The following is a 70,734-nucleotide window of genomic DNA, read 5'->3' on the forward strand; positions in this document are numbered from 1 at the left end:
CAGAAACAAGCGGAGAGGTCGCGCAACCCTCCGCCGCGGGATAAGAACATAGAGTTACAAAAAGAGTAGAGCAGCGTGCTTCCCCTTTTTTTAATCGGAGCTTCCGGGTTCCTTCCGACCCTGTTTTGATTTTGCATTAAAAAAGAAACCTTGGAAGAAGAAACATACAAGAAGAGTTTGGAAAACAGGAGTGGACGGGATGCAGACGTTTATTTGGGTCGTTCCAGAAGTAGAAGGGGGGAGGGCGCACCCCAACAAAATCATGATTGTGTCAAAGTTGTACTGCAAAGATCAACACAAATTTTGTGGGCATCAGTGAACAGAATAATTGGGAATAAGGTTTCAGATTTACGCCCTGCGAATTCCTTGTTTTGACAGGGCGAGGAGAACTGTAGTTTTAGGAAAGATCTCGTGGCAACCCTTAGCAAACTACAGTTCCCAGGATACTTTAGGGGGAACTGCGACTCTCAAAGTGGGGCAAGAGTGTTTCAAATGCATGGTGCAGATGGGACCTTAAAGGTAAAGGTAAAGGGACCCCTGACCATTAGGTCCAGTCGTGGCCGACTCTGGGGTTGCGGCGCTCATCTCGCTTTATTGGCCGAGGGAGCCGGCGTACAGCTTCCGGGTCATGTGGCCAGCAGGACTAAGCTGCTTCTGGCGAACCAGAGCAGTGCACGGAAACGCCATTTACATTCCCGCCGGAGTGGTACCTATTTATCTACTTGCATTTTGATGTGCTTTCGAACTGCTAGGTTGGCAGGAGCAGGGACCGAGCAACGGGAGCTCCCCCTGTCGCGGGGATTCGAACCGCCGACCTTCTGAACGGCAAGTCCTAGGCTCTGTGGTTTAACCCACAGCGCCACCCGCGTCCCCAGAAGGGACCTTAGAGCTCAGGAAATACATTTGGTTCCTCTAAGATGGCGGGGAGGAATGCCATTTGAAGTAACAGAGGGGACTTCCTTTCACATGTGGTGGGATTGTAAAATTATAAAGAAATATTGGGAAATGATTTACAGTGAAATGAAGATGATGTTTAAAATAGCCTTTGTTAAAAAAAAACCTAGAAGCTTTCCTATTAGATATTCCAGGAACGGACATACCAAGATCAGGAAAGAACTTATTTATGTGTGCAACTACGGCCACACGGACACTGTTAGCACAACATTGGAAAGAAGAAGGCGTCCCATTCAAAGAAGATTGGTAAGTTAAATTAATGGAATATGCTGAAATGGCAAAGCTGACAATGAAACTAACGAGGAAGAGCCGACAACGAATTTAAAGAATAATGGGAGATGTTTATTGCATATACGATACGATAATCTTTTATTGTCATTGTCCCATACAGAACAACGAAATTGAAAAAAATCTACATCAGACATTCAAAAACCAACAAGCCTGCTATCCCAGCCTGGTTAACCCCCTAAAAATTCTGATACCCCATAATTAAATACAATATACGCCCACAGAGACTACCTTACACTGCGTTTAAAACCAAAATCACATTTGGATAGAAACTGTTTCTCAGGCGGCTAGTCCTAGTCTATATAACCCTGTCCCTTCTTCCAGAAGGCAGAAGCTGAAAGAGATCATTTCCGGGGTGTGCACTATCCTGCGCTATCTCTGCAGCTTTCTTATGGCACCTGGAAGCATAGATTTGATCCAAGGTGGGAAGAGTGCACCCAATTATTTATATATATATATATATATATATATATATATATATATATATACACACACACACACACACACACACACACACATATCTACATATCTATATATCTATCTGTTATGTACTGAGTTGAATAGGATCCAAACTGCAGCAGTCTGATTGGTCCTAGAACAATAGGATTCAGAATGCAGCAGTCTGATTGGTCCTAGAACAATGCAGCAGTATGATTGGTTGGCAGGAACCACCCAATCCTGCTCCAGATAGAAGTGAATCCACAACCTGATTGGCTGACAGTAGAATTCCGGAATTAGCCAATCATGTGCAGCCCATTGTGTAAATAATGTATATAAAGCAGATACTGTGAGGGGACTTTCATTCATTCCTCCTCACCACTATGAGCTGAATAAAGAGCATGAAATCACTTTGCGACTCTGAGTATATTTCACTATCTATATCTATATCTATACACAGAAGCATTGTACCCAGGTTAATACATCAGCAGCGTGTTAGGACTAATTGTAATTTGGATATGAATGGACAATAGTTAATTTATATGGTTTTAAAATCTAGCAATGAACATGCGGTAATTTGAGTAATAATGGGACCAAGGAAGGGACTAGGAAGGGAAGCCAGCTTGATTTGTTTTGGATTTGTATTGTTGTTGTTTTTATATATATTATTTTTGGAAAATCAAGAAAAGATTATCAAGAAAAGCAGGATTTGCAGGGACAGAAGAAAGCCTAAGGAACCAGGACTCCGGGGTTCCTGGGAGAGACAGACAGGGGTTCTGGGTATAGCACAACCTTCATCCACCAGGCGCCCTCCAGATGCTTTGGACTACAACTCCCATCATCCTGAGTGTTATGTACTGAGTTGAATAGGATCCAAAATGCAGCAGTCTGATTGGTCCTAGAACAATAGGATCCAAAATGCAGCAGTCTGATAGGTCCCAGAACAATAGGATTCAGAATGCAGCAGTCGGATTGGTCCCAGAACGATAGGATTCAGAATGCAGCAGTCTGATTGGTCCTAGAACAATAGGATCCAAAATGCAGCAGTCTGATTGGTCCCATAGGATTCAGAATGCAGCAGTCTGATTGGTCCTAGAACAATAGGATTCAGAATGCAGCAGTCGGATTGGTCCCAGAACGATAGGATTCAGAATGCAGCAGTCTGATTGGTCCCAGAACAATAGGATTCAGAATGCAGCAGTCTGATTGGTCCCAGAACGATAGGATTCAGAATGCAGCAGTCTGATTGGTCCCAGAACAATAGGATCCAAAATGCAGCAGTCTGATTGGTCCCAGAACGATAGGATTCAGAATGCAGCAGTCTGATTGGTCCTAGAACAATAGGATCCAAAATGCAGCAGTCTGATTGGTCCTAGAACAATGGGATTCAGAATGCAGCAGTCTGATTGGTCCCAGAACGATAGGATTCAGAATGCAGCAGTCTGATTGGTCCTAGAACAATAGGATTCAGAATGCAGCAGTCTGATTGGTCCCAGAACAATAGGATCCAGAATGCAGCAGTCTGATTGGTCCCAGAACAATAGGATCCAGAATGCAGCAGTCTGATTGGTCCTAGAACAATAGGATCCAGAATGCAGCAGTCTGATTGGTCCTAGAACAATAGGATTCAGAATGCAGCAGTCTGATTGGTCCTAGAATGCAGCAGTATGATTGGTCTGCAGGAGCCACCCAATCCAGCTCCAGAGGAAGTGAATCCACAACCTGATTGGCCTACAGGAGAATTCCGGAATTAGCCAATCATGTGCAGCCCATTGTGTAAATAATGTATATAAAGCAGATACTTTGGGGGAACTTTCATTCCTCCTCACCACTATGAGCTGAATAAAGAGCATGAAATCCACTCTCGACTCTGAGTATATTTCACTGAGCAAGCACAGCCAAGCTCCCTGGGTCTGATGGGAGTTGTAGTCCAAAATTCCCAGAGGGCGCCTGGCTTGGTGAAGGTCCGTCCAGCAGGAATGGGCCTAAACCTTTGCCAAAATGGCCTCTAGGGCTTGGAGCCAGGGGCATGAAAAGGAATCCTGAATAATTTTCTGGGCCAAACAACTACTGCCGTTATATCTCGGCTGCTATTTCTTCGCTTGCTGCGCTAGCTTCTGGACATGTGCTCCTTCGATGTGGCAGAGGTCCCAGTGGTCCCGAATAGTGACGTTCACGGCTCCCAACTTGGCGTAGAAATCCATCGCCGGCTGGTTCCACCGGGCACAGATGAATCGGAACTCGGAGCAGCCTTTCTCCAACGCGATCTGAGGGGGTGGGGGCGGAATTGGAGGCCGTTATTTATTAATTTTATTTCATAAAATTTTTCCATACCTCTTCATTGGGGGGGGGGGCTGAAAGCAGTTTACAAAAAAAAGGACAAAAGCAAGAAAATCAAGTGAAATCTGCAACTCAACTTTAAAAGACACGGCAGTTAAAATCCTAAAAGGAGATTAGCATCATCTCAGCCTTTTAAGCATCTGAGTGGGTGGGTCTAAACAGGAATAAAACTGCCCTTTATCAAAAGATCTTAGGCAACGTACAACCTTAAGAACATCTGCCTCAAAGAATTTTGGGTACCGTACTTACAATCCTTGGGAACTTTTACGATACGATAATCTTTATTGTCATTGTCCCATACAGAACAACGAAATTGATAAAATCTACGCCAGACATTTAAAAACCAACAAGCCTGCTATCCCAGCCTGGTTAGCCCCCTAAAAACTCTGATACCCCATAATTAAATACAATATGCTCCCACAGAGACTACCTTACACTGCGTTTAAAACCAAAATCGCATTTGTATAGAAACTGTTTCTCAGGCGGCTAGTCCTAGTCTTTATAACCCTGTCCCTTCTTCCAGAAGGCAGAAGCTGAAAGAGATCATTTCCGGGGTGCGCACTATCCTGCAGCTTTCTTATGGCACCTGGAAGCATAGATTTGATCCAAGGTGGGAAGAGTGCACCCAATTATTCTCTCCGCAGTCTTTACAACCCTGGACGGCACTGTTTTTCCCCTGACCGTGCAGCTCCCAAATCACACACACAGACCGTCAGTTAATACACTCCACAGTACAATGGTAAAATGGCATCAAACGACAGCGTCTAAATAATTCTTTCAGCAGAGAAATGGGCTTTTAATAATAATAATAATAATAATAATAATAATAATAATAATAATAATAATTTATTTATACCCCGCCCATCTGGCTGGGTTTCCCCAGCCACTCTGGGCAGCTTCCAATAAAACACTAAAATACAATAACCTATTAAACATTAAAAGCTTCCCTAAACAGGGCTGCCTTCAGATGTCTTCTAAAATTTTGGTAGTTATTTTTCTCTTTGACATCTGGAGGGAGGGCGTTCCACAGGGCGGGCGCCACCACCGAGAAGGCCCTCTGCCTGGTTCCCTGTAACCTCACTTCTTGCAGTGAGGGAACCGCCACAAGGCCCTCGGCGCTGGACCTCAGCATCCGGGCAGAACGATGGGGGTGGAGACGCTCCTTCAGGTCTACTGGGCCTTTGAGGGCTTTAAAGGTCAACACCAACACTTTGAATTGTGCTCGGAAACGTACTGGGACGGTCTCAGCCTGACCAACTTCGCAGGGTTGTTGCAAGGATATGATGAAGAGGAGGGGGGGGGGAACTATGTACACCACCTTGAGCTCGTTGGACGAGGAGGTGTGGTATAAATGTAAGAAACGGATAAATAGTTCGTTCACACTCTGGCCTGGTTCAGTCAGGGGTGGCTAGCCAGGCTCCTTCACAGCAACAACAACAACAACAGCACACACACACAGACCCGTTCAGCCTCACCTTTGCCACTTTATTCATTAAACTCGTGCCAATGCCTTTTCCTGGTTGGGAAAACGGGGAAAAACGAATGAACAAGTTAATCACACTTCATTTTTAGCTGTGGACATTCTGAACTAGGCTTTGAGCGTTTTCTCGGTTTAAAAAGATCTGCTTGTGTGATGGCCTGGGACTCGGGCTCGGACGCGGAGCCAGAGGCGTCTCAGTCTGCACCAGATCCTTTGCCCCAGGCAGCATCTGAACCAAGTCTGGGGCCTGATCCTGAAGAGCCCCGGTCTGCACAGGCTCCCCTGCAAAAAAACCCCAGCTGGGCCGAGTCAGGGGCCTGATCCTGCCCTGTCTCCAGATGCGGGGATGGCCTCGTTACCTTCAGCTGGGCCATCACTTACAGCTGCTCCACTACCGGTTGGGTCAGGGGAGGCTGAGGCGGCCTCTGGGTCTAGTAACCCACCGACGTCTCCCAAGCTGCAGAGACTCAGGTCTGAGAGAAGGAGAGACCCGAGTACTTGCAGGAGGAGTGCTCACCTTTAGGCAAGGCAGGGAGGCGAGTCGCTGGGGGAGCAGGACCGGCCATTACCCCGGCAAAGATAAAAGGCTGCTGGACCCTGCCCCAGGTTGCGGGAGCAATGTTGCTGTATGCTAGATCCTGCCTGAGATCCTGTACCTGTCCTTGCCTGGTTTCCTGCCTCAGCTCTGTCAGACTGACTCCCCGCAGAACCCTTGGATTTGGGACTGGGACTGGATTGCATTTCACGGGTTACCCCTGGGCCCAGCACAGCTGGGTTCAGTTAATATTGCCAAATTTTATATATGTATAGAGAGAGAGAGAGAGAGAGGTAAAGGTAAAGGGACCCCTGACCATTAGGTCCAGTCGGGACCGACTCTGGGGTTGCGGCGCTTATCTGGCTTTACTGGCCGAGGGAGCTGGCATACAGCTTCCGGGTCATGTGGCCAGCAGGACTAAGCCGCTTCTGGCGAACCAGAGCAGCGCATGGAAACGCCGTTTACCTTCCCGCTGGAGCGGTACCTATTTATCTACTTACACTTTGACGTGCTTTCGAACTGCTAGGTTGGCAGGAGCAGGGACCGAGCAACGGGAGCTCACCCCGTTGCGGGAATTCGAACCGCCAACAGAAGCACTGTACCCAGGTTAATACATTAGCAGGGTGTCAGGACTACAGTCATACCTCAGAATAAATACACTTTGAGATGAATATTTTCGGGTTCCGCTCCACAGTGACCCGGAAGTAACAGAGCGCGTTACTTCCAGGTTTCGCTGTGCACGCATGCGCAGACGCTCAAAATGACATCACGCGCATGCGTCGAAGCGCCGGAGCGCAACCTGCACACGCGCAGACGTGCGGACACAGGTTGCATTCGCTTCAGGACTTTTTTTTAAAAAAGCAGTTGCAGTGTGAACCCTTTTTTTAGTCTGAGGGCCAGATTCCCATGCGCACAACCTTCTGGGGGCCACTTACCAGAGATGGGTAGGGCCAGAGGCGAAACTGGGTGAAAGAACTGTTGTGGGAATTTATGTATGAGGACCCTGTTGCAACAGCTTTAATAAAAGATCAGGCTTACTAGCCGCTTTGCTTCTTAATATTCTCTGTTTGGCCTCTGTTATTTTCTCCTACCGATAGGGAACCCACTTAAGGACTCTATACAGGCTCTTAGATACCCCATAAGGGAAGAAGGGCAGATTTTGTTTACAACAGAACTGACTCTTATCGGCAGGCAACTATCCAGACACTTATTGCAACTGCAACAACCACTTCCCCAACCGTCAGACCATAGCTGTCAACTTACAGATTTGAAAATAAGGGACCAGCAGCCTCGAAAATAAGGGATTAGCAGCCAAAATAAGGGATTTTAGTCAACCAGCATCCAAATGAAGCCTCAAGCGGTGGTTCCCACAGCGCAGCAACCCGGCAAAGGGGATGCAGCAAGGAAAACCACCGTCACCTCTCCGCTGGGAAGCGCTGAGCAAAGGCGAGTCCCCAGGCAACACGGCCGATTTGATTGGCACAAGGCATGCAAGCTCCACCCCCCAGTCGTTCTCAGACTCCTTATTGGGTGAGCAATACAGCCAAGCAACACAGTTGGAGCCTCCCTCCTCCCTGGCCGGCAGGGAGGGAGGGAGAGGAGCTGCTTCCTTTGAAACCCGGGAAATTAACATCATCAATAAGGGACAGCAGCTGGACACAGCGCTGGGATAAGGGACCTTCCTGCCAAATAAGGGACGGTTGACAGCTATGAGTCAGACCCATCCAGCAAACCCATAAAATGGACCCAAAAAAGGCTATGAAGTTTTTCCCGCTTATCTGCCCTCCGATCCTTCACTATTCCTCATCCTAGTTTACTGATTATGGTCTGTGCGCTCAGTGAGAAGAGAGAGGGGTGCGCTCTGCACATGCTCAGAGGCACCCAACTTCCCGAGTACCTCGGAATTCCGGCACAACGTAGAGATCTTCGCCGAAGAGGATTCCGCCGTGCCACGTGCAGTAGGACAGGTAATGGAACTGGTACCCGACTATTGTGCGACCTGGAGAGCAGGGAGGAGGAGCAAAATTAAAAAGCATATTAAAAGGGAATGGACTGGGCGATAATTCCCAACACCAGCAGAAGCCCAAATTCAGCATCAGTTCACCTCCAGTTTTATGATTACCATATTTTCCCGTCTATAAGACACCCCCTGTTTTTTGGGATCCTGATTTAAGAAAATGGGATGGCCCTGTGTGTAAGACGCCCCCAAATTTTGGACATTATTTTTTAGGGGGAAAACCTAGTCTTATACAGTGGACGCTCGGGTCGCGAACGTGATCTGTTGCACGTTCGCAACCCGCAGCGCCCACAACCTGCAGTGGCGCATCTGTGCAAGTGCGGGTTGCGATTTGGTATTTCTGCGCATGCGCGAGCGCCGAAACCCAGAAGTAACCCGTTCTGGTACTTCCGGGTTTCGGTGGTCCGCAACCTGATAAAACGCAACCTGAAGCATCTGTAACCCGAGGTATGACTGTATACGGAAAAATACAGTAGTTTTTGTTTTTGTTTTTATTTATTAATTAAATTTGTATATCACCCTTCATCTGTAGATCTCAGGGCATCAATATACAAGATAAAAACACAAAATACATACATAAGAAAAACAAGAACAAACCAAACCAATAATCTAAACCTCCCACAAACCTATTTAAAAGGATATTATGGGATGTTAACCAGCCCAAGGCCAGGTTGACTTAAAAACAAGATCAAAATACAACATTAAAATGCAGCCTCATTTCAGTAGAAAAATCAAAAACTTTTTGGGGATGAAAACGTCAAATCATCAACAATGGCCCTCTCTTCCTCCACGAATTTGCCTAATTCTCTTTTAAAGACATCCGGCTTAGCGGCCGTCTCCACCTCCCTTCACCCCACAGCGTATCGCGTAATAAATCGACAACCCCGACAATCGTTCCTCATCTTGATAATCATCCCGGTTTTGTATTTTTGTCCCTTACCTGCTGAGCTATATATATAGCCAGTTTCCTTGGCTTTCCCCACCCACTAGGCAACGCTGCTCCACTTTCCCGCCCATGCCAAAAAGAAGTTTAGCATTTTCCCTTGCAAGGCTCAGTCCGCCTCTTTTGCTTACCGTCTTTGCTGTTCTGTTCCGGGGGCAGCTCAGCTACGAGGCACCCAAAGGTGGAATCTTTCTCAAACCCATCTTTTCTGAGAACTAGGAAGAAAGGGACAGATTTATTTAAAACACTGTTATGATTCATTGGGCTATAGATATTGGTCATAATATACAAAAAATTATGGAATGAGGGAATAAAATTTACTGCATGTAGTGCATTGAAAGAAGGAACTTTTATCACATGTGGTGGGAATGTAAAAAAGTGAAAAGCTTCTGGGAAATGATATACAGTGGTGCCTCGCAAGACGAAATTAATTCGTTCCGCAAGTTTTTTCTTCTTGCGAGTTTTTCATCTTGCGAAGCACAGTTTCCCAGAGGAATGCATTGAAAATCAATTAATGTGTTCCTATGGAAACCGCTTGCCAGGCTGGCGGTGCGGAGAAGGGCTTTTCTCCCCACCGCAAGCCTTCAGGACAGGTACGAGAACAGAGGGGAAGGGGCGCAGCGCTTCTCCTCTGTTCCCGGGGCTTGCGGTGGGAGGAGGGTTTTTCCTCCCCACCGCCAACTTTCAGAACAGCATTCTGAATGTTGGCGGTGGGAAGGAAAACCCTCCTCCCACCGCAAGTCTTCAGGACAGCCATCCGAAGGCTGGCGCGGGGAGAAGGGCTTTTCTCCCCACCGCCAGCCTTCGGAGGAGCCTTCCGAAGGCTGGCGCGGGGAGAAGGGCTTTCCGCCCCACCGCCAGCCTTTGGAGCAGCCTTCCAAAGGCGGAGATTTCCCTATGGGCTTTCGTCTTGTGAAGGAAGCCCATAGGGAAATTCGTTTTGCGAAGCGCCTCCAAAACGGAAAACCCTTTCGTCTAGCGGGTTTTCCGTCTTGCGAGGCGTTCGTCTTGCGGGGCACCACTGTATAATGAGATGAAAAAGATGTTGAAATATACATTTATTAAGAAATGGAGGATGAAGTTGATGGACTATGCAGAATTAGATAAATTAACAGGAAGGATTCGAAACCTGCAGGATCAGAGATTCTTAGAAGACTGGAGTAAATATATGAACTTTTTGAAAAGCAATTGTGATGAACAGACTATGCTAGTAGGACTGCAAGAAGTTTTGTAAGGTGGACTATTTGAAATACTGCAAGAATGACTATGAAAAGAATTATTAGTTAAGGACAATTAAATGTAATACAGAAATTAAGAAATGTAGAATAAGTCAGTGTTTCCCAACCTTTTTTGGGCAAAGGCACACTTGTTTCATGAAAAAAATCTCGAGGCACACCACCATTACAGCCCCGTGACGTCAGCGCGCAGCGTCACGCCGGGAGGGACATGAATTGCTAGCAAATTACATAATCACCTCCTTGAGGGCTGGCTCATCTTCTCCGAAGGCAGAACCCCATTAATTAACAGCACAGACTCACACCATAGCCAAGACGAGGGGGAAAAACCTCAGTCATGCACATGTGGGGGCTAAATGAGGACGAAGACCGGGCAGAGAGCAGGGTTCAAATCACCCCACCTGGCCAGGACAATCCCTGGGTGCTCCCTTGGGCCACTCGCCTGACCCACCTCGCAGGGCTGTTGTTGCGAGGATAACACGGGGAGAACCACGCGCGCCCCCGGGAGCTCCTTGGAGGAGAAAGCGGGCGATGAATGCAATGCACGAAATATATGAGAGGCGACCAGGTTTTGCAGGTGAGGGGCCCCCGCCAGCCTCCGCTTCCAACACCCGGCGCAATGACGCCGAAGTTTCCCCCCGGGCTCGGCTCGGGGAGCAGCGCTGCTCCCCCCCGGCTCCACTTCGCCCTCCCGGCTCTCTCTGCCACCCACTGGGGACCCCCCTCAGCTGCCAAGTCCGGAGCGCCGGTGGAAGTTGCATGCATGCATGCATGCAGGGCGCCGCGTTGCCATTGCATTGCACTGCACTCCATGCAACGCCTGCACGCATGCATTGCCTTGCACGCACGCCAAGGGGTCTCCCCGCGGTCCGATGCGTCCCCTCCGGCGCGGATGCAGCATTGCAAAAATAAAAAACCCCCGACGCAGCCCTACCTGGGGGGCAGCCTCCACCTCCGCCTCCGCGGGGATCCCCGGGCTCCATTCTGCCGCCCGATCTCCGCGGGGGTGCAGGCAGGCTGCGCGGGGTCTGCGCGGAAGAGCCCCTGCCCGCCTGGCCGCCGCCACTGCGCTCATTCCATGGCCGGGAGAAGAGCGCTTCAAACAAAACGCCCGGCCCGCCAGGCCACGCTGGGAAACGTAGTTCGCGCACCCCACGCGGGCGCGGAGCCCAAGGGCGAGGGGACTACGGATCCCGCCAGCCCCCGCGCCGGGGACGGAGGGGGAGAGGCCGGGTGCAGGGATGGAGGGACGGGTGGGCGAGCGAGTGAGTGAGTGGCAGCCGCCAAGCCTTGGCCGAGAGCCAGGAAGGGCCTCCCCGGAGGAGGAGGAGGGAGGCGCAGAGCGGGAGGGAGGGAGGGAACCCCAGGGGTCATCTAGTGACGACGCCCCAATGAAAATTTGACTTTAAAAAAAAAAATCTTTCGATTTTTTTAATTTTTCCCGCGGCACACCAGGCAACATCTCGCGGCACACTAGTGTGCCGCGGAACAGTGGTTGGGAAACACTGGAATAAGTGATAAAGAACGGAAAATCACCAGAGGTGTTGATGGAAGTCTAAAATATTGTATAAGATGAGAAGATATGTTGTATGACTGTTGGAACTGATATGTTTAAAAATGAATAAAAATAAAATAAAATAAAATGATGGTGGTATATACGTATAGAACACCAGCAAAATTAGCCAAAATGTATAAAATAGATAATAAATGTTGGAAATGTAAAGAAAAAGAAGGTACCTTTTACCATATGTGGTAGGAATGTAAGAAAGTGAAGGACTTCTGGGAAATGATTTATAACGAGAAGGAAAAAATGTTGAAATATACATTTGTTTAAAAAACCCCAGAAGGCCTTCTATTGGGTATTGTGGCTACAGAAATTCATAAGAATGATAAAAAACCTGTTTTTATATGCGATAACTGCAGCAAGGACACTATTAGCCCAAAGATGGAAACAAGAAGAAATACCAACTAAAGAAGAATGGCAAGAGAGATTGATGAACTATGCCAAGATGGCGAGACTAACAGGGAAAACTCAGAACAAGCAGTACCAAACTTTCCTAAAGGGATGGAAGACGTTTTCGACATATCTGGAAAGCAATTGTAATCAATTGACATCGCTTGTTGGGTTAACAGAAGTTTTGTAAGGAGTAATTTATAAATTATTGTGACGAGAATTAAGAATAGATGTATTGGAAATTTGAGTTTATAGCAATAACTATAGTAACAAAATGCATAATTTGTTGTTGTTGAGTCGTTTAGCCGTGTCCGCCTCTTCGTGACCCCCTGGACCAGAGCACGCCAGGCCCTCCTGTCTTCCACTGCCTCCCGTAGTTTGGTCAAACTCATGCTGGTCACTTCGAGAACACTGTCCCACCATCTCGTCCTCTGTCGTCCCCTTCTCCTTGTGCCCTCCATCCATCCCAACATCAGGGTCTTTTCCAGGGAGTCTTCTCTTCTCATGAGGAGGCCAAAGTCTTGGAGCCTCAGCTTCAGGATCTGTCCTCCCAGTGAGCACTCAGGGCTGATTTCCTTCAGAATGGAGAGGTTGGATCTTCTTGCAGTCCATGGGACTCTCAAGAGTCTCCTCCAGCACCAGAATTCAAAAGCATCCATTCTTCGGCCATCAGCCTTCTTTATGGTCCAGCTCTCACTTCCATACATCACTACTGGGAAAATCATAGCTTTAACTTTTACCTCAGTCTAAGAACAGAATCTGAACGGTGGAAGGTCACCAGCGGTGGGAGGCCTCATTAGGGAAAGCGTGCCTTGGTTTAAGAATGGTTTCGGTTTAAGAACGGACTTTCAGAACGGATTAAGTTCATAAACTGAGGTACCACTGTAGACAGACAGACAGACAGACAATAGATAGATCAATAGATCGATAGATTGATATTTGTTATGGAGATCGGGGTGAACCAAATCCCAGTTTGTGAGAGCCATTTTGCTTTCTACTACTGTAGAATCCGAAGGTCTTGCAAAAGGCAGAATTCAGAAACCGGGGGGAAGGCTGAGATACTCTTATCCTACAGGCATCCCATTTATAGAGCATTTATCTTGATTTGTTGACAGGTAGGTTAGACGGCGGTTCATCAAAGCGAATCTTATCTCATACAGTGGTACCTCGGGCTAAGTACTTAATTCGTTCTGGAGGTCCGTTCTTAACCTGAAACTGTTCTTAACCTGAAGCACCACTTTAGCTAATGGGGCCTCCTGCTGCCGCCGCGCCGCCGGAGCACGATTTCTGTTCTCATCCTGAAGCAAAGTTCTTAACCCGAGGTAATATTTCTGGGTTAGTGGAGTCTGTAATCTGAAGCGTATGTAACCTGAAGCCTCTGTAACCTGAGGTACCACTGTACTTTCCCATTGCATTTTCCCATCACGTTCCTTATTGCAAAAAAACCACCCCTCTGATCTTTCGGTGGGAATTCCCACCCCAAAACAGGTGACAGTCTGGAAGCACCTAGGGCTGCTGTCAAGGAGGGTGTGGGGAGAGATGCCGTCCCTCAAGGTTACAGGGCAGTGTGCCAGCTGCAATCCATTTAAATACGAAACGCTGCCATCATCAGTTCCCATCATTCCTGACCACTGGTCCTGTTAGCTAGGGATGATGGGAGTTGTAGTCCAAAAGCGGCTGGAGAACCAAGTTTGGAAAACCCTGGGCTAAATAATGACTCACTGCTGAAAACCCGAGTGGTCTCTTTTGGCAGAAAATGGAACCCGAGAACTCAGCGGAGCGATGTATTACTTGGTACAGTGGTGCCTCGCAAGACGAAAAGAATCTGTTCTGTGATTCTCTTCGTCTAGCGTTTTTTTTGTCTTGCGAAGCAAGCCCATTGACGGATTAGCGGATTAGCGCTATTAGCGGCTTTTAGCGGCTTATCTGCTGATCGGATCAGCCGATAAGCGGCTTAGCGGCTTAGAAAAAAGGGGGAGGGGAGGAAAAAAAACCAGCAGGAACTCGCAAGACATTGTCATCTTGCGAAGCAAGCCCATAGGAGATTCGTTTTGCGAAGCACCTCCAAAACAGAAAACCCCTTCATCTAGCGGGTTTTCCGTCTTGCGAGGCATTCGTCTTGCGGGGCACCACTGTATCTTTGTAAGCTTTATTTTCAACTGTTTTAAGACTGTCCTGCAGTAAAGCGTTGAAACTCAAAATCAAAACAAAGAAAAACAACCCCATGAAACACTGCTGCAGAATTTTCCTTACGTTCTGGGGTGGTTGTCAGCTGGTCCAAAGCTTTGTGGAAAGCTGCAGATTCCTGGAAGAAGCAAAATGTTGTGTATGAGTCATGCAAGGCCCTTGGATTACAATGCCAGCCGCATCGTAGGGACATAGGGAACTGACTTCTACTGACTCTGACCATTGGTGCATCCAGCCCAGCATTGCCTACACTGAATGGCAACAGCATCTCTCCAGGATTTCAGACTGCCCATCCGAGTGTGGCATAGTGGTCACTGCATCGGCCTAGGACCCGAGAGACCAGGGTTCAAATCCTCCACTCAGCCAGTCGCTGTCTCCTTAGCCTAGCCCAGGCATAGGCAAACTCCGGCCCGCCAGAGGTTTTGGGACTACAACTCCCATCAGCCCTAGCTAACAGGACCAGTGGTCAGGGATGATGGGAGTTGTAGTCCCAAAACATCTGGAGGGCTGAGTTTGCCTGTGCCTGGCCTAGCCTTCCTCACAGGGTTGTTGTGAGCATGAAATGGGGGCGGGGAGAGAGCTATCTACAACGCCTTGAGATCCTGGGAAGATCAAAGCGGTCAGTAAATGTGATACATGAATAAATAACAAATGTTCACCACCTTGAGCGGGCGGAATGCAAAGTTAACAAACGAATGGTTTGTTTATCTTGAGAGACAATGGAGTGCGCCTCCAGGGGTTACTGGAAGGAGGTGTACAAGGCCTTATCCAACCCTCTTAGGGACTCCGCTCCAGATTTGTGTAGGGTTTCCTCCAGAGCCTTTTGATGGCCTGAGGCTCAGGCTCGGAGCCAGAGGAGTCTCAGTCCGCACTGGATCCTTTGCCCCACGCGGCATCTGAACCTAGTCTGGGGCCTGATTCTGAAGAGTCCCAGTCTGCACAGGTCCCCCTGCAACAAACCCCAGCTGGGCCGAGTCAGGGGCCTGATCCTGCCCTGGCTCCAGATACGGGGATGACCTCGTTGCCTCCAGCTGGGCCATCACTTACAGCTGCTCCGCTACCGGTTGGGTCAGGAGAGGCTGAGGCGGCCCCTGGGTCTAGTAACCCACCGACATCTCCTGAGCTGCAGAGACTGAGGTCTGAGAGAAGGAGAGACCTGAGTACTCGCAGGAGGAGTGCTCTCCTTTGGGCGAAACAGGGAGGTGAGTCGCCGGGGGATCAGGACCGGCCGTTACCCCGACAGAGATAAAAGGCTGTCGGACTCCACCCCAGGTTGCAGGAGCAACGTTGCTGTTTGCCAGAAGCTGCCTGTGATCCTGTGCCTGACCTTGCCTGGTTTCCTGCCTTGGCTCTGTTGGACTGACTCCTTGTGGAACCCTTGGATTTGGGACCGGACCTGGACCGTGTTACTCAGGTTACCCTTGGACCCAGCACATCCTGAAGATGTCTGGCAAGGCAGAGGAGGTTGAGGATCAGTTTTCCTTCTCCAAGATGGGCTCCCTTCCCAGGTGGACGAGCCCCATTTGCCCCTCATTCCCTCTTGACCATTAGACCCGCTCCTGGTCTCGTCTGCTCCATCTTCTAGAGTCTGTCCTCACAGGCAGAGGATGTCCCTAACTCCCCGAGGCTTTCAGACCCACTGGCTCCCCTCGCCTGGTTCAGTTGGCCGGTTGAAGCCGTTCCCGGTGTGTGGCCGCTGTCGCACGCCGACAGCTTCTCAGAGCCACAGGTGAGAGCAGAGCGCAGGATGGGGTCCAGAGGTGGACAAACCACCCCAGAAGGAGCATGACGTGTCCCTCAACAGAGGTACTGTATTTTTTTCTCTATAAGACTCACTTTTCCCCTCCTAAAAAGTAAGGGGAAATGTGCGTGCGTCTTATGGAGCGAATGCAGGCTGCGCAGCTATCCCAGAAGCCAGAACAGCAAGAGGGGTTGCTGCTTTCACTGCGCAGCGATCCCTCTTGCTGTTCTGGCTTCTGAGATTTAGAATATTTTTTTTCTTGTTTTCCTCCTCCAAAAACTAGGTGCTTCTTGTGGTCTGGTGCGTCTTATAGAGCGAAAAATACGGTAATTTCCCTTTCCCGAATGCCCCGTACACCCCAACCATAAATGGGGTGGGGAGAAATCTAGCTCTGCGTCTAAGGCACTCCCTGTACCCAAATCCCCCGCTTTCTATGTGCTCTCCTGCCCTCCCACCCCCCAAATCTCTTACCCTAATAAGTCGCATGATGGCCTTAAGGTCTCCTGCGACCCAGGGGCGTATAATGTAACTCATGCTGGCTCCTTCGAGATCCTTGCTCTCTGCTCTCCTGGGCTGGACTCTGATCTACTGAAGCGATGGTCTCTTTTTTCCTGCTTCGCTGGATTTGACAATGGGAGGGGTCCCTTCCTCCCCCCAAAGGCTTTGGGTCGCTAGGCCAGCTCAATTTGCTGACGCTCAGCTGTTTTCTTGGGGAGCTGTGCCGGTTTGCAAACCCTGACCCATAAACAGGCGACAAGGTTCTTCCCCCCCTGGTGAAAATTAACTTCTTTTGGCACGAGCTTGCATCACTTTCACCTCCTCCTTGAAGCAGTCTTAGAATCATAGAATCATAGAGTTGGAAGAGACCACAAGGGCCATCGAGTCCAACCCCCTGCCAAGCAGGAAACACTATCAGAGCACTCCTGACATATGGTTGTCAAGCCTCTGCTTAAAGACCTCCAAAGTAGGAGACTCCACCACACTCCTTGGCAGCAAATTCCACTGTCGAACAGCTCTTACTGTCAGGAAGTTCTTCCTAATGTTTAGGTGGAATCTTCTTTCTTGTAGTTTGGATCCATTGCTCCGTGTACGCTTGTCTGGAGCAGCAGAAAACAACCTTTCTCCCTCCTCTATGTGACATCCTTTTATATATTTGAACATGGCTATCATATCACCCCTTAACCTCCTCTTCTCCAGGCTAAACATGCCCAGCTCCCTTAGCCGTTCCTCATAAGGCATCGTTTCCAGGCCTTTAACCATTTTGGTTGCCCTCCTCTGGACACATTCCAGTTTGTCAGTGTCCTTCTTGAATTGTGGTGCCCAGAACTGGACACAGTACTCCAGGTGAGGTCTGACCAGAGCAGAATACAGTGGCACTATTACTTCCCTTGATCTAGATGCTATGCTCCTATTGATGCAGCCCAGAATTGCATTGGCTTTTTTAGCTGCCGCGTCACACTGTTGGCTCATGTCAAGTTTGTGGTCAACCAAGACTCCTAGATCCTTTTCACATGTACTGCTCTCAAGCCAGGTGTCACCCATCTTGTATTTGTGCCTCTCATTTTTTTTGCCCAAGTGCAATACTTTACATTTCTCCCTGTTAAAATTCATCTTGTTTGTTTTGGCCCAGTTCTCTAATCTGTCAAGGTCGTTTTGAAGTGTGATCCTGTCCTCTGGGGTGTTAGCCACCAGTCTTGACCCAAGCAGGGCTGGGCTATGGGCAAGCAACCCAGGAGGTCACTTAGGGTGAGGGTTTGGGTCGAAGGGTGGCCCCCTTTAGATGGGACGGGGCGTCGCATACCAGCCACAGGCAGGGACAGATGGGCAAATGGGCAGAGGTTACATTCCGGACATGCAAAAGGCAGGGATTTCTGGACATCCTGTTAACGGAAAAATCCGAGGGCTCCCTTGGACAAAAAACAAAGACACCAACCAGGATTACTTGGAGCAAAACAGCAGCCTGTAGGCTTGGCCTTTATTGATCTGTTGCAACAGGGTGCTCCCCTCACCTGAAGGAGAGGAGGGACCCAGAAAAATGGTGTGCAAGGCCTTATAAAGACTTTTGAAATTGCCACCCTGTAGATCAAGACCAACCCCAGGAACATCATACATACATCACAGAAGGGGTGTAACCTAAGACCACCCCTCAGATACATCACATCTACATCACAGAACAGGTGGTCTAAAACAGAAATTTGAATATTGTTTTTCTCCTGTTGTTGTTTATCTGCTGTCTGGTAGGTTTAATCACAGGTTAAAACTTTGCTGCCGGATATTTCTATTAGCTAATCAATCAAAAGCTTGGTTGTTGTTTAGTCGTGTCCGCCTCTTCGTGACCCCCTGGACCAGAGCACGCCAGGCCCTCCTGTCTTCCACTGCCTCCCGCAGTTTGGTCAGACTCATGCTGGTAGCTTTGAGAACACTGTCCCACCATCTTGTCCTCCGTCGTCCCCTTCTCCTTGTGCCCTCCATCTTTCCCAACATCAGGGTCTTTTCCAGGGAGTCTTCTCTTCTCATGAGGTGGCCAAAGTCTTGGAGCCTCAGCTTCAGGATCTGTCCTTCCAGTGAGCACTCAGGGCTGATTTCCTTCAGAATGGAGAGGTTGGATCTTCTTGCAGTCCAGGGGACTCTCAAGAGTCTCCTCCAGCACCAGAACTCAAAAGCATCCATTCTTCGGCGATCAGCCTTCTTGATGGTCCAGCTCTCACTTCCATACGTCACTACTGGGAAAACCAGAGCTTTAACTATACGGACCTTTGTTGGCAAGGTGATGTCTCTGCTTTTTAAGATGCTGTCTAGGTTTGTCATTGCTTTTCTCCAAAGAAGCAGGCGTCTTTTAATTTTGTGGCTGCTGTCACCCTTTGCAGTGATCATGGAGCCCAAGAAAGTAAAATCTCTCACTGCCTCCATTTCTTCCCCTTCTGTTTGCCAGGAGGTGATGGGACCAGTGGCCATGATATTGGTTTTTTTGATGTTGAGCTTCAGACCATATTTTGCGCTCTCCTCTTTCACCCTTATTAAGAGGTTCTTTAATTCCTCCTCACTTTCTGCCATCAAGGTTGTGTCATCTGCATATCTGAGGTTGTTGATATTTCTTCCGGCAATCTTAATTCCGGCTAGGGATTCAACCAGCCCAGCCTTTCGCATGATAAATTCTGCATATATATATATATAATGAACATTACCATATATCTAAGACCTCAAAATTCCTATCACAACTGCAAGGTTGTTGTAAGCCACCCTGTTAGCCGCAGACTTCCTTTTCTCTTTTTCCATTTTGCATTGCCCTTGGCCAACACCGGCACCCTCCTCCTCCCGCCGCCTTTTTTGTTCCGGACGGGGAGCGCGGACACGCGACTGCCCATTCACACGCCTCTGGCAAAACTCGCGGGTTCCATTCCCGCAACCCCGCCCACCCCGTTGCAAACCCGGAACCTCAAAACACCGAGGCGCCGCGCGCCGCTCTAACAGCCTTTCGTATCTCTATGGGTAGGATGGGGGGGAAGAGTCTCGCGAGAGGGAGCCCGAGCCTTCCAGCTCTCGCGAGACGCGAGTGGGCGGAGCCGGCGGGGTGTCATGGCCGCCTCCAGTGGTTGCCCATGAGTTGCTGTTGGGGAGCTGCTGGGAGGTAAAGGGGCGCTCCTGTTCTCTGGGCGGGGGGAGATTGGGGAGGGGCTTTTTCTGTGGTTGCACCCCCACCCTCCAGCCCTCCCCTTAAAATAGGTAATTTATTTACTTTTATTTATTGCGCCTGCACTTTGTATTTGGTTTTTTTTTAAAATATAATTTTTATTAATTTTCCATTTTATAATATATAATCACATCATTATTCTCCACTTTCTGGCTCTCTAGAGCCTGTCGACTTCCTTCCCTCCCACCTCGTGGCTTCCAAAATTGACCTTTTTATCATAGCATTTAATACGTTTTAATTAAACTCTTAATTAATTTTAATTAAACTCGTTACAAGGTACCTCAAGATTTAAATAAACGTGAAAAGGAAGATGATTTCTCATTACAAGGCTTCAGGCAATCCTACCGGTGATGTTAATGGCTTACAATGTTTTTTCAAATACTGGATAAATTATTCCAATCTTTCTGGAATACTTGATCGTTCTGGTTTTGGATTTTTTCCCGTCAGCTTCACCACTTCTGCAAAGTCCATCGTTTTCGTCGTCTTCTCTTCTATTGCACCTATACTTTGGAACTTCCTGCCTGTTGACATCTAGAGTTCGCTGTTCTCTTTTTAAAAAAGCCCAAAACATTCTCGTTTACACAAAGCTGCTTGGAAAGTTGGTGTGAATCTTGATCTGCTTTAATGTTTCCACTTTCGTATGTTTTAAAGTACGTCTGTGATCTTTCCTTCCCACAATTTTATTGCTCTTCCTTTTTGTGAAGGAATTTGAGGTTTGTTCGTTTCACTTTCTCGGATTTTATCACTTTTTGTGAATGGCTTTGAGGTTTGTTTCTTTCATTACAATCGATACATCATTATTATTCATTTCCTTTCGACGCCACTTTCTGTTTTTATGTGTGTGGGGGGGGGAATCTCAAAGTGGTTTGCAAGCCTTTTATATATTAAATTTGTATACCGCCTCGGGGTGGGTCAGAGCATTAAAAATGCAAAATAAAAACACAAAGCCCACATTAAAAAATCCATGTAAAACAACCCAGAATGAAACATCACAGAAGAAAGTCAAATATAAAGTATGCGTTGGAAGCAACATAATTAGCAGAAAACTGAAATATTATCTTGAAAGATTTCAAAATAAAACATGCAGCATAGTTAACAAAAAAGGTTATCATAAAAACATTACAAAGGAGGTCAAGTACAGAAGGCACATTTAATGCAGCGGTGTTAACAAAAAAATTATCATAAATGTTTCGAAAGAAAACATTACTAAAGGAAGTCTAATATAAAACGCACATTTAAAACAGCATGTGTAGCAGAAGAACAAAAAATTAATATGAATTTTATGAAATAAATAATATTCCAGCTTTTCAGCTCGGAATATGTGGTTCTCCATGTCATTTAATCCCCAACAACAACTAAGTTAGGAGGAGAGGGGCAGTGATTCAGTGAGCTGCTTCATGTAGCTGAGTGGGGGAATTTGAATCCAGGTCTCTCTCCTAGGTCCTGGTTCAGCACTCTTAACAACTAGCCAACCGCTGGCTTTCCTTGCAGTTATTATTTACAGCACCCTCCGTGGGCCTGGGGTGCAACAGGAGTACAGGGAGGCTGGTCTCCCCCACCCCCAAGTAGCTTAAACACTAAAACTTAACACACGGTGACTTAAAAAAACCTGCGGGAAACTATTCCGTTCCTTCAATCTTACTCCGGCAATTAAGAGTACATCTTCCACAATACAGTTATCTGATTCCTGATTTTGACGTTTTTTGTTTGGCTTTATGTGTAAATCTTGTAACCCGCTCTGGTATTTTTTCTATGAATAGAGGTATATGCTAATTCACAGCTAATTCTCCCCTGGTCTCCTCGCTGGCCCAAATAGGACTAATTCAGCCAGCTAGCCCTGGTGATCATCTAATGTTTATTGGATGGATATCCCCCCTAAATTGATTTTTGAATTCTGAATTTATTATTACGTTTTATACTGTATTTTATGCTGTTTTTTGTTGCATCAATTAAGTGTTTTAAATCTGTTGTTATCTGCCCTGAGCCCGGTTTTCTGAACCGGGAAGGGCGAGGTATAAATAAACAATTGTCCCACTGCTGTCCCTTATTGATGATGTCCCTTAAATTTCCTGGGTTTCAAAGGAAGCAGCTCCTCTCCTTCCCTCCCTGCCGGCCAGGGAGGAGGGAGGCTCCAGCTGTGTTGCTTGGCTGTGTTGCTCACCCAATAAGGAATCTGAGAACGCCTGGGGGTGGAGCTTGCATGCCTTGTGCTGATCAAATCGGCCGCATTGCCCGGGGACTCGCCTTTGCTCAGCGCTTCCCAGCGGAGAGGTGGTGGTTGTTTTCCTTGCTGCATCCCCTTTGCCGGGTTGCTGCGCTGTGGGAACCACCGCTTGAGGCTTCGTTTGGCTGCTGGTTGACTAAAATCCCTTATTTTGGCTGCTGAACCCTTATTTTTGAGGCTGCTGATCCCTTATTTTCAAATCTGTAAGTTGACAGCTATGGTCTGGGCATTCTTATTTATTTTGCAACTTTTTCCTTTCCGTGCAGAATCCTTCCTCCCTTTTGGCAACCTCCACCTCCTTCCGTTGGGATGAATGAAGCACCCGGCGCTGCGGTACACTCAAGCTTTCCCTGGTGGTCTGGCTTACATAAACACTGTCCTCTTAGTAGTAGTAGTAGCGGTGGTACCTCTTAGGAGCAGGGCTTAAGGAGACACTCCAAGGCTTGTGTGATGGATGCCGAGCCGCCCCTTGACCATCAGGTTGTGCTGGAACTGGAGCAGCCAGACGACAGCAAGGTGGACCCCGGGGCCATTTCTGGACCTGCGGCAAAGGTGCCAAGGCTAAATGGGGGCCAGGAAGACGAGGGGGCTGCTGCGGAGGCAGTTCCTGGGCCCAAACCCCCGAAGGAAGAACCCGAGATCGGGGAAACAGCGCATCACCTCAAGGAAGAAAAGGAGGAAGACGCGATTGATGGAGGAGAAATGTTGGCAGAGGAAGGAGAGTATTAGTGAGTGTCAGGTGTTGCCTTGCAGGCAGATGGGTGGAGGTCCAGCTCAGATGGGTCCTTTGCCCAGTTCAGGAAGGGGAAATAATAATAATAATAAATTTTATTTATATCCTGCCCTCTCCAGCCGAAGCCGGGTTCAGAGCGGCTAACATCAAATGTATAACACATTAACATAAAATCAGACAATCAATTAAAATACATCCTCAAATCAGATCAGGATCAGAATAAAATCCAATCAGATGGCAACCCGCAGATTAGGGTTGGGGACCTTAAATGCTCACGAGGCCCAACTGTTTGTGCTGAACTTATATGAGCCTGTGAGAAAAATTGGGAGGCCACTTTCATGCAAGTTCTTATGAAAGGGGAGAGTCAGGATGCGCCCTGACCAAAGGCCTGGCAGAACAGCTCCGTCTTGCAGGCCCTGCGGAAAGATGTCAAGTCCCGCAGGGCCCTAGGTCTCTTGGGACAGAGCGTTCCACCAGATCGGGGCCACGGCTGAAAAGGCCCTGGCTCTGGTTGAGGCCAGCCTAACCTCTCTGTGGCCTGGGACCTTCAGGATGTTTTTGTATGCAGACCGTAAGGTCCTCTGTGGGACATACCAGGAGAGGCGGTCCCGTAGGTATGAGGGTCCTAGGCCGTAGAGGGCTTTAAAGGTTAAAACCAGCACCTTAAATCTGATCCTGTACTCCACCAGGAGCCAGTGCAGCTGGTATACAGCTGGTATAGAAAGATGATTTTTTAAATTATTGATTTAATATTTGTGTTCCGCTTTCCCAACAACAAACGTTGAGCTCAAAGCATCTCACAGTAATCACAATAGCTGCTTCTTTTTTAAAATGCAATTGCTATGCTATTAAACACAGCATTGGCTAAATGCACTTAAAGGCATGAGCTGCCAGCGTGGCTTATCTCACCAAAATTGCTTAGAAAGGTGCCTACACATTTTGTATCATAACTTTCTTTGTTTCACTTGAAAAAAGAAGTAAACTTAGCCTTTGCCCTCTTGCAGGCATGAGCCCTAGTGCATTTGCTCCTTTTGCGCTGTTATAAATCTGGCCGCGCAAATAAAAGCAGGTTCCGTTGCATAATCCAAGATCACTTAAGGATTTACACAGTTAAGGCCTGCAGGCTCTCACTCCTTAACATTACAAACAGGATGCTTAACTTCATTATACCGTATTTTTCGCCCCATAAGACGCACCGGCCCATAAGACGCACCTAGATTTTTGGGGGGGAAATAAAGGAAAAAAATTTTATTTCCCCCCCAGGTGCGCTGCGCTACACCAGGAGCTTGGGGCGTGCGGAGCTCAGCTAGCGTGGGAGAGCCGGGCGCCTCTCCCAGGGCTAGCGGACCCCTGCGCTAATCCAGAAGCTTGGGGCAAGCTGAGGTCAGCGCGCCCCAAGCTTCTGCGTGCGCGCAAGCAGTCCGCTAGGCTTGGGAGAGCCGCGGGGCTCTCCCAGGGCTAGCGGATCGCTGCGCTATACCAGGAGCTTGGGGCGTGCTGAGCTCAGCGGGCCCCAAGCTTCTAGGTGCGCACAAGCAGTCCGCTGCCGCCCCAAGCCTCGCGCACCCGGTGGGACCTCCTGCCGGGTGCGCGAGGCTTGCAGACACTCGCCCGAAGCTCCCGAGGGCTCCCCGTGCTTTGGGCGACAGGCTGCCGCCCCAAGCCTCGCGCACCCGGTGGGAACTCCTGCCGGGCGCGCGAGGCTTGCAGGCATTCGCCCCATAAGACGCACCCCGATTTCCCCTTCATTTTTGGAGGGGAAAAAGTGCGTCTTATGGGGCGACAAATACGGTACTTGTACTCAGTTTGCCACACTAGTTGTGGTGTTTAACGCATAAGGCCAGAACAATAGCAGCTACTGGGAGACCACAGACGCCAGCTTCACGGACCTTTAAGTTAGGCACATTTAGGAATTCTATCGCCTTTACGCATGCGTAGAAATTAAGCCTCACAGTAAGCAGAGTTGCAACGGCCTCGTCGGAAGAGCAAAAGTAGCATCCTAGGTACAGCCTTGAGTGAAAACAAGGCCATAGATTCATCCATCAGTGCTAGAAAAATCCCTCACTCTTCTTCACAGGCAGCTTGAAACCCTTTCACCATCCTTTCATTCACTGTTCTCTTCAAACTTACTCTTCCTGCTTATTCCACTGTGTATATCGATACCTTGATCCACCACAAATTGCAGGGGGGCTGGATTTCAGAGTTCTCTTTCTGAGGGTGAGGCCCCAGCGTGTCTGAGCGAAGGGGGTGGTCTCCTGTATCCTTTATTATTATTATTACTATTATTATTGTTGTTGTTGTTGTTTATTAGAAATAGGGGTAGAGGTTTGAGATAGGGATTGGACTTAGGGTCAGGGATAGGGTTGTTGTTGTAGTTGTTATTATTATTATTAGGGATTAGGGAGCCGCCCAGAGTGACAGGGGAAACCCAGCCAGATGGGCGGGGTATAAATAATAAATTATTATTATTATTATTGCAGTATTCCTATAGAAGCTCCTGCGCTTCCTTTCAGGCTGGATCCTGGGAGGGGAATGGGATGTTAGCAAGCTTCACAAGGGGGTGGCTGGGTGTTCCTGGCTTAGCACAGCGTGACTTTCCTTTTCCTTCCCCTTCTAGCTTCCCGACCTACGATTTTTCGCAGGCCCCCAAACCTCTGACAGGCTCCTGGGTGGAGTACAGCCACATACCGGAGAATTTCCTTAAAGGCTGTAAATGGTGAGTGGACTGGCATCGTAGAACTGTAGACTTGGGAGGGACCCCTAGGGTCATCTAGTCCAACCCCCTGAATCGCAGCTGAAGAACCCCTGACCGATGGCCGTCCAATCTCTGCTTAAAAACCTCCCAAGTAAGGAGAGTCCACAAGGTGCGGAGGGAGACCGTTTTCACTGTTGAGCAGCTCTCATGGTCAGAAAGTTCTTCCTGGTGTTCGAGTCGGAATTTCCGTTTCTTGCCACCCAGTTCTTCTGATTTCCTGGCTTTTGTAAGGAGCAAAAACACACACTGTTCCCTTCGCTCTTCGCCTTCGTCCCTGGCAAATGTTGAAGCTGAACTATAGTTGTCCAGAATAGTTGGATTTTGGGACACTCCCACCACATGTGGAGGTATGTGCCTGTGGAGGTGCACCCTCTCCAGCATTTTGGTGAGGTTCCTGGGCGTATTAGCGCTAGTTTTCTTGGTGTTAAGTACCACCTGTAGGTGATTTTCAGAGTGAGTTCTTTTCTTTTTGTTGATATGGATTTAAAGCGGGGTTTAGACCACATTCTGGTCCATTGAGTGGGGTTAATCTCATAACCTATGTCATCCTCCCATTGTATTTTGATTGTGTCTAGGGAGTTTGTGGGATTTTGTAGTACTATTTTGTATATTGTGGAAACCATCCCTTTACCATGTCCCTTTATTGTTAGGAGGTTTTCGAAGGTTTTCAGGGGCCTAGCTGCTGCTGATTTTACTACTGGATTGTTTAAGAGGGCATGTAATTGGTGATGTGTTAACCAGGACATTTGGGTGTCTTCTAGTTTGTCTTGAATTTCTTGTGTTGACAAAGGTTTGTTATTTTTATAGAAGTCTATTAGATGATATAGACGCGGGTGGCACTGTGGGTTAAACCACTGAACCTAGGACTTGCTGATCAGAGGGTCAGCGGTTCGAATCCCTGCGACGGGGTAAGCTCCTGTTGCTCGGTCCCAGCTCCTGACAACCTAGGAGTTTGAAAGCACGTCCAAGTGCAAGTAGATCAATAGGTACCGCTCCAGCGGGAAGGTAAAAGGCGTTTCCGTGCGCTGCTCTGGTTCGCCAGAAGCGGCTTAGTCCTGCTGGCCACATGACCCGGAAGCTGTACGCCGGCTCCCTCGGCCAGTAAAGCGAGATGAGCGCCACAACCCCAGAGTCGGCTACGACTGGACCTAATGGTCAGGGGTCCCTTTACCTATTAGATGATATAAGCCTTTGGTTTGCCAGATTTTTATCTGGAGGTTTTGTGCTGCATGATGGAATAATGGGTGGTTCGCCAGGGGAATTAGTGGGGATGGGGTTGGGGAAGCTGAACTATAGTTGAACTGTGGAACTCCCTTCCACAGGAGGCTGCGACGGGCTTTAAAAGGTCTGGACAAATTCATGGAGGGGGAGAGGGCTATCGATGGCTCCTAGTCAGGATGGCTGTGTTCCGTCTCCCCAGTCAGAGGCAGCGATGCTCCCAGTTTCTGGAAACCACAGGCGGGGATTGCTGCTCTCGTGCTCAGATCTCGTTTGAAGTTTTCCTGCAGGCATCCGGTTGCTCACTGTGAGAACAGGACACTGGACTAAATGGGCAATGGGCCTGATCCAGCACTCTCTTCTTATGGTGTTTTCCTTCAACCCTTTCACAGCTTATGAAAAGGCCCCTTCCTTCTAATAACTTGTTGTCTTGTTGGTCTCTGACTTCTCTTCTTGTGTAGAGTTTGAGAACTCTTTTTAAAAATAATTTTTATTAATTTTACAATTTAGAATACTCATTTAAACATCCTCAAAATATCAGTGATTTCCCCTCTTCACTTTCTGTGGTTCGTTTTGTATATCATAAATCCTTGCATGTTTTACATAAACTAAAGCATTTCTTAAGGAAATCAGCCCTGAGTGCTCCCTGGAAGGACAGATCCTGAAGCTGAGGCTCCAATACTTTGGCCACCTCATGAGAAGAGAAGACTCACTGGAAAAGACCCTGATGTTGGGAAAGATGGAGGGTGCAAGGAGAAAGGGACGACAGAGGACGAGATGGTGGGACAGTGTTCTCAAAGCTACAAACATGAGTCTGACCAAACTGCGGGAGGCAGTGGAAGAATGGAGGGCCTGGCGTGCTCTGGTCCAGGGGGCCACGAAGAGTCGGACACAACTAAACAACAACAAAACAACAACAAAGCATTCAGTATTCCATTATTACATCCATCAAAACTTATTTACATTGTTGATTTTATCTTAATACTGCCGACGTTTTTCAAGTGTACACAATTTCTCCCCATATATTCAACAAACATTTTCCAATCTTCTTTAAACATATGTTCTTCTTGATCTCTTATTCTATATGTTAGGTCCGCAAACACTGAATATTCCATCAGTTTAAGTTGCCGTTCTTCTTTGGTTGAGACCTCGCTTGTTTTCCATTTTTGGGCTAACAAAACACGGGCCGCAGTAGTGGCGTACATAAATAACCTTTTTTGACACCTGGGAATTTCCATCTGAATTATCCCCAACAAAAAAGACTCTGGTGTTTTTTTTTGTTTGTTTGTTTTTTGGAAAGGTACTTTAAAACGGTTTTTTCCATTCATTATGAATTATTTTCCAGTACCCTTTTACAGGTCCACCACATATGAAAGAATGTTCCCGAGTTTGGAAACACTTGATGGACAGCAATGGGCCGTTCCTTTGGAAGGGGGGGGGCAGAGAAAGATGGGGATGGGGTAATCATATTTGGGGAGACGGGTTGTGTGTTATCTCTTTCCCCTCTTGCTGTATAACTTGGCTTCCCTGAGTCTCAAAACGATTGCTTGGGCCCCGTGGCCTATCGTAGTCTGGACCATGGGTAGGCAAACTAAGGCCCGGGGGCCAGATCCGGCCCAATCAGCTTCTAAATCCAGCCCACAGATGACCTGGGAATCAGCGTGTTTTTACATGAGTAGAACGTGTCCTTTAATTTAAAATGCAACTCTGGGTTATTTGTGGGGCCTGCCTGGTGTTTTTACATGAGCAGAATGTGTGCTTTTATTTAAAATGCATCTCTGGGTTATTTGTGGGGCATAGGAATTCGTTCATTTCCCCCACCAAAAAAATATAGTCCGGCCCCCCACAAGGTCTGAGGGACAGTGGACTGGCCCCCTGCTGAAACAGTTTGCTAACCCGTGGTCTGGACAAACAAGGGAATAAGTTGCCACTCTGCTCACCAACAGTGTGCCCCTTCCCACCTCTCTCTCCCCAGGGCTCCTGACGGGACTTGCCTGCTCACCAACAGTGCTGACAACACCCTGCGGATCTACAACCTCCCTGCCGAGCTGTACGCAGAGGAATGGGGGACCATCTCTGAAATGGTTGGTAGTGGTATGAGCGCCGAGTGTGCGTCTTGCCTGCCTGCCAGCGCATGTTTGCGTCGGGAGGGGAAGAGGCAAATTCTCCTGTGGCAGAAATCAGGGGGCCTCTGGCCCTCCCAAAGTTGCTGGAGTCCCCTTCCGATCATCCCAAACCATTGGCCATGCTGGGGGGCAGTGTGGTGGCAATGGGGAATTGCAGCCCCAGAAATACCTGGAGGGGCTGTAGGTGTCAGAAGCTCATGCCTACACTCGAGTAGGACCCTGGCAGAGACACATGCCCGACTGGCATGTTCTCTCCCTCCTGGCCGATCGATCGGGAGCTTCAAAAGCTTTATTCAGCCCAAACATCACAGCGACCGATGCCAACAGACATCAGCACACTTAGGGATCCGCAGAGTCTTCGCAGTTCGCGTGACAGACCTCAGCAACTCAGCATTTTGGCTAATCTACTTTATTTACATATAAACACACACGGAGCACTGCAACATGGCTCCCCCTCTCTAGCAGCAGACAGCAAAGAGAAATAACTAATAATAATAATAATAATAATAATAATAATAATAATAATAATAATAATTTATTATTTATACCCCGCCCATCTGGCTGGGTTTCCCCAGCCACTCTGGGTGGCTTCCAACAAAACACTAAAGTACAGTAACCTATTAAACATTAAAAGCTTCCCTAAACAGGGCTGCCTTTAGATGTCTTCTAAAAGTTTGGCAGTTACCGTATTTTTCGCTCTATAAGACGCACCAGACCACAAGACGCACCTAGTTTTTGGAGGAGGAAAACAAGAAAAAAAATATTCTGAATCTCAGAAGCCAGAACAGCAAGAGGGATCGTTGCGCAGTGAAAGCAGCAATCCCTCTGACTATTCTGGCTTCTGGGATAGCTGCGCAGCCTGCATTCGCTCCATAAGACGCACACACATTTCCCCTTACTTTTTAGGAGGGGAAAAGTGAGTCTTATGACATCTGGTGGGAGGGCGTTCCACAGGGCGGGCGCCACTACCAAGAAGGCCCTCTGCCTGGTTCCCTGTAACTTGGCTTCTCGCAGCGAGGGAACCGCCAGAAGGCCCTCAGAGCTGGACCTCAGTGTCCGGGCAGAACAGTTCCACTTCACAGTAACACAAACATCCTGTTTCCGTCACTTCCCACTTTGTGGAGCCAAAACATATACCGTCATGTGAAAGACAAAAATCCCATGACTGCAGTCATGGAGCAGGAATTCTAACAGTGGGTTCCACATGGGGGGTGAGCGGTGAGATTCCAGAGTTTGCCGGCGATGCTAAATGGTTCAGGGTCCTCAAAACGAGATGGGGTTGAGCTCCGAAAGGACCTCTCCAAAGTTAGCAAATGGCGTGGTAAAGGGACATAGGCAGTTCAGCGAAAACAGGTGCAAAGCGGTACGTGCAGGGGCAGGAATATTCCTAACATCCATAGGTCTGAACTGGCATGATTGGCCGGGAATGAGGCCTCGGGCAGGTAGCAGATCACTCAGTGAAGACATAGACCCAGAACGCAGCAGCGTGCAAGCTGTGAAGATAAGGCATATTCTGTGACCATGAGGGAAGGAACTGGAAACAAAACTAGTGATAGTGTTACACAAATTATTATTATTATTATTATTATTATGAAGTGTGTGGAACAAGTCTCGATGTTTCGATTTCTGGGAATGAAGTTGAGAGATGACCTAACCTGAGGAGAAAACAGTAAAGACCTGATGAAGAGAGCACAGCAGAGGTTATATTTTCTGAGAATCCTCCGGAAAAATAATCTCTCAAAGGACCTGTTGATGGCATTTTACCATTGTACTGTTGAGAGTGTATTAACTTACGGTCTGTGTGTGTGGTTTCGGAGCTGCACAGTCAGGGAAAAAACAACACTGACCAGGGTTGTAAAGAGTGCGGAGAGAATAACTGGGTGCACTCTTCCCACCTTGGATCAAATCTACGCTTCCAGGTGTCACAAGAAAGCTGCAGAGATAGCGCAGGATAGTGCGCACCCCGGAAATGATCTCTTTCAGCTTCTGCCTTCTGGAAGAAGGGACAGGGTTATAAAGACTAGGACTAGCCGCCTAGGAATCAGTTTCTATCCAAATGCGATTTTGGTTTTAAACACAGTGTAAGGTAGTCTCTATGGGAGTATATTGTATTTAATTATGGGGTATCAGAGTTTTTAGGGGGTTAACCAGGCTGGGATAGCAGGCTTGTTGGTTTTTGAATGTCTGGCGTAGATTTTTTCAATTTCGTTGTTCTGTATGGGACAATGACAATAAAGATTACCATATCACATTATTATTATTATTATTATTATTATTATTATTATTATTATTATTATTATTATTATTAATATACCACCCTCCATCTGAAGATCTTGGGGCGGTTCACAGGATAAAAGCACAAGATAAATAGTTAAAACAAAAACAAAACACTCTGTTTGGAATACGGTTCTGGTCTCCTTGCCTCAGAAAGGGATTTTGTGGAGCTGCGAAAGGTCTCGCCAGCCTTGCTCTTCCCTAGAGCACAGAACAGAGGAGGATTCTGGGAAAGACCTCGTGTCGCTTTCCCAGGCGCGAATCTTCCTTTGTGTGGGACGTCAAGGGGGGGGGGGCAGCAAAGGCTGGGTGGGGACCAGTCTTCTAGACTAACGTAGGAAATATTCCTGCAAAGGTGGCAACTTTGGTTGCGATCTCTGCTCCAGACAGGGTGCTCATTTCTCTCTCTCTCTCTCTCTCTCTCTCTCACCAGAGTCCCGTCTTGCGCATGGCCGAAGGAGACACCGTCTACGATTACTGCTGGTTCCCGCTGATGAACTCCTCCGACCCGCAGACTTGTTTGTAAATCCATCTTTCCCCTCTTCCCCCCCCCCCGCCTTCCTCTTCTTCCCCAGTTGCTGGTGGGAATAAAAAAGAAAGAAAACATTTTGCCAAGTAGCAGGAAGAGGCTCGAGCTTTGACCAGCCCCAGGAGAGGCGTCCGGAAAAGCCAATTGCCGAAATAATTGAACGCTGCCTTAATTAAATTAACTGAATTGAAATTAACCACCGCCTAATTAGAAAGGTGGGGCTCTGGAAAGGGAGCTGGAATCTGTACGTCCCCTGCCTTGCCCTTGTGGTTTGACAGGTGGGCGGGTAATAATTAGACAGTTTGCACTTATCAGTTACAATAAATAATTACTCATCTATAATCTATTAAAATAGCAGCAAATCACAATGCATACCGCAAATCATACAAAAGGATGTAAAAGGATTAAATTTAAGAAACAAAAACACACAACTTATAAAATTATTTTCAAAACAAAACAAAACAAAAAAACTATCCTTGAATTCTCCTCTCAACTGCCTCTGCTGTTCTCAAAGTCACGGTCTGGGAATGGCTCCCAGGGTGGGGGGCAGGCAAGGCTGGTGGAAGCCATTGCCTGCAGACAGTGGCCCACTCCTCATCCTGTTCTTGCAGCTGCCAACCACATGCCCCAGTGGGAGACCTCTATTAGCTGCGGCCAGCAAAATTATTGCAAGGATCTTAGCAAACCGTCTCTTAACAATATCCGATTTGACCCTTCCTGAATCCCAAAATGGTTTTCGGCCTTCTAGGGGGACAGTGGATGTGATTTTCACCGCTCGACAGCTCCGAGAAAAATGTAGAGAGCAAAACCAACCTCTGTATATGGCGCTTATTGATTTGACTAAGGCTTTCGACACTGTAATAATACTAATAATTTATTATTTGTTCCCCAGCCACTCTGGGTGACTTCCAACAAAGATTAAAAATACATTAAATGTCACACATTAAAAACTTCAGATGTCTTCTAAATGTCAGGTAGTTGTTTTTCTCTTTGACATCTGATGGGAGAGCGTTCCACAGGGCGGGCGCCACTACCGAGAAGGCCCTCTGCCTGGTTCCCTGTAGCTTTGCTTCTCGCAATGAGGGATCTGCCAGAAGGCCCTCGGAGCTGGACCTCAGCGTCCAGTCAGAACAATGGGGGTGGAGACGCTCCTTCAGGTCTACTGGGCTGAGGCCGTTTAGGGCTTTAAAGTTTGAATTGTGCTCAGAAACGTACTGGGGGCCTATGTAGGTCTTTCAAGACCGGTGTTATGTGGTCTCAGCGGCCGCCCCCAGTCCCCAGTCTAGCTGCCGCATTCTGGATTAGTTGTAGTTTCCAGGTCACCTTCAAAGGTAGCCCCACATAGAACGTGTTGCAGCAGTCCAAGCGGGAGATAACCAGAGCATGCACCACTCTGACCAGACAGTCTACGGGCAGGGAGGGTCTCATCCTGTGTACCAGATGTAGCTGATAAACAACTGCCCTGGACACAGAACTGACCTGCGCCTCCATGTACAGCAGTGAGTCCAAAATGACTCCCAGGCTGCGCACCTGGTCCTTCAGGGGCACAGTTACCCCATTCAGGACCAGGGAGTCCTTCACACCAGCTCCCCCTGTCCCCCAAAAACAGTACTTCTGTCTTGTACTGTAGATCGAAATGCCCTGTGGACTGTCCTCCTGAAAATTGACTGCTCAAATAAATTTGTGAACGTCATTCGGCTCCCCCATGATAATACGCCAGCAGCCATCGCAGATAACAATGGATCTCAAAGCGAACCATTCACAGTGGGATCAGGTGTTAAACCTCCGAGCAGGACCCCCCAGCGCAAGAGCACACTCCCCCCTCACTGTTAATTCAGAAGCATCGCTCCATCCAGTTGCAGAGTCAGGGCACAGCCGCCATCGCTAGCCCTCTGCTCCGCGAATTTGCCAGGGCTTATCCAGGGTTTGTCCTTGGCGTTTATGCCCAGGTGCAAGGTGGCACTGGGAAGTGAGCGAGCACTGCCCACCCTTTTGCCTGCCCCTTCCTTTCCAGCTCACCCGGCCCCCCGGCTGCCCCTCACTGGCCCTCCTTCTGCTTCTCTGCCCCTTGCAGTGTTGCCAGCAGCAGCCGGGACAATCCCATCCACATATGGGATGCTTTCTACGGAGACCTGCGCGCCACCTTTCGACCCTACAATCACCTGGTGAGCATGTGCCCGGGGGGGGGGTGTCGCCGGCTTTGCCCGGCAGACGTGGTGTGGGCAATAGCAACACCCTAGAGGTCCCGGGCCCTAAGGAAGTCAGATTAGCCTCAACCAGAGCCAGGGCCTTTTCAACACTGGCCCCGGCCTGGTGGAACGCTCTGTCTCACGAGACCAGGGCCCCGCGGGATCTGATTTCTTTCCACAGGGCCTGTAAGACAGAGTTGTTCCACCTGGCCTTTGGTTTGGAATCAACTTGATCTCCTTCCCCTCTTTCCTTTTTCCTTTCTCCTTCTGTGATGGAACTCCTATTTGGGGACTTCCCTGGCTTTTTTCTGGCCCATGTAGGAACAGTCTGAAGAGTTGGCCTTGATGATGACTTGATGTTTTTATCCCCAAAAAGGTTTTTGATTGAGTTCTACTGAAAGGAGGCTGCATTTTAATGTTGTATTTTAATCTTGTTTTTTAAGCTGTAGTCTAATCAATTGTTTTTATATTTGGTGTTAGCCGCCCTGAGCCCGGTCTTGGCTGGGGAGGGCGGGGTATAAATAAAAATTATTATTATTACTATTCTCTTGGAGTTGGTTCCCGCTGACCCTCCCATTTTCTCGCCAGGATGAGCTGACGGCTGCCCACTCCCTGTGCTTCACCCCGGACGGCTCACAGCTCTTCTGCGGCTTTGACAAGATCGTGAGGGTGTTTGACACGTCGCGGCCCGGGCGCATGTGCGAAAACAGGCCCACCCTCGGTGAGTCGGCCTCAGATCCATCCGGGGAGTTTCTGGGCAAAGCAACATCTCCCCTTCTCGGGTGCTTTGGGGCTGAGGGACCCGTTGGCGTGTCTCGATGGGGTGTGGAGCAAAACGGCGGAGGCAGGGATCTGGGCAGTGTGGTGTAGTGGTCGGAGAGTTTGGACTACGACCCGTGAGGCCAGAGTTCAAATCCCTCTCGACCCATAAAGATCCCTGCCGTTCTCGGCCTCGCCAAGCTCGCTGGGCTGTCGTTGGGATTAAATGAGGAGGGGGTGTACCATGAGAAAGAAGCTGGGATACTAATAAGTCCCAGTGCCAACAGCAGCCAGTCATAACCTTAGAAAGGTAAAGGGACCCCTGACTGTTAGGTCCAGTCGTGGCCGACTCTGGGGTTGCGGCGTTCATTTCGCTTTATTGGCCGAGGGAGCCGGCGTACAGCTTCCGTGTCATGTGGCCAGCAGGACTAAGCCGCTTCTGGCAAACCAGAGCAGCGCACGGAAACGCCGTTTACCTTCCCGCCGGAGTGGTACCTATTTATCTACTTGTAATGGCGTGCTTTCGAACTGCTAGGTTGGCAGGAGAAGGGACCGAGCAACGGGAGCTCACCCCGTCGCGGGGATTCGAACCGCCGACCTTCTGATCGGCAAGTCCTAGGCTCTGTGGTTTAACCCACAGCGCCACCCGCATCCCCCATAAGCTTAGAAACCTTGGCTCAGATCAGATGTGTGTCTTTTTAAATGAGGTAAACGGCTGTTGCACCGCTTTGGGAAGCCTAACAATTGCGTGTTGGTGTTGTATAAGAAAAAAACTGCTCCCTTTCCCTTATGGGGTATTCTGGAGCCCATACAGAGCCCTTAAGTGGGTTCCCTATCAGTTGGAGAAAATAACAGACTCTGACCAGAGTATATTGAGAAGCAAATCAGCTAGTAAGCCTGATCTTTATTAAACTGTTGCAACAGGGTCCCCCACTCACTGCGTGCAGGAGGGAGGAGAGAACCCAGAACAAGCCTTTATATAGACTTTTGAAATTGCCCACCCTGTAGCCCAAGACCACCCCCCCAAAGCATTATACATACATCACAGAAGGAGGCGGTCTACAGCAGAAATCCTGTCTGGCAGGATACCCGATAATGGTCCCTGATTGCATTCCCTGGGCAGCCTGGCCATTCTTTTGTGATGGCTCATACTCCAGGTCACAGGCTCACCCTATTCCTACATAAATATGCCCTTAAGACAGGATTTGTAAGCAAAAGACAATGGGAAAGCTTTCTCTATTTCCTCCCTCCTTGGAGAGAAATACATTGAGGTCAATTTGGGAGAGTCAAAACAGCTTCAGGATTTCTCTTCTGTATTATTTCAGACACGTGGTTTCTATACTTACGTATGCGTTTGCCTTGTACCTTTATGAACATTTATATTTGAGACCTTAGAATTCTTATAACAGTGTTGACGCGCCTCCTCTGGAAAGTTGTCCCATAACCTTGGGGGCAGTTGCAGAAAAGGCCCTGCTGCTTCCTACATCTGTCCCTGCTCTCCTGAGCACAAGAGCAGCCTGTTGGATCAGGCCGACGGCTCACCTAGTCCCGGCATCCTGTTCTCGCAGTGCGACCAGCCTGTGGGAAACCCAGTGAGCAGGATCCGAGTGCAAGAGCCCCTTCCCGCCCCAGCAACCAGGATCCAGAAGCATCTCTGCCTCCGACCATGAAGGCTAGCAGCCCTCGATAGCCCTCTTTGAATTTGTCCAGTCCTCTTTTGAAACCATCCAAGCCGGTGGCCACCGCTGTCTCCTGTGGGAGGGAGTTCCGCAGGTTAACGCTGCGCAAAGAAGCCCTTTCTCTCCTCTAACCTCTCCCCTCTCCGGTCCCCCAGTGAAGAAGCAGGGCCAGAGCGGGATTATTTCTTGCATTGCCTTCAGCCCGACGCAGCCCATCTACGCCTGCACCTCGTACTCCAAGACGGTGGGCCTCTACTCCCAAGCAGAGGGCGACCCCCTCACCATGCTACACGGGCACCAGGGGGGCGTCACCCACGCCCTCTTCTCCCCGGACGGCTTCCACCTCTTCACCGGGGGGCGCAAGGTGAGAGCTTACCTGTGGGGGCGAAGCTGAGGGCTGGGCGCAGGCGAGAGAGGCATTGTGGGCCGGGCCCTTAAGAACCCATTGAGTCCAGCATCCTGTTCTCACAGTGACTAATGGTAATAATAAATAATAATAATAATAATAATAATTTATTACTTGTAACCCTGTCCATCTGGCCGGGCCTCCCCAGCCACTCTGAGCTGCTCCCAACAGGATATTAAAAACACAATACAGTGGTACCTCGGGTTAAGAACTTAGGTAATTCGTTCTGGAGGTCTGTTCTTAACCTGCGGTACCACTTTAGCTAATGGGGCCTCCTGCCGCCACCGCTCCCTTTATGTTCTCATCCTGAAGCAGAGTTCTTAACCTGAGGTACTATTTCTGGGTTAGCGGAGTCTGTAACCTGAAGCGTCAGCAACCCGAGGTATCACTGTAAAACATCAAACATTAAAAACTTCCCTAAACAGGGCTGCCTTCAGATGTCTTTTAAGGATAAGATAGCTGCTTATTTCCTTCACATCTGACAGGAGGGCGTTCCACAGGGCGGGCGCCACCACCAAGAAGGCCCTCTGTCTGGTTCCCTGCAACCTCACTTCTTGCAGTGCGGGAACCGCCAGAAGGCCCTCAGAGCTGGACCTCAGTGTCCGGGCTGAACAATGGGGGTGGAGATGCTCCTTCAGGTCTACTGGGCTGAGGCCGTTTAGGGCTTTCAAGGTCAGCACCAACACTTTGAATTGTGCTCGGAAACGTCCTGGGAGCCAGTGTAGGTCTTTCAAGACCGTTGTTATGTGGTCTCGGCGACCGCTCCCAGTCACCAGTCTAAGCTGCTGCAATTTTATTTATACCCTGCCCTCCCCGGCCAGAGCCGGGCTCAGGGCGGCTAACACCAGTAATATTATAATAAAACATAATAGGAAAAAACCCAATTTAAAATACAGGTTAAACTGCAATTTAAAATGCAGCCTCATTTTAAAAGTAGCCCATAAATCAGTCCTCTACTCTATGAATTTGCCTAATCCTCTTCAAGCCATCCGGGTTGGCTGTCCTGTGGGAGTGAGTTCCACAGTTCAACACCCACGCAAAATGCTTCGTTCGCCCAGCCTTCAGTTATTTCTGGCAAGTGTGGACTTTATCCTCTCTTTCCCGGGAATATGTGGGGGAATAGGAGTGAGACTTCAGGTTCCCCCATCTCCCTCGAAGTCTGGGGCAGCATTCCCCAACCTGGTGCTCCCAAGCTGTTTTTGTCTATCGATCCCATCAGCCCCAACCAGCACAGACCAAAACCAGCTGGAGGGGGTGCCACCTTGGGGAAGGCCGGCCTGGGGGAAGCGGCCTGTGATGGGGGCTTGCTGTTGCCTTTATTTTCCAGGACACTGAGATCCTCTGCTGGGACCTTCGACAGCCAGGCGAGGTCCTGTTTTCTGTGTCCCGGACAGTTGCCACCAACCAGAGGCTCTATTTCGACTTAGATCCGTGAGTGCACCCTTCTCCCCTACAAGATGATATCCTTTTCTTTATTTATGTTTGTTTAAATAATACAGGAAAAAACAACAACAACAACAAAAAAGAAAGAAAGAAAAGATTGGAAACAACCCAAAAACATTGAAAACAAATATTACATACTTATCACAAAATATCCACCCGCATCTTCCCTCTGCCACAATTCGACTTCTTTGAATCTGTTTACACCTTTATCTTTGCATTCTCCAAATCTATCATTCTTTGTATTTCTTTTATCTCTTCTCTTTTCCAATTCATAGATATACTTTACATTTTTATTCTAGGCATATCTTTCTTAGAACAATATTTTAACATATAATTTTTTTGGAAAATTTTCCCTTCCTTTTTTTAAATTTTTGATTTGACTGATATCTTATGATTGAGCTTAGCTTTGCCAGTTCTAAATATTCATTTCATTTGCAAATCCACTCCTCTTTTGAGGGCAAGATTTGATATTGCCATTTAGAAGCAATCACTAACCTGCCTGTCGTAGCTGCATATAGAAAAAATTCCTTTTTCCCCCCACTTGTGGTATATCTTTCCCTATCAAGCCTAGGAGATACGCCTCTGGTTTTTTCAACGATCGGGATTTTCAACATTTTCTTTAATTCCTCATGTATTACTCCCCAAAATTTCTTAATCTCCCCACAACCCAACCACATACGTGTTATTGTTCCTGCTTTTTCCCCACTTTTCCAGCAGAGGCTGGATTTCAGTTTATAGATTTTGGCCCGCTTAACTGGTGTAAAATACCACCTGTTGGAATGTTTTAACTAAAATTTCTTTAACTTGAAGCCAAGGGTTCGAGTCCTACCCTCCAGAGTGGGAGAGAACAAACCCCCTTCCATGGGGCAGCCCTTCAGATATTGGAAGATGACTCTCAGATTTCCTCTCAGTCTCCTATATTTCAGGTTAAACATGCCCAGCTCCTTCGACCGTTCCTCATCAGGCCTCTGTTTCCAGACCCTTTATTTTCTCGGCCGCCCTCCTCTGCACACCTTCCAGCTCGTAAACGCCCTTCTTAACGGGGATAGTTTTCCTTTTGCTTCTTGCCACCTTTCCTGGAGTTGCTGGCCAGCCGCAAGTTTTCAAAAACGTGCATCCAGGCTAAAAGGAAAGGGCCAGAGAAGGAGACCGCAGGGTTCAGCCCCTTCTGGGATCTGGTGGGGCTTCCCGGTGCCCTTTGGGGACACCTCCAGGCCTGTCCCACCAACTTCATCGCCCCGGGACGACTTGGCAGCTTAGGATATGGATCCTGAAGATTCACTTCTGGCTAAAACTCATATTTTTCCCAGTGGGAGTGGCTCCATTGACTCTACTAGACCCGTTCCAGTCTAAATGGAGATTGTCGCTTTATGAAAAATTGAGGGGCCTGGGGCTTTCCTCACAAGAACTCATAGCCTCAGGCTTTGAAAAGGCTAAAATGATGGTGAGCCAGCGAATAGGAGATGCAGAGCTTCAGGACCATATGAGCAAGATAGATAAATATCCAGCTATCCAAGATTATGGAAAAGGGTTTAATCTAACCCCATATTTGCTGGACCTACAAATCGCAAAATATAGGCGGGCGTTTACCCTTACCAGATTTGATGTATTGCCATCTGCCTTACTAAAGGGCAGATACGAGGGCACACCCTATGCTGAACGAGTTTGCCCATGTGGTCTGAAGGAGGTGGAAACAGCTTCACATGTGCTGTTACACTGCGATCTTTACGGGGATATCAGGTTACTGTTTATCTCCTCTATCGTTCAGAAATTTCCAGGTCGATCTGAATCTCAGCGGCTGAAAATCCTACTAGGAGATAAAAACCCAGAAGTAACACTGAAAGTGGCCAAGTTTTCTGCGGCCGCGATCAAGCGGAGGGCATTAGCTGTAAAAAAGTAAAAGATCTGACCCCTGGATAAGCCCCCCCTTTTTTTAAGCCCATACATATACAGTGGTGCCTCGCAAGACGAAATTAATTCGTTCCGCAATTCTCTTCGTCTTGCGGTTTTTTCGTCTTGCGATGCACGGTTTCCCATAGGAATGCATTGAAAATCAATTAATGCGTTCCTAGGGAAACCGCCTTCAAAAGAGCTTCGGGAAGTCCAGCGGGGGGCCAAGGGATTCCCTCCCAGCCGCCCGCATTTAAAAGCACTCTGGGCAAAGCAGCGAAGTGCGCTGCTTTCCCGAGCGCTTCTAAATGCGCTGCACTTCCCCGCTGTCCCAGAGATTTCCCTATGGGCTTTCGTCTTGCGAAGCAAGCCCATAGGGAAATTCGTTTTGCGAAGCGCCTCCAAAACGGAAAACCCTTTCGTCTAGCGGGTTTTCCGTCTTGCGAGGCGTTCGTCTTGCGGGGTACCACTGTACTGTAGTGCATATATGAGTATGTGTGTGTGGGTGGGTGTGGGTGTATATGTGTATTGTTTTTATGTATAATTTTACAACTTTTAATTGACACCATCATTCCCTTGTAAATTATTGCTGCCTTTTATGTTTTTTCTTTTCTTCTGGTCTATGACCGTAATAAATTTATTCATTCATTCATTCGACTTGGCAGCTTGGCCCGTGGTGCTTTAAGCAGTTGGTCCCTTACCTTTCCCGCCCTGACCTGGCCACAGTGATCCATGCGACGGTCACCTCCAGGCTTGACTACTGTAATTCGCTCTATGCGGGGCTGCCCTGGAAACTGTCCCAGAAACTCCAGCGGGTGCAGAATGCTGCAGCGAGGCTCCTCACGGGGTCTCTGCCATGGGAGCATATTCACCCAGTGCTTTACCAGTTGCACTGGCTCCCGGTGGAGTACAGGGTCAGGTTTAAGGTGCTGGTTTTGACCTTTAAAGCCCTATGCGGCCTAGGACCCTCATACCTACAGGACCACCTCTCCTGGTATGCCCCGCAGAGGACCTTAAGGTCCATGAATAATCATAGTTTAGAGGTCCCAGGCCGTAAGGAAGTCAGATTATCCTCCGCCAGGGCCTTCTCAGTGATGGCTCTGACCTGGTGGAATGTTCTGTCCCATGAGACCAGGGCCCTTCAGGATTTAACCTCCTTCCGCTGGGCCTGTAAGACAGAGCTATTCCCCTGGCTTTCCATTTGAATTTAGCCTGATCTTTTATTCCCCTTCCTTCCCTCCCCCTCCCCTTTTTATGAAGATTACCCACTCTGGGATCCCACAGCTAATTCTCCCCTGGTCTCCTCGCTGGCCCAAATAGGACCAATTCAGCCAGCCTAGCCCTAGTGATCATCTAATGTTTAGTGGATGGATTTCCCCCCTAAATTGATTCTTGAATTCTGAATTTATTGTTATTCACGTTTCATACTGTATTTTATGCTGTTTTTTGTTGTATCACTTAAGTGTTTTAAATTTGTTGTTAGCCGCCCTGAGCCCGGTTTTCTGAACCGGGAAGGGCAGGCTATAAATAAAAATTTATTATTATTATTATTTACTTTTCCTCCGCAGGAGTGGGAGGTTTCTCCTGAGCGGCGACACAGAAGGACTGGTCAGCGTCTGGGACACGGCTCGGGCCCCCAGCGGCAGCAACAACCCGGCTCACCCCCTTCTGGAGCCCATCTTGCAGTTCCAAGCTCTGAGCGACTGTGTCAACGGAATCAGGTACCGTATTTTTTGCTCCATAAGGCGCACCTAGTTTTAGAGGGGGAAATCAAGGAAAATAACTTTTTTTTTTTTTTTTTTTGGGGGGGAGAGGCTGAGCGAGGCTATGGGAGGAGCCCAGACAGCGAGCAGGATGGATCCCACTCGCTGTCTCGGCTTCCTCTTTAGCCACGCGCAACCTCTCCAGCCGGGAGAGGCTGCGTGCAGCTAAAGAAGCCATAGCCGCACACAGCCTCTCCTGGCCGGAGGGGTTGCGCGCGGCTGTGGCAATACCCCCACTTCCCGCAAAAGCCTACAGGAGCCGCGCACCCTTTAAGGAGTGTGCGGCTCCTGTGGGCTTTTCTACGAGGAGGGAGAAGGGACTGACTGGCCACGTCAGTCCCTTCTCCCTCCTGGAGAAAAGCCCATAAGAGCCATACGGAGATTGTGTGCGGCTTTTGGGGGCTTTTCCTGCCTGCCTCCCCCCTGCATTCGCTCCATAAGACGCACACACATTTCCCCTCACTTTTTAGGAGGGAAAAAGTGTGTCTTATGGAGCGAAAAATACGGTACTTATTGTTGAGGGGGGGGGGGTTGAGGCCCTGCCCTTAATCTGGAGGTGGATACAGGGTTTCAGGACTCCTGAGGGTTGGGGTTATTGCAGATATTTGAAGATGGCTCTCATCTCTCCTCTCGGTCTCCTCTTCCCCAGGCTAAGCATGCCCAAATCCGTCAGCCCTTCCTCCTGAGGCCTGTTGAGGGACTGGCACGGAGGGTGGGTGGGTGGCACTCCCCTCACCCTTACTTGCCCACCCGATGTCAGGGACTGGACTGAAGGGGAATGGTGGGGACCGCTCCCCCTTGCACTTCCTGAGAAGAGGGAAGACGGTATAGATTTAGAGCAGTGGTTTGCAGAAACTCCAGCGGGTGCAGAATGCCGCGGCGAGGCTCCTTTTGGGGTCCTTGCCGTGGGATCACATTCACCCAGTGCTTTACCCAACTGCACTGGCTCCTGGTGGAGTACAGGGTCAGGTTTAAGGTGCTTGTTTTGACCTTTGAAGCCCTATGCGGCCTAGGACCCTCGTACCTACGGGACCGCCTCTCCTGGTATGCCCCACGGAGAGGTCCACAAATAACAACACCTTGGAGGTCCCAGGTGGCAAGGTGGCTAGATTGGTCTCAAGTAGGGCCAGGGCCTTTTCAGTACTGGCCCCAACGTGGTGGAACGCTCTGTCACAAGAGACCAGGGCCCTGCGGGACTTGACATCTTTCCACAGGGCCTGCAAGATGGAGCTGTTCCGCCTGGCCTTTGGTTTGGACTCAGTCTGACCCTCATGTTTCCCTCCCCTTATGGTTATGATCTATGGGCTATTATTAAAATGAGGCTGCATTTTAAATTGTATTTTTAACTTGTATTTTAAATTGTCCCCCCCCCCATTATGTTTTTATTGTAATTTTATTGGTGTTAGCCGCCCTGAGCCCGGCTCTGGCTGGGGAGGGCGGGGTATAAATATTATTATTATTATTATTATTATTATTATTATTATTATTATTATTATTATTATTATTATTCAGAGGCTGCAGAGGGGAGAAGCTGGGAAATATTGGGAGGGAAGCAAGAGGAAGAAGGAGAAGAATCACCAGGGGAGAGACAGCTGACAGACGGTGTCTTTAGAAAGCCTTCCAGATCCCTCCCTTCTCCCAGAACCAGGCAGGCATTGAGAGTAGGAGAACAGAACCTTTATGCACATGTGGTGGGACTGTGCGAAGATAAGAGAATTTTGGCATATAATATACAATGAACTCAAAAAGATCTTTATAATAATAATAATTTATTATTTGTAACCCGCCCATCTGGCTGGGTTTCCCCAGCCACTCTGGGCGGCTTCCAACAAAGATTAAAAATACATTAAAATGTCACACATTAAAAACTTCCCTGAACAGGGCTGCCTTCAGATGTCTTCTGAATGTCAGGTAGTTGTTTATCTCTTTGAGATCTGGTGGGAGGGCGTTCTACAGGGCGGGCGCCACCACCGAGAAGGCCCTCTGCCTGGTTCCCTGTAGCTTAGCTTCTCGCAAGGAGGGAATAAAATACCATGGTGAGAACTTCTTCTTTTCCCAGCCGCGAGGGAGGGGGACCTGGTTCCCTGAAGCCTGACCCCCCCCGTCTTTCTGCCTCCTTCTCTTAGCCTCCACCCCAGCCTGCCCCTTCTGGCCACGGCTTCTGGCCAGCGCAAATTCCCCGACTTGTGGGACAGCGAGGACGACGACCAGGAGAAAGGGAGAAGGCCGTCCGCTCGCCACCAAGACCGCGGCGACAACTCTCTCCAGCTGTGGTGGTGCTCCCTGGGCGCCGGGGCGGAGGAGAAGACCCCCGCCCCCCCGTAGCCTCGGCCCCCTTCCTCGTGCCTGCCGGGGTTTGCCAGGGGGCCCAACGCTTGATACTGCCACAGGGCCGCGAGGGTGCGGGACATCTGGCGGGCCGAGAGTGCCTCCGGCCCTTGAAAGTCGCCGTGTTTATATGTTTCTATGCGTGGCGCTTTTGTACCAAAGAGAGAATGAGCGTCGTGCGAGGGGACGTTTGAAAACGGTGTGTTTTTTGAGAGGACGGAGCTGGGACTGGATTTTCTGCATGCTCTGATGGAGAGATGTGGGGGTCAGGGCCGAATTGTCGCTGTGCCTCTATGGGTCGAGGGAACGAGGTTAAGCAATCTCTCCTGTCCCAAGAAAACCAACATTTTCCTTCTCTTGCCCGGCTAGCGGAAGCGCTAGCTGCACGCAGGGGAAGATTTTGGGGCATCTGTGTGTCAGTCTGAGTCTTGTGCTCGCTAACTCTGTGTGTATGTGTGTGTGTGTGTGTGTTTGCTTTTTTATATATAAGGGGAGAAGAATTGCTTCTTTTCAGATTTTTCCATTGCCCCCCACTTTTCTGTGCTCTGTAAATAGTTTTCCACCCCTTGCCCAACGGGTGGGCCGTGGTGCTGACTCGCTTGGGGAAGGGAAGGGCTGTTGTGGTGGGTTTTGTGAATGTTCGTCACCAGTTGCTGTTTCCTGGCGAAAGAATACGTCCTCTCATTGGCAAGTAAGTGATGCAGGTGATTAATAAAAGTTTATGATGATTGTAGCTCTTGTTTTTTTTCTAAGTCTTTGCCTTTCTGGAGGGGGAGGGCGTTGGTGCAAATTCCGACACAGGATTACGAAAAGATGCAGAGAAGGTGCTGTTTCTGCACATGTGTGCGGTGCGGTTTAGCGCTTTTGCGCATGGGTGCGCGACGAAACCCGGAAAAATACTTCCAGGTTTGCCATGTACGTATCCCGAAGGATACGTAACCTGAGGTGAATGCAACTAGAGGTACCACTGTTCTTTGAAAGGTCTAAGACTTTTCCTGCCTGTTCTGAAATTAGGATTTTTAATTATTTTTTAATCTTAAAAACAGAGAACCTTGTTTCATGCAAACATCCGCTGTAAAAATGTACGTTAGTCCTGCAAGGTAAGTTAATGCAGAGAACTTGCGGTGTATTTTTAAATACAGGCTTTCAAGTTGCATGGGTTTCTGTTGGGGTGGGAAGAATTTGGGGCTTGTGATCATTGTAAATCTTGGCCCTCACTTTTACATGGAAATAGGTCAAACAAGGGATGAAGTTTGAAGCTTGTTGTTGTTGAGTCGTTTAGTCGTGTCCGCCTCTTCGTGGCCCCCTGGACCAGAGCACGCCAGGCACTCCTGTCTTCCACTGCCTCCCACAGTTTGGTCAAACTCATGCTGGTCGCTTTGAGAACACAGTCCCACCATCTCGTCCTCCGTCGTCCCCTTCTCCTTGCGCTCTCCATCTTTCCCAACATCAGGGTCTTTTCCAGGGAGTCTTCTCTTCTCATGAGGTGGCCAAAGTCTTGGAGCCTCAGCTTCAGGATCTGTCCTTCCAGTGAGCACTCAGGGCTGATTTCCTTCAGAATGGAGAGGTTGGATCTTCTTGCAGTCCATGGGACTCTCAAGAGTCTCCTCCAGCACCATAATTCAAAAGCATCAATTCTTTGGCGATCAGCCTTCTTGATGGTCCAGCTCTCACTTCCATACATCACTACTGGGAAAACCAGAGCTTTCACTATACAGACCTTTGTTGGCAAGGTGATGTCTCTGCTTTTTAAGATGCTGTTTGAAGCTACACACATTTTAAAATGGCCATTGTGGATGAGATAAGGGGGGAATATTCTTGGTGCGCGAATAATTTCTAGTCCTTTATCTCAGATAAGCAGGAATCATTATTTGAATTGCTAGTTTTATTGGCTATTATGGGAAGGGTGCTGCAAGACTCGCCAAGTACCATAAGGGGGCAGCCTCTCCCCACAGATTTCTTGCTTCTGTAAATCTATGAGATTCCACAGTTGGGTAATGTGGTTGCAGTTGAGGAATTTGAAGAAAAAATCTGTTTGTTCCCTTCCTGCCCCCCACCCGACATTATTTCTGAGCCGATCACCCAGTTCCCCCCTGTCTTTTTGCAGAATATATTAATGGGAGGTGGGGGACGAGAAGGAAAGCAGTTCTGCGCATTTGGGGCAGCCTAAAAGGTCTTGCCTCGGGAAGGTTTTCCAGAAATTTTGAAAGGCAAACAATCCTAGTAAGCTTATTATTCATTAAATTTGTAAGTCCCTAATGGGGGAGTATTGGGTGGTTGTTTTTAGTTTGATCTTGTATTTTGAGGTTTTATATTTTGATTTTATTCTGTGAACTGCCCTGGGACCTGCGGGTATAGGGCGGCATATAAATTCAGTAAATAATAATAATAATGGATATGGGTGGCGCTGTGGGTTAAACCACAGAGCCTAGGACTTGCCGATCAGAAGGTCGGCGGTTCGAATCCCCGCGACGGGGTGAGCTCCCGTTGCTCGGTCCCTGCTCCTGCCAACCTAACAGTTCGAAAGCACGTCAAAGCGCAAGTAGATAAATAGGTACTGCTCCGGCAGGAAGGTAAACGGTGTTTCCGTGCGCTGCTCTGGTTTGCCAGAAGCGGCTTAGTCATGCTGGCCACATGACCTGGAAGCTGTACGCCGGCTCCCTCGGCCAGTAAAGGGAAATGAGCGCTGCAACCCCAGAGTCGGTCACGACTGGACCTAATGGTCAGGGGCCCTTTACCTTTACGGCGCAATCTGGATGGTTCTGCCAGGGGTGCAAGATCACCCGGCTATGGGTCAGGGGAAGGAGCCTTAGATCAGATCATCTGCTTGGCACGTAGACGGTCCCCAAGTCCATCGCCGACTGCGTGTCAAGGACTGGCTGAATGCAGAGGGTTGGGGGGGGGGAACCAGCTGGGGAACCCCCAAGGATAGAAGTCTCAGAGGTCAGGGAATGGTGGTGGGACGATGACGAGCAGTTAGTGAGAGAGAGAAGACTGGGAAGAGGTGTCGGAAGCTGAGGGGCAACAGGGCTTAGTGAGCGGGAGGAATCTGTGGCAGAGAGCAGTACAGAATCGAGAGGCAGAAGAACAAAGCAAGAGAGGAGGGAGGCCGAGAGGCACTGATGAAGAATCACGCGGGTCTCCTCCCTCAACCCTTGTCTCGGGTGGCTCTGTGGTCTAAACCACTGAACCTCTTGGGCTTGCCGATCGGAAGGTCGGCGGTTCGAATCCCCGCGACGGAGTGAGCGCCCGTTGCTCGGTCCCTGCTCCTGCCAACCTAGCAGTTCAAAAGCACACCAGTGTGAGTAGATAAATAGGTACTGCTGTGGCGGGAAGGTAAACGACGTTTCCGTGCGCTCTGGTTTCCGCCATGGTGTCCCGTTGCACCAGAAGCAGTTTAGTCCTGTCTGTGGACAAAGGCTGGCTCCCTCGGCCTGAAAGCGAGATGAACGCCGCAACCCCAGAGTCGCCTTTGACTGGGCATAACTCTCCAGGGGTTCCTTACCTTTTTACCCACGACAAGGAGAGGCATGAAAGGGCGGAGGATAGGTTGGCTGAGTGCAGGCGCAGTCTCTGATTGCTTGGGGAAACCCTTGGAGAGGGGACTTAAGATGGCTGTGAGCCTAGAAATGCAGAGTAAAAGGGAATGGTGGGTGATACCCCAGCCAGACACTTATTTCCATGTTTTTCCCAACTTTCAGAAGTGGGAGGGATGTTTCTGATGCATTTCCCCCCCTGTTGATTTTAACATCTCTCTGTGGAGGATTTCGTCTGATGTTTGGTTGTAAGTCACTTTGGGTTGCCCTGAGCAATGTATTATTATTATTAAAGGCAAAGTTAAAGAGACCCCTGACCATTAGGTCCAGTCGTGGCCGACTCTGGGGTTGCAGCGCTCATCTCACTTTATTGACCGAGGGAGCCGGTGTACAGCTTCCAGGTAATGTGACCAGCATGACTAAGCCGCTTCTGGCGAACCAGAGCAGCACACAGAAACACCGTTTACCTTCCTGCCGGAGCGGTACCTATTTATCTACTTGCACTTTGACGTGCTTTTGAACTGCTAGGTTTGGCAGGAGCAGGGACCGAAAAACGGGAGCTCACCCCGTCGCGGGGATTCAAACCACCTACCTTCTGATCGGCAAGTCCTAGACTCTGTGGTAGACAAATCACCGTATTTTTCTGTGTATATGACGCCCCCTATTTTTGGGTACTCCAAATTAAGAAAATGGGGGGAGATTGCCCAGAGTTACTGAGCTTTTTTGAGGGAGGGGGTTGCCCGCCCAATTGCCGCAGCCAAAACCAATCAATAACAGCCCTTGCCAAAGCAATGACCGATAGCCGCTGACAATTTCCGGCTCGCGACAACAACCAATCCAACGTCCCCCCTCTGCACTATCCGTGTATAAGACGACCCCCAATTTTTAACGTCGTTTTTTAATTTAAAAAACCTCATCTTATACATGGAAAAGTACAGTAGCTTTTCTTCCCACCTCTCCTCCAACCCCAACCCCCCCACTCCACCCATTCAACTTCTCACACATTAATCAATATTTTTATTTATAGACATATTTATGGACATATTCTTTAGCCGATTTTGCACGCACCCCTGGCAGGGGCCCACCTCGCCACCCCCTAGCTACGGCTCTGCCCCCAAACCACCATTCCCTGAGTTGGACATGACGAATCCAGCAGCCCCTTTTTATCCCATGTTGGTAAATGACGGCAATGCGGTTTTGTCTCTGCACGGATCCAGTTCTCAAACTGGCTGAGGGGGCCCTTTCCAGGCGGGCAGGCAGGCAGATAGATAGATTTACTGTTTAATTTTCTGGCAATTTTTTCAAGGCCGCTCTCATCCATGGAAGAGCGGAGGAACGCATAAATAGCAAAGTGAAAACGTCGAAAAGCTTCGAGCCGTAGCTTAAAACCACCAAGCGTCCAAGAATGGGACGAAACAGATAGGTGTGTCCCTTCGGATTTAGCAAACTGGGCTCCGTCAGGGTTTTCCAAAGCTGATGAGGAGCCACCACGAAAAAGGCCGCCTCCTCGGATGTCTAAAGTCTGACAGTGGAAGCCAGAGAAGATCTTCAGGTGATGACCATCACAGGTGAGGAGGTTCATAGGCGGTCAGGCAGGTCCTTCAACACATTTGGGGTGGGTGAGTTCGTGAACTTCTCCCGTCTCCCAATTAACTTCCATCTCCAGGACTGGTCCCCATGAAATCACAAGGGCTGCCCCAAGGTCTCAGGTTTGGGACTTGAAATCTTAGGGTCTGGGATGTTCTGGGCTTGACCACCCTATGAGTAGGTGACCCAGAAGAGGGTGCCCTTTTCAGCCATCTCCCTGCCCCCCCCCAAAATATGGATTTCAGTTCCATGTGAGACGCTAATGTTTCAACGGGCCTTTTTAAAAACCACAGCCTTGGACGCAAATTTAAATCTGCAAATTAGGTGCTGTCTTTTACCCTAGCTGAAATTTTTTATTCGCCAGCGTGCTGGTTTGTGCACCTCGGTTGTGTGTGTGTGTGTGTGGAAGTGGATTTTGAACATTTGAACATTTTTATTGTTGCGTCTTTTGTAGCACCAGCAGGTGCGAGCGGCTCTTGAGGGCTGCGCCCGCCTCAAAGAAAACCAGCCTGCGGGTGAATTAAAAACAAATTTAATTCTCTGTCCCTGATTATCGCTGTAAAGAAATATAACTCTCTTTACGAGGATGGGGGGGGCGTCCGTCTTCGGTTCAAGGAGCCCTTCGTCCCCTCCCCGGAGATGATACGTCGCTTAATTGCTTGTTAAAAATAAAAATAAATCCCGGCTTCTTTGCCCAGCCTGAACATAACTGGGTTTCAAACCAGCCGGTAAAAGGGTTTTTTTTTGGGGGGGGGGTGATCAGGATTTGCACACACACAACAAGGCTCCCTCGCCTCTTATCCTGCTGGCTCTGCCCCCCCCCTGCCATTGTGGTATAAATAGATTCTGTTAATGGGCCCAAAGTGAATTCTTGCACGGAGAGACGGTTGCCCGGCAACCGTGTAAACTGAACTGGCCCCGGTGAGCGGGTGTGCGTGGCTTGCCTGTGTATAGGGACATTTCCTCTCTCACTAGGCCTAGCCCAGCCATTTTCGCCCCCCGCCCCAAGGCCGAAACGATAATAAACGATCTCGAAACGGGTCCAGTTTCTAGGATGCACAACGAGGCCTCCTGGCCTACGTGCAAGCGATGCCCATCTGCCTCCAGCAAACCCATTGTCTGGGCTTCATCCTGGCTCCCAGGCCAGGAGAAGGCTGCCTCTGAGCACGTGCAGGGTGCATTTCTGCAGGAGACTTTGTTCAGCCAGAGCATATCAGAAAAGGAGGAGCGGTGAATTTGGTGGCCGCCTGTATTGTTAGCGTTGGTAATGAGAACGCTGATTATTTGCATCCCATATATTTCTTTTTAAATTTTTATTAATTTTGTTGAAATGGTTTAGAACAGAAATCAATTACACCGACAACAAAAAACAGAACAAACCGCTACCCTTGACCCCCCCCCCCAAAGCAAAACAGGAAGATTTATGGTTCTTAGGTTACAATTTGGAAAAGTTGTTAAAATAATTCAAAAAAGAGGCAGTTGAAAAGGAGAAAATAGAAAACCGTGTACAGGGTGAAGGAAGTTGGGGGGAAAAAAACAATTTGGAATGAAAATATGGTGTGTGTGTGTGTGTGTGTGTGTGTGTGTGTAAAAAAATTCTTTTATTTTTTGTTTTGCTGTTCGGTTCTTTTTTACTGTCTTGTTCGTTTTGCATCCCCTATTTTTCATCTCAGGAGCCTGTTTCACTGCCACTTTCCCTTTTCTGCACAATTTTTTCATCGAAGCTTTTTACGACACAAAGAGAATCTCCTTTCCTGCATTCCAGATCGACTGGTTCGGGTGGCGCCCGCTCCATCTTCCGTGCGACAAGCCCTTCAGATAAGGCCAGATTTTTATCTCTCCCCCACCCGTGGGCCAACTTCAGGAGGTGGGCAGGGGGCACCCATCTGCCGATAAAATACTTTGTGATGACGTCTCAAAACGCTCACCTGTCAGAGCTGGCCTGCGGGGCGAGGGGTCTGCTTTGCCGCCGCGTTCATGCTGGCAAAACAGCGCCCGTTTAACGCCAGCTGATTGGCAAGTAGCTGTCTTCCTGGCATCCAAAGATCTACTAAACCAGGCACGTCCAACAGGTAGAGCATGATCTCCCGGCAGATCACTGGACCATAGCTGTCAACTTACAGATTTGAAAATAAGGGACCAGCAGCCTCGAAAATAAGGGATCAGCAGCCAAAATAAGGGATTTTCCGGGCACGGGTATGTTCAACTTCTGAGCCCCTCCGAGCCAAAGGTAGAAAGCCCAGCCAGCAGCCAAACGAGGCCTCAAGCGGTGGTTCCCGCAGCGCAGCAACCCGGCAAAGGGGATGCAGCAAGGGAAACCACCGTCCCCTCTCCGCTGCGAAGCGCTGAGCAAAGGCGAGTCCCCAGGCAATGCGGCCGATTTGATTGGCACAAGGCATGCAAGCTCCACCCCCCCAGTCGTTCTCAGACTCCTTATTGGGTGAGCAACGCAGCCAAGCAACACAGCTGGAGCCTCCCTCCTCCCTGGCTGGCAGGGAGGGAGGGAGAGGAGCTGCTTCCTTTGAAACCTGGGAAATTTAAGGGACATCATCAATAAGGGACAGCAGCGGGACACAGCACTGGGATAAGGGACTGTCCCGCCAAATAAGGGACGGTTGACAGCTATGCACTGGACGTCTGCGGTAGATCACTGGCTCTCCCCAAAGAAGCTAAACAACTTTGGCTCCCCTAAAAGAAGCCCAGCAACCTTGACCTGAACCCCAAAAAACAGGGTTTTCCTTCCTAAAAATAAAGGTCAACAACTTTGACCTGAACCCCAAATAAAGAGGTAGATCACTTCCGTTTTTAACTCTCTTGAATGTGTATATCTTTATTGTTTTAAAATACATACATTTATGCCAGGAATGCAAACCAAGCAACAGACAAACATATACAATCAAATAAACAAACTATAAATTGACAAACAGACAGTAGCAATATATGAAACAACACAATTCTTATAACTAACATCCTTTGTACTCCCAATGATGTGAATGATTGTAAAACAGGAAATTAAAAATGACTTCCAATTAGTCTCGCTGTACTTTGTCTGTTGATTATCTTATACCACACAGTTACATATTTCTTATATAGTTTCTGTTAACTTCCCTACAAACTTATATTTATACAATGCAAGGTTCAGTCTAATTCTGCCAAGAAGTTTCCTTTCATATCGTGATTTTTAAAATATTCTTAAAGTATTCTTGCCAGTTTTTAACTTCGTGAGTAGATTGCAGTCTCTTGGCATAGCTGTCAACTGTCCCTTATTTGGCGGGACAGTCCCTTATCCCAGCGCCGTGTCCCACTGCTGCCCCTTATTGATGATGCCCCTTAAATTTCCCGGGTTTCAAAGGAAGCAGCTCCTCTCCCTCCCTCCCTGCCGGCCAGGGAGGAAGGAGGCTCCAGCTGTGTTGCTTGGCTGCGTTGCTCACCCAATAAGGAGTCTGAGAACGACTGGGGGGTGGAGCTTGCATGCCTTGTGCCAATCAAATCGGCCGCGTCGCCTGGGGACTCGCCTTTGCTCAGCGCTTCCCAGCGGAGAGGGGACGGTGGTTTTCCTTGCTGCATCCCCTTTGCTGGGTTGCTGCGCTGTGGGAACCACCGCTTGAGGCTTCCTTTGGCTGCTGGCTGGGCTTTCTGCCTTTGGCTCGGAGGGGCTCAGAAGTTGAACATACCTGTGCTTGGAAAATCCCTTATTTTGGCTGCTGATCCCTTATTTTCGAGGCTGCTGGTCCCTTATTTTCAAATCTGTAAGTTGACAGCTATGGTCTCTTGGGAGTTGGCCACCCCTGTAGTGGGCTTCTCTTAGTCTCTCATTTCCCCCCATTCTTCATTCTTCTTCAGTCTCAAAACCGCATTTCTGCAGCATCGCTCTGCAATTTATTTCGAATGCCTGCCAAAGTCTGCCAAACAGTTAAGTGCGTGTTTCTCCTAATGCACACATTTCCCCCTATTATAATTCATTTCTGTATGTTGTTTTCGCTCATGCACGCACTTTTATTTATGCCAAATGCATTTTTTTTTGCACCTGTTATTTGGGCTGGGTAGCAAAACCTGGAGAAGAATGGATCTGGAGAAGGACAGCTGTGTTGCGTTTTGGGTGCGAATTGCGCAAGTCAACATTAAAATGAACCCAGCCGGGTTTCTTTCTCCCCTATCCATACCTGAGCACTGAAAAGAAGCTGTGGGAGGGTCGCTAGGTAATAATCCAGCAGCCATCGTACTAGAAATGGACTCTTGCAGGGCTCGTGGGGAACTCAAACCGATGGATTCAAGTTACAAGGAAGGAGATTCCTTTCAACATCAGGAAGAGTTTTCTGACTTAAGGTCTGTTTGACAGTGGAACGGACTCCCTCTTGAGATGGTGGACTCCAGGGGTCAGCAAACCTTTTCAGCAGGGGGCCGGTCCACTGTCCCTCAGACCTTGTGGGGGGCCGGACTATATTTTGAAAAGGAAAAAAAAAGAGTGAATTCCTATGTCCCACAAATAACCCAGAGATGCATTTTAAATAAAAGGACACATTCTACTCATGTAAAAACACCAGGCAGGCCCCACAAATAACCCAGAGATGAATTTTAAATAAAATCACACATTCTACTCATGTAAAAACAGGCTGATTCCCGGACCGTCTGCACACCGGATTTAGAAGGCGATTGGGCCGGATCTGACCCCCGGGCCTCAGTTTGCCTACCCATGTGGTGGACTCTTCTTCCTTGGAAGTTTCTAAGCAGAGCTTGGGGGGGGGGGGTCACCTGTCATCTAGTTGAGATTTCTGCATTGCAGACAGCGCCAGATTTAGGTTTGACGAGGCCTTAAGCTACTGAAGGTAACGGTGCCCTTTATATGTCCAGCTGCCCTTCGTTAACAACAAATTGTCACCGTTTTTGTGTGTTGAGTATAAGCTATATGGTCATTTATGGACCTCATAGGTATCTAAAGCCATTTGCACATAACAAAATACAGTGGTACCCCGGTTTACAGACGCTTCAGGTTACAGACTCTGCTAACCCAGAAATATTACCTCGGGTTAAGAACTTTGCTTCAGGATGAGAACGGAAATCGCGCAGCGGTGGCAGGAGGCCCCATTAGCTAAAGTGGTGCTTCAGGTTAAGAACAGTTTCAGGTTAAGAATGGACCTCCGGAACGAATTAAATTCTTAACCCGAGGTACCACTGTACGTACTTTATCAAAAAAATACATATTTTATGTAGGCACCCTATGTATAGAAAGGAGCAAACCAGGGATATTTTTGAGAGCAGCTAGCTAGCAGGCAGGGCCCATGACTTACATCACTGGTGTCTACACAACACAAAACACTGTTGCTGTATTTAGGTTTTATTTTGTTTTTTATCTTATATTTTGGAAATCCACATTCAGTTGTTTTTTCCTTTACATTTTTTTGGGGGGGGGCAAGAGAGTGGGTCCCTAAGCTGTAGCTTGTTTAGCTTATACGTAAATCTGGCACCCATTGCAGTGGGGTTGGACTAGATGACCCTCGGCTCCCTTTCCAACTCCATACAGTTCTATGATCTGCACAAGGACACAGGCCTGTGTGTGGCCAGCTTTGGCAAAGGCCACAGACTGGGGCTGATTCTGCCACTTTCTCCGTAGTCTGTTCTGTCTGCTTCTCTCTCCACTGTCTCGGCTTGTTCCTCCTCAAAATCGCCTCTTTCTTGACACCTCTGTGCCAGGGACAGGGAAAGGAAGTACCATATTTTTCGCTCTATAAGACGCACCAGACCATAAGACGCACCTAGTTTTTGGAGGAGGAAAACAAGAAAAAAAATATTCTGCGCAGTGAAAGCAGCAATCCCTCTTGCTGTTCTGGCTTCTGTGATAGCTGCACAGCCTGTATTCGCTCCATAAGACGCACACACATTTCCCCTTACTTTTTAGGAGGGGAAAAGTGAGTCTTATAGAGCAAAAAGTACGGTATTTGGAAAAGGAGTCATGGAGAATCTTTGCTTCAGTGTTTGTCTCTCTGTGAGATCACCTGGATACACAGGTTAGCTGCACAACCCTGGCAGGAGTCGAGGCGGTTTGCGCAAATTCAAACGGCATGGATAAAACGCAAAAAGCTAAAAAAACGTATAGAAGACAGTGGTTCAAAAGGCAATTGAAGTATAAGTAGAACTAAAAATTAAAAAATTAATGGACTATGCAGAATTAGACAAGATGACAGGAAGGATTCAAAACCTGTGGGATCAGAGATTCTCAGAGGACTGGAGTAAATATGTGAATTATTTGAAAAACAATTGTAATCAACAGCTAGTAGGATTGCAAGAAGTTTTGTAAGGAGGACTATGTGAAATATTGCAGAGAAAAGTATGAAGAAAATTATTAGTGAAGGACTATTACAAGTAATAGTGAAACTATTGAAATGCAGATGAAGTGATAAAGATTGAAAAACCTTCAGATGTGGTTTGATGGAAGTCCAAAGCATTGAATAAGATGAGAAAATATGTTGTATGTTTTTTGGAATTTTCATGTAAAAACTAATAAAAATATATTTTAAAAAAGAACTAAAATTTTAAAAAAAGGAATATTAAAATACAGATAGCCGAAACGTCAAAGCACTCTTTTAAAAGCCCTTTCCTGAAAAACAAAAACAAAAAGCATTCCGTTCCCAAAGGCCTGTCGGAATAAAACCGTCTCAGCCAGCTGACGGAAGGGCAGCAGAGAGGGAGCCGGTCTGGCTTCTCTAAGCAGGGAGTTTCAAAGTTGCCTGGGGGAGCCACCACCAAGAAGGCCCTGTCCCGCATCCCCACCAAGCGTCCCTGTGAGGGGGGGAGGGACTGAGAGTAGGGCTCCCTCAAAGATCCCTAACCCCAGTTTTTATCAACTATTTTCAAATATATATATATATATTTGCTAACAGGGGTGTTCTCCCCCCCCCAATGTATCAATAGCACATTTATGGGTAGAATTAGATTTCCAGTCCTCACTTCTCACAGGTACGGGATCAGAGGGCGATAGTTACTCTGGATTACCTAAAACCAGAGTAAACGATTGGAGGTGTCTCAGGTTATGGACATGTTGGGATTTCCTTCCTACGGGGATTTTTCAGGCAGGCTCAAGCGCGGTACAGAACATCCTATTTCGGACGCCGAGGGTTAGCTAAGACCTTACAAAGACTCCTTCTTCCTATCGAGATTGCAATTTATTTTTCTGACAGTTATCCCTCTGTGAACATGCTTCTCATGCCTTTGAGAGGGGCTGGGGAGGAACTTCCCTGCTCCTCTCCTGACGCTGGCGAGAAAGGGAGGGGGAGAGTCTCACTGCTGAAAGAGACCGACCTTGCAGTTTCACTCCTTTAGGAGGGGGCACTGGCAAGTAAGAAGAGAAGAATGGCCTGGGATAGCTCAGGCGGTAGAGCATGAGGCTTTTGATCTCAGGGTTGTGGGTTCGAGTCTCACGTGGGGCAAAAGATTCCTGCTTTGCAGGGGGTTGGACTTGAAATAAAAAAATTAAGGTATCTATCTATCTATCTATCTATCTATCTGCATATATAAACCACATGTCTGAAACCCCGCAGAAAAAGTCCTGAAACCATTTTGTCCCTCCCAAATTGACCTCAAATATTTCTCTGCAAGGTCGAAGGAAAATGGAAAAGCCTCCCCATTGTCTTTTCCTTCACAAATCCTGTCCTAAGGGTATGTCTGTGTATGAATAGGGTGAGCCTGTGACCTGGCTCAGGAACTAAGTATTTGTCATTACCAAAGACTGGCCAGGCTCCCCAGGGTATCCAATCAAGTGACCATTGACATGTAACCTGCCAGACAGGAGGTAAACAACGCGCTCAGATTTCTGTTGTAGACCGCCCTTTCTGTGATGTAGGTATGATGTTTCTGGGGGTGGTCTTGGACTCCAGGGCAGGCAATTTAAAATGTCTATATAAGGGCCGGCACTCCTTTGTTTGGGATCCTCTTTTTTCTCCTGCGTGTGAGGGGATCACCCTGTTGCAACAGTTCAATAAAGATCAGGCTTACTAGCTGCTTTGCTTCTCAATATTCTTTGGTTGGCCTCTGTTATTTTCTCCGACCGATGGAGAACCTGCAAATGACTCTATAAGGGCTCTTGTGTCCCCCATAAGAGAATAAGGGCAGATTTTTGTTTATTACAGACTAGTTGACCATTGGGGTCCCTTCCAACTCCAGGGCTTCTGTCAGGAGTCCGTGCAGGAGCCGGGCCCTGTGACCAATAGGACTCTGCAGGACTGGGGGCTTCCTAAGTTTGTTCTGAAGAGGCAAGGCACAGCCACACAGGTGAGGCCAATTGGTAACTCACAGCACCTGGTGGCAAGAGCTGGGAAGGGTTATAAGGTCAGCATTTCCCTTCAGCTCTTTGCCACAGCAACACGCTTCCTGCCTTGGGCTTCTTGCTTCCTGATCATTGATCCTCGGCTTCTAGACTCCCTGCTTCTTGATCCTCGGACCCTTGGCTTCCTGACTCCTGGCTTCTGGACCCCCGTTCCTGCTCCCAACCCGCCATCTTGCCCCCGATCCTGACGTCCCCTGCTGGGACTTCGATCGCCCGTGAACAGCTTCTTTGGTAGGAAAGGCAGGTAACATTTGTATTCATAGCAGGCACAGGCAAACTCAGCCCTCCAGATGTTTTGGAACTACAGTGGTGCCCCGCAAGACGAATGCCTCGCAAGACGGAAAACTCGCTAGACTAAAGAGTTTTCTGTTTTGGAGGTGCTTCGCAAAATGAATCTCCTATGGGCTTGCCTCGCAAGACAAAAATGTCTTGCGAGTTCCTGCGGGGTTTTTTCCCTCCCCCCCTTTTTCTAAGCCGCTAAGCCGCTTATCAGCTGATCCGATAAGCCGCTAAAAGCCGCTAATAGCGCTAATAGCGCTAATCCGCTAATCCGTCAATGGGCTTGCTTCGCAAGAAGAAAAAAACGCTAGACGAAGAGAATCACAGAACGGATTCTTTTCGTCTTGCGAGGCACCACTGTACAACTCCCATCACCCCTGACCACTGGTCCTGTTAGCTAGGGATGATGGGAATTGTAGTCCCCAAACATCTGGAGGGCCAAGTTTGCCTGTGCCTGATTTATATAGTCCCCATCTATTCTGCCTTGGTCGGACCACACCTGGAGTCATGTGTCCAGTTCTGGGCGCCACAATTTAAGGAGGGTATTGAGCAGAGGAGGGCAGCAGAGATGATCAAGGGTCTGGAAACCAAGCCTGATGAGGAACGGTCGAAGGAGCTGGGTACCAGTATGTTTAGCCTGCAAAAGAGGAGATGTAGCCATATTCAGTATCTAAAGGATACTTCCACATGGAAGATGGCGCAAGCTTGTTTTCTCCTGCTCTGGAGGGTAGGACCTGAACCGACGGACACGAGGAAGAACTATCTGGTGGTAAGAGGTGTTTGACAGTGGAATGAACTCTTTTGGAAGGTGTTGGGACTTTCCTTCGTTGGAGGTTTTAAAGCAGAGATTGGGTGGCCAGCCGTCCGAGTGCGATTCCTGCATTGTAATAATTGTTATGTACTGAGTTGAATAGGATCCAAACTGCAGCAGTCTGATTGGTCCTAGAACAATAGGATTAAGAATGCAGCAGTCTGATTGGTCCTAGAACAATGCAGCAGTATGATTGGTTGGCAGGAACCACCCAATCCTGCTCCAGATAGAAGTGAATCCACAACCTGATTGGCTTACAGTAGAATTCCGGAATTAGCCAATCATGTGCAGCCCATTGTGCAAATAATGTATATAAAGCAGATACTGTGAGGGGACCTTCATTCATTCCTCCTCACCACTATGAGCTGAATAAAGAGCATGAAATCACTTTGCGACTCTGAGTATATTTCAATAATAATAATAATAAATTTTATTTATACCCTGCCCTCCCCGGCCAGAGCCGGGCTCAGGGCGGCTAACACCAATAAAATTCACAGTAAAAACATAATAGGGGGGAAAGAGAGGGGGGGAACCAATTTAAAATACAGGTTAAAATGCAATTTAAAATCCAGCCTCATTTTAAAGTAGCTGATAAATCAAGACCATAAGGGGAGGGAAACATAGGGGTCAGACCGAGTCCAAACCAAAGGCCAGGCGGAACAGGATTGTAGCGGGTTGGACTAGATGACCCCGCGAGGTCCCTTCAAACTCTACAATTCTACGTTCCCGTGCTATCGGCAATAGTACGTAAGAGCACATGCGAAAGAGACTCACCCTGTAGCCAGGCCCCTCCCCACTAAATCAACTGGAAATATAGATTTCCTAGTGAAATTGAATCTAAGATTGCAGAGCTGTTGACAAGGTCTCCCTGCGTTTCCATCGCCGCACTATATTGTATTGTTATTTCTGTCAATTACACAGAGTACACTGTTTACGGGCCCAGTTGACTTTACCTGGGGAACCTTACTTTTGTGTTTGTGGTTAATCTGGCATAGAGAAACTTTCTATTTTGCTGTGAAAGGCACCCTTGAGCTCTGGGAGAATCCGAAATCGCTCCAGTTATGTCTCCTTCCGGTTTTGTTCTTTGGTGGTTCGCTGTTTCTTTCCCTCGGCGCTGGAAAAACAACACAAAAAGTGCTTTCCTCGTGTAACGATTGTAACTGTTTTAACACAACAGGGCAAGACGTCCAATATATAATTCCGTCTCCCTGCCATCTGTCAAACGAATCGGCGAGCCATTGTTTCAGGTTCAAAATGCAATATACACCCTCACGTCACAGAAATAAGGTTCTTCGAAAGCTACTTGGGCGTTTTGATCCTTTCTCTGGAGTTGTATGTTTCACCCCACAAAAAGCACAACGTGCAAAGCAAATAACCCAACGTCCTTATCATTTAAGAACAGCCATTACAATCCAACATTACAACAGCCAAGAACAATCCTCTTTTAAAGCCATCTAAGTTTGTGACCATCACTGCCTCAAGTGGCAGGGAGTGTGATGGCCTGGGATTCCGATTCGGAGGATGAAACAGAGGAATCCCAGCCTGCACAAGAGTCCCCGCCTCCAGGGCCGGCTGAACTGGGGCAAGGCCTAGATGCTGAAGAACCTGCACCTGTGGCAGTGCATCAGGAGCTGGCCCCAGGTGAAACCCTTCTGGCCCCAGAGAGGCTTGACGACTCAGTGGCCACAGGTGAGCCTCCTCCAGGGCCCAGTAACCCTTCGGCCTCTCCTGATCTGCAGAGGCTTAGGGCAGAGAGGCGAAGGGAACTGGTTGCCCCCAGGAGGAGTGCTCGCCTTAAGGCCAGAGGAGGCGGGGCTCCTGGGGGCCGGGACCGCCCCTGGCCTTAGAAGAGGATAAAAGCCCAGTCAGCCCGGCCCCAGGTTGCGGGAGCAACGTCGTTGTTGGCTTCGGACCTTCCTGTGTTCCTGATCCCTGCTCGGCCTCCTGTTCCTGACTATCCGGTACTCCTGTTCCCTGCTCGGCCTCCTGTTCCCGACCATCCGGTGTTCCTGTTCCCTGCACAGCCTCCTGTTCCAGCGTACCTGTCCCCCGCCCGGCTCTCTGCCTCGGACCTTGCCCCTCTTCGTGTGGACTCTGCTACACCCAAGGTACCTTACCCCCGGGACCAGCACAGGGAGTTCCATAGTCTGCGCTGTGTGACAAAAAGGACTTTCTTTCCTGAATCGCTCAACACTTAGCTTCGTTGGAGTCCTAGTGTTAGGAGAGAGGGAGAAAAACTTCTCTCTACCCAGGATGGAGTCACAAACGGGGTGATTTGGGGACCTCCTGTACCCTCCACCTTCCTCCTATTGAAAGCTATCTCAGCAGAGGAAGAAAGGTCTTTGCCTTCCCCTGCTTATCACAGAATCATAGAATGGCAAAGTTGGAAGGGTCCCCGAGCGTCATCTAGTCCATCCCCCTGGAAGGCAGGAATCTCTTGCTCGACTCAGGACTCGAACTCGCGGCCCCAAGGTCGAGAGTCTCATACTCTGCCGACCGAGCCGCCTCGACTGATCCTTATAAATGGATTCTCATAACTGGAGATGGGATTGGACTTGGGGCGTTCTGCATGCCATGTCATCCTGTTTTGTGTTCATGCCACACTAGGTGCCTGGGTTTTGTGCATTGTGAGCTGAGCACAGCGCCAGCTAATCTGTTATTTTGATGGTTGCTTGCAGATCCCAGCAGGATTTTCCTCTTCTAACACAACGCCTTAAATCTGCAGCCTCGTTCTTAAGCATGGGAGATTCTTGGCTAGTCTCTGCATGGGGCGATGTGGGGAGCGCTAAGATCATCCCTTGGTTCTCAAACCTAAATCGTTCCGGAAGTCCGTTCCAAAACCAAAGCGCGTTCCAAAACCAAGGTGCCCTTTCCCATAGAAAGTAACGCAAAAGGGATTAATCCGTTCCAGACTTTTAAAAACAACCCCCGAAACAGCCATTTAACATGAATTTTACTATCTAATGAGACCATGGATCTATAAAACGAAAGCAATGAACAGTGTACTGCAGTCACACAATCAATCAATCAATCAATCAATCAATAGCTGAACTGGGTTCCACACAGTCACAAAAATAAAATAAAAAAGCCACAAAAACGCAAAATAAATAGCGAAAACAGACAGACCTCAGCGTACAGTGGCGTAGCGTGGGGGGTGCAGGGGGGGCCGGCCGCACCGGGCGCAACATCTGGGGGTTAGGGTTAGGGGGCGCAAATTACTTGCCTTGCCCCGGGTGCTGACAACCCACGCTACGCCACTGTCAGCGTAACACCCAAAACTGAAGTGTGGCGCTCAAATTGGAAGTGTAACACTCAAAACGGAGCACGTTCGGCTTCCGAAAAAAGTTTGCAAACCGGAACACTTACTTCCAGGTTTGCAGTGTTTGGGTTCCAAGGTGTTTGAGAACCAAGGTACCACTGTATTCCACCTTTAGTCATTCGTTTGTTTGTTTGTTTGTTTGTCTATCTATCTATCTATCTATCTATCATCTATCTATCTTTATTATTACTATTACTATTATTACCATCCCGCCTTTCCCCCCTGAAACCCAAGGCAGCTTATGGATAAAAATAGGAGATTTCTGTATGATCTGAAAGCTTGCATCATTTTAAACACAGGTTGGTCTGAATGAAAGATATGGGCTTGGATTTGCTCTGAAATCCTTATTTATTCAGTCTGAAGTCTGCTCAAAAGGCTCAGGCTGCGGACCCCAACAGTACATAGAATCATAAAGAGGGTCGTATGTGTGTCCCACACAAATGTGAAACTTGGTATAAGCACAGAATTCAACACCCTGGTGGCGGCTGTTTCTTGGGATGCAAATTTACAGGACAGCCATGAAATAATAATAATTATTATTTATACCCCGCCCATCTGGCTGAGTTTCCCCAGCCACTCTGGGCGGCTCCCAATCAATGTTAAAAACAGTACAGCGTTACATATTAAAAACTTCCCTGAACAGGGTTGCCTTAAGATGTCTTCTGAATGTCAGGTAATTATTTATCTCTTTGACATCTGATGGGAGGGCGTTCCACAGGGCGGGCGCCACCACTGAGAAGGCCCTCTGTCTGGTTCCCTGTAGCCTCACTTCTCGCAATGAGGGAACCGCCAGAAGGCCCTCAGCGCTGGATCTCAGTGTCCGGGCTGAACGATGGGGGTGGAGACGCTCCTTCAGGTATACTGGGCCTTTGAGGCCGTTTAGGGCTTTCAAGGTCAGCACCAACACTTTGAATTGTGCTCGGAAATGTACTGGGAGCCAATGCAGATCTCTCAGGACCAGTGTTATGTGGTCCCGGCGGCCGCTCCCAGTCCCCAGTCTGGCTGCCGCATTCTGGATTAATTGCAGTTTCCGGGTCACCTTCAAAGGTAGCCCCACATAGAGCGCATTGCAGTAGTCCAAGTGGGAGATAACCAGAGCATGCACCACTCTGGCAAGACAGTCCGCAGGCAGGGAGGGTCTCATCCTGCGTACCAGATGGAGCTGGTAGACAGCTGCCCTGGACACAGAATTAACCTGCGCCTCCAAAATGACTCCCAGGCTGCACACCTGGTCCTTCTGGGGCACAGTTACCCCATTCAGGACCAGGGAGTCCCCCACACCCGCCCGCCTCCTGTCCGCCCAAAAAAACAGTACTTCTGTCTTGTCAGGATTCAACCTCAATCTGTTAGCCTCCATCCATCCTCCAACCGCCTCCAGGCACTCACACAGGACCTTCACTGCCTTCACTGGTTCTGATTTAAAGGAAATCTTAAGGCGCCGGAGGAATGCAGAGATCAAGAGGGTGGGGCGTCAGCGCTGGCGGGAGACAGACTTATGCAAAGGAAGCAGTTGCATATATCTTGCATAAACTATCTAAGCTAATTGGAAGTGTTAAAGGCGTGTGCATCTCTAAGAGCCAGGGAGATGGACCAAAAAATTATTGTCGAAAGCAGCGCTCTGTGTGTTTTGTTGCAAGAGAACGTGAACACGGGTGGAAATTATCGCAATCCTGGCCTACCTTGTCAGGCTGTCGCAATTCTTTTAATCAGATTGCGATTGGGAGTTCCTGGAAGCATCTAAAAGCACATACAGTGGTGCCTCGCAAGATGAAAAGAATCTGTTCTGTGATTCTCTTCGTCTAGCGGTTTTTTCGTCTTGCGAAGCAAGCCCATTGACGGATTAGCGGATTAGAGCTATTAGCGCTATTAGCGGCTTTTAGCGGTTTATCGGATCAGCTGATAAGAGGCTTAGCGGCTTAGAAAAAGGGGGGGGAGGGAAAAACCCCCGCAGGAACTCGCAAGACATTGTCGTCTTGCGAAGCAAGCCCATAGGAGATTCGTTTTGTGAAGCACCTCCAAAACGGAAAACTCTTTCGTCTAGCGAGTTTTCCGTCTTGTGAGGCATTCGTCTTGCGGGGCACCACTGTAAATAGCTGTGGTTTTTTTTTGGGGGGGGGACCAAGCAAACAGAACCTGAGACATAAATTTCCCTCCAATGTCCTGAGACATAGATTCTCAAAGGGCCAAGCCTCCGCCATGTGCGAATGTGATAAGGAGACGCCGGAGTCGCTTCAGCACATTATGTTCACTTGCCCCTTATTCAAGGTGCCACGGGCAAATTTGTTGGGATCAATCATACAGAAACTAGAGGGTACCCCACCAAAATTCCACCTTGCCCAAATCTTGCAGGATAAGGATACCCATACGACCCTGAAAGTGGCTAGGTTCCTGGTCGCTGTCCTTACCCAAAAGCGTTGCCAAGGAGCACCACAAGCTAATTAAGGCGTAGTATGCCATTCCATCTTATAGCATTTTATTGTTATAGTAGTGTTTTAGCGGCTGTTTTTCCCCACGTGCACAGGCTGTTATTTATGTCTTGTTTTTACCTGTATGGGCCTACGGCCGTAATAAATTATTATTATTATTATTATAACCTGAGAATATGTTGAGGGCTTGGCCCCTGAAGGCAGGGGGAAGAGTTCAAAATATCCTTCCCCCTGTTTGTTTCGGAGAGCACCTCCAAATTTATAAAACTGTACATGGCGCAGAGAAAGTGATAGCGCTGGAACCCATGAACATCCAACGAATCATCATCATCATCATCATCATCATCATCATCATATATTTACACCCCGCCCATCTGGCTGGGTTTCCCCAGCCACTCTGGGCGGCTTCCAACAAGAGATTAAAAATACATTAAAACATCAGTCATTAAAAACTTCCCTCAACAGGCCTGCCTTCAGATGTCTTCTAAATGTCAGGTCGCTGTTGATTTCTTTGACATCTGATGGGAGGGCGTTCCACGGAGCGAATGCTGGGGAAGATTCGGGGCTGAGAAAATAAAGTCGTTTGCCTCTGCAGTTGGAGGCGAGAATGCTTCGGAATACCTGTTGCAGAGAGGGGGGGGGAGAGATGGGTCTTGAGTTCGAATCCTGATTGCGGCTTTCCTTTAGGGGAATCTGGCTGGCCACTGTGAGAACACGATGCTGAACCGCTGGCCTGATCCTGTAGTCTCTTCCTATGCCTGCCTGTCTCCTGCTAAGCGAGTCTCTCTCTGTTCTTGCCCAGCCCTGCTCAGCATGCAGACAAATGTATTAAACATTCTTTTCCGCCACCTGCCTTCGCCTCTCCTGCTCTCCATCAGGAATCTGTCTCGGCCCAGAGGGAGGAGGACCGGCTGTGTGTGTGTCTCTGTTTCTTGGGAGGGGGGCTTGTCTCCCCAGTGGGGACCCGAAGGTTTTAGTCTTCGGCTCTGGGCAGCCAGCGGGGAGTCTTGCCTGCCCAGACTCTGAGCATATTCATTGGCTATTTGCATTCAAATGCCCAGGCTTCCTAAGGGGAGCCCAAGTAAAGGACAAAGTTATTATCTTTCCCGGTTATTATCTTTCCAGGCGGAGGGGAAGTGGAGCCCAGTGGTCAGAGCTCGGTTGACAAGAGAGGGAGAGAAAGGAGAGGATTTCTGAAAACGGGGCGGATTTCAGGCCCAGTGTTTGGTAGGCTTTTCTTGCGCTCAAGAAACCTTTGTTTTTTAAAAATCAGAAATTCGATAAAAATTATATTGGGGTGGGGGGATAGAAACCTTTGCCAAGCTGCTCAGCTAGGGTACCAGCAGTAGAATTGCTGCTTTGCAAATCTTAGTAGTAGTAGTAGTAGTAGTAGTAATAATAATAATAATAATAATAATAATAATAATAATAATAATAAATTTATATCCTGCCCTCCCCAGCCAAAGCCGGGCTCAGGGCGGCTAACAACAATAAAATAGTACAAGATTAAAAACATTTCATTATAAAAATTAATTAAAATCAAATTGTTGGCAACCATTAAGCTAAAATTCTGTGGAGATTGCCAAAGGAGGGAGCCAGGCTGCGCCCTGACCAAAAGCCTGTCTACTGATACAGCTCTGTCTACTGATACAGTAAGCGCTGGATCGGGTCTGGCGGAGAGGGAGGTGCTCTCTGCATATGTTCAGAGGCACTTGTGTCCTATCCACGTGTTCCAGGGGAGGGAACCGGGTTCAAAAGCAGCCCGTGACTCACGCAGCATAAACAGGGACTGATGTTTCTTAGCCCCGCAAGGTGTGTGGCAAAGGGATCTCGCTCGTAATTATTGCATTGCAGGGGGTCGGACTAGGACCCACATACCTATGGGACCGCCTCTCCCAGTATGCCCCTCGGAGGTCCTTAAGGTCCATAAATAGCAAGAAGGGGAAGAAATGGAGGCAGTGAGAGATTTTACTTTCTTGGGCTCCATGATCACTGCAGATGGTGACAGCAGCCACGAAATTAAAAGACGCCTGCTTCTTGGGAGAAAAGCGATGACAAACCTAGACAGCATCTTACAAAGCAGAGACATCACCTTGCCAACAAAGGTCCGTATAGTTAAAGCTCTGGTTTTCCCAGTAGTGATGTATGGAAGTGAGAGCTGGACCATAAAGAAAGCTGATGGCCAAAGAATGGATGCTTCTGAATTCTGGTGCTGGAGGAGACTCTTGAGAGTCCCATGGACTGCAAGAAGATCAAACCTATCCATTCTAAAGGAAATCAGCCCTGAGTGCTCACTGGAAGGACAGATCCTGAAGCTGAGGCTCAAAGACTTTGGCCACCTCATGAGAAGAGAAGACTGCCTGGAAAAGACCCTGATGTTGGGAAAGATGGAGGGCACAAGGAGAAGGGGACGACGGAGGACGAGATGGTGGGACAGTGTTCTCGAAGCTACCAGCATGAGTTTGACCAAACTGTGGGAGGCAGTGGAAGACAGGAGTGCCTGGCGTGCTCTGGTCCAGGGGGTCATGAAGAGTCGGACATGACTAAACAACAACTGTAATGTTTTGATACTCTGTCATTCTTTATTTGATGCTTTAAGTTAAATTGTAAGGTGTTTAAAATATATAGAAATTATTTCAATAAAATACACAGTCTTGTAAAGAAGGGGGGGGGGATAGCAACACCCTAGAGGTCCCGGGCCCTAAGGAAGTCAGATTAGCCTCAACCAGAAGCAGGGCCTTTTCAACACTGGCCCCGGCCTGGTGGAATGCTCTGCCTCATGAGACCAGGGCCCTGCAGCATCTGAGTTCTTTCCGCAGGGCCTGTAAGACCGAGTTGTTCCGTCTGGCCTTTGGTTTGGAATCAACTTGATCCCCTTCCCCTCGTTCCTTTTTCCATTTCTGTGATGGAACTCCTATTTGGGGACTTCCCTGGCTTTTTTCTGGCCCACGTAGGACCAGTCTGAATAGTTGGCCCTGGTGAAGATTTGACGTTTTCATTCCCAACAAGTTTCTGATTTGAGTTTCTGTTGAAACGAGGCTTCATTTTAATGTTGTATTTTAATCTTGTTTTTAAGTTTGTCTTAATCAATTGTTTTATATCTGGTGTTAGCCGCCCTGAGCCCTGTCTTGGCTGGGGAGGGCGGGCTATAAATAAAATTTATTATTATTTTTTATTATTATTATTATTATTATTATTATTATTATTATTAGATGACACTTAAAGCCAGGTTCCCACCTAGGCAAATCCCAGAGACCCCTGAACTCCTGCTCCCACCCTTGATTTCATTGCAATTTTAGATTTCTTGGAGTCCTGCCTTTGAGATATGTATATATATATAGAGAGAGAGAGAGTTTTTGACTCTGCACCTGGGTTAAAAGTGGATGGCAGTTCCATCCGTTGCAGGTGATAACGGAATCCTTCAATAAGAACACCTCATGGACTGCGCAGAAAAGGTGTTTTTTGGAGTGTGTGGAGACGAGCCAATTCCACTCTGCACATGGTCTAAGCCCCATTTTTTTCCTGCAGGAAAACCCTATTGGTTTTTGCGGTTGTTTCAGGGGTGTCTTATGAGCAGGGCTCTCGGTTAAAAGTCCACTTACAGGTCTGAGCCGTAGCTGTCAACGTTTCCCTTTTTTTTAAGGGAAAGTCCCTTATTCCGAATAGGATTCCTCGCAAGAAAGGGGAAAAGTTGACAGCTATGGTCTGAGCTGAGTTTAATTCTGAATATCATCAGATTTTACTGGTCATAGAAATACAGGTTACAACAAAAGGAAGGAAGGAAGGAGTAGACAAACAGGCCTCAAAAACATATTACAGCACATACGATTAAATCATTATAATACTGCTGTTTAATCCTGTGGTATCTTTGTTCCTGCTGTCCTTTCGCTTCTTCGCCTCTAGATGGTGCTCTTTCGCTGCTTGAACTTGGCTCACCTTGATTCCTTGCAAAGTGGAGGTCAGGACACACTGTGTGTGGAGTTTTGTGTTTTTTTGTGTGTGTTGGGGACTTGCAACTCTCTGTTCTCCCCCCAACCCATCCCCCACAAAGGTAACACACCTTTGCAGTACTGTCTCCTTAAACAACCCCACAGAAAAATCCCTGGCCCCATTTTCTGAACGACCTAACCCTAAACAGGCACCAAATTCCCTTTAAATAAGAGTTTTTTTAAAAGATCTCGTTTATTTTATCCCACCCTGTCTCGAGAGCTCTGGGCGAGTCGACATCACCTTCCCCACACTGCTGTCCCCTTTCGCTTCCTCTTACCCTCGGATTTTCCATGAGGTCTAGAAACTTCGCTTAAGTCAGCATAAAGGTAAAGGTAAAGGGACCCCTGACCATTAGGTCCAGTTGTGGCTGACTCTGGGGTTGCGGCGCTCATCTCGCTTTACTGGCCGAGGGAGCCGGCGTTCAGCTTCTGGGTCATGTGGCCAGCATGACTAAGCCGCTTCTGGCGAACCAGAGCAGCGCACGGAAACGCCGTTTACCTTCCCGCCGGAGTGGTACCTATTTATCTACTTGCACTTTGATGTGCTTTTGAACTGCTAGGTTGGCAGGAGCAGGGACCAAAGAACGGGAGTTCACCCCGTCGCGGGGATTCGAACCGCCAACCTTCTGATCGGCAAGTCCTAGGCTCTGTGGTTTAACCCACAGCGCCACCCGCGTCCCTAAGGCAGCATAGAATCCTAGAATTGTAGAGCTGGGAGGGACCGCTAGGGTCATCTAGTCCAGCCCCCTGCAACGCAGGAATCATTTGCCCAACGTGGGATTCGAACCCACAACCTTGAGAGTAAGAGTCTCATGCTGCTTGTGTACACAGGCAATATATTGGGTCCTTTTGGAGGGATAGAGGCCAACACCTGCCCAGCCTGTAGGCAGCAGGAATATTGATTTTGAGGCTTCCCCAAATCTGAGGATTGATTTTCCAAAGTGTAGGCCTTCAGGGAATACTTTCCACATCCATTGTCCTGGACGGGGCAGATGATTCTGGGGGGAATATTTTAAGAGGGACACACTCTGTTCACCTGGCCTGTTGGAGTCTCACTGCCACCCGTGAACTGAGAGTGCCCTGTTAGAACAAACTCAATTTTTCCTCCCTAGGGGGTCAGGGAAGACTGGTAGCGGTGAGGAAAGTCGTCCTTTGTGACTGGACTTCTCACAGAGAGATCCCTGTTCATAAGAAACTCTGACCCCCTGAAACCACTGCGAAAAACAACCATTTTTCCTAAGGAAAAAAACCAAAACAGGGCTTTGATAATTTGCAGAATTGGGCATCTTGACCAATTATTTTTTCTTCTCCCCCCCCCCCACCATTGTTCTTTTTTTAGAAAAACCAGGCCACAAACTCAAGCAGGTTAGAATCATGCTGCAGCGATGCAAACGACAGCACCACTAGTTCTCATGATTTTAACATGAACTGAAATTGCGTGAACCCCTTTCCTGCGGCAACCTCACGAGATAGACTTAGGGGTGTGCGGCAGCAGCTGGAAGAAGGTTCCCAGATATTTTCGGAATAGTGGAGGGGAGGAATTCTTCCGTCCCTCTTTCCTCCTCCTCTGACCAGCAAGGAAACTGATCAGATTGCGCCAGATAAACAGAGGTGCAAATTTGCTTAACTTGCACGGTTTCCGCAGGTTGCCGTGTCGGATGCTAGAAGTGTAAGGTGTGCACATTCTTATACGCAAGTCTGGTTCCCAAGGAGTGGCTCAAATGAGCTGCTTATATATTTAGGAGGGCGTGTGTGTAGGGGAAAGTCCATGGAGGTGATGCAAAAGGCTTGAGCCTTTCCACACCTCCGAAAGGAAGAACAAGGAGAACACCTGGAAAATGGAGCAGGCAGGTGTTGACATCAGCCTGTCCGTCTTCGAGAAGGGGAGCAGCACAAATCTTCTCCAGCTTTTGCCTATAGATTTAAACCTCAGGGGACATTTTATCATATGTGGTGGGATTGTAATGCACCGTATTTTTTGCTCTATAAGACTCACTTTTTCCCTCCTAAAAAGTAAGGGGAAATGTGTGGGCGTCATATGGAGCGAATGCAGGCTGCGCAGCTATCCCAGAAGCCAGAACGGCAAGAGGGGTCGCTGCTTTCGCTGCGCAGCCATCCCTCTTGCTGTTCTGGCTTCTGAGATTCAGAATATATTTTTTTCTTGTTTTCTTCCTCCAAAAACTAGGTGTGTCTTATGGTCTGGTGCGTCTTATAGAGCGAAAAATATGTCAATTAGAGTTTTTTGGGGAAATGATATACAGGGAATTGAAGAAAATGTTCCATTTAACATTTGTTTAAAAACCTGAAGCATTTTTGTTAGGGATTGTAGGGAAAGACCTGCCAAAAAA

The 70,734-nt window shown here is 48.4% G+C and overlaps 2 protein-coding genes across 3 annotated transcripts; one reads left to right on the top strand and one right to left on the bottom strand.

Annotated features, from left to right (window-relative positions):
* Positions 1–3,404: 3,404 nt before the first annotated feature.
* Positions 3,405–16,890, bottom strand: LOC310692221 (thialysine N-epsilon-acetyltransferase-like). Its single transcript, XM_083472903.1, has 6 exons — positions 16,584–16,890; positions 14,438–14,489; positions 9,127–9,210; positions 7,933–8,034; positions 5,496–5,536; positions 3,405–3,947 (listed from the first exon to the last, which is right to left on the bottom strand). Exons 1-6 carry the CDS (start codon positions 16,644–16,646, stop codon positions 3,771–3,773), a joined length of 519 nt encoding a protein of 172 aa, XP_083329029.1. The 5' UTR covers positions 16,647–16,890; the 3' UTR covers positions 3,405–3,770.
* A 2,748-nt stretch (positions 16,891–19,638) lies between these two features.
* Positions 19,639–44,852, top strand: WRAP53 (WD repeat containing antisense to TP53). Of its 2 annotated transcripts, none has more exons than XM_083472723.1 (11): positions 19,639–19,740; positions 22,294–22,755; positions 25,378–25,476; positions 28,709–28,817; positions 31,567–31,655; positions 33,737–33,827; positions 34,440–34,572; positions 36,445–36,653; positions 38,023–38,126; positions 41,597–41,749; positions 43,918–44,852. In XM_083472723.1, the coding sequence occupies exons 2-11, from the start codon at positions 22,478–22,480 to the stop codon at positions 44,114–44,116; spliced, it is 1,464 nt and encodes a 487-aa protein (XP_083328849.1). In that variant the 5' UTR covers positions 19,639–19,740; positions 22,294–22,477; the 3' UTR covers positions 44,117–44,852. The 2 variants fall into 2 exon arrangements, with proteins under 2 accessions (XP_083328849.1, XP_083328850.1); XM_083472724.1 differs by having other exon boundaries at positions 19,648–19,835.
* Positions 44,853–70,734: the final 25,882 nt, after the last annotated feature.

The sequence above is a fragment of the Podarcis liolepis genome, assembly GCF_965112155.1.
Source record: "Podarcis liolepis genome assembly, chromosome: 13".
Classification (NCBI taxonomy): Eukaryota; Metazoa; Chordata; class Lepidosauria; order Squamata; family Lacertidae; genus Podarcis; species Podarcis liolepis.

Coding starts and splice junctions, on each gene's coding strand:
- LOC310692221 (XM_083472903.1), bottom strand. CDS start 16,646: ATGAGTTACATTATACGCCCCTGGGTCGCAGGAGACCTTAAGGCCATC. Junction 14,490..16,583: donor CCATCATGCGACTTATTAGG/GTAAGAGATTTG, acceptor TGCTTCTTCCAG/GAATCTGCAGCTTTCCACAA. Junction 9,211..14,437: donor GCTGACAACCACCCCAGAAC/GTAAGGAAAATT, acceptor CTTTCTTCCTAG/TTCTCAGAAAAGATGGGTTT.
- WRAP53 (XM_083472723.1), top strand. CDS start 22,478: ATGGATGCCGAGCCGCCCCTTGACCATCAGGTTGTGCTGGAACTGGAG. Junction 28,818..31,566: donor GGGGGACCATCTCTGAAATG/GTTGGTAGTGGT, acceptor CTCTCTCACCAG/AGTCCCGTCTTGCGCATGGC. Junction 41,750..43,917: donor GACTGTGTCAACGGAATCAG/GTACCGTATTTT, acceptor TCCTTCTCTTAG/CCTCCACCCCAGCCTGCCCC.